Source organism: Malus domestica, chromosome 14 (assembly GCF_042453785.1).
Source record: "Malus domestica chromosome 14, GDT2T_hap1".
Lineage (NCBI taxonomy): Eukaryota > Viridiplantae > Streptophyta > Magnoliopsida > Rosales > Rosaceae > Malus > Malus domestica.
This window is the reverse complement of record NC_091674.1, coordinates 23,403,526-23,474,472: the sequence shown is the minus strand read 5'-3', so window position 1 is coordinate 23,474,472 and position 70,947 is coordinate 23,403,526. Positions and strand designations below refer to the sequence as shown.

At 37.6% G+C, this 70,947-nt stretch overlaps 6 protein-coding genes across 10 annotated transcripts; 2 read left to right on the top strand and 4 right to left on the bottom strand.

Moving 5' to 3' along the window:
• Positions 1–1,541: 1,541 nt before the first annotated feature.
• On the bottom strand, positions 1,542–6,764 carry LOC103454892 (auxin response factor 2B-like). 3 transcript variants are annotated; one of them, XM_070812463.1, is made up of 15 exons: positions 6,071–6,764; positions 5,855–5,967; positions 5,515–5,610; positions 5,332–5,388; positions 5,089–5,244; positions 4,910–4,994; positions 4,654–4,744; positions 4,399–4,563; positions 4,113–4,232; positions 3,956–4,031; positions 3,705–3,876; positions 2,686–3,587; positions 2,390–2,580; positions 2,049–2,254; positions 1,542–1,953 (listed from the first exon to the last, which is right to left on the bottom strand). In XM_070812463.1, exons 1-14 carry the CDS (start codon positions 6,213–6,215, stop codon positions 2,092–2,094), a joined length of 2,532 nt encoding a protein of 843 aa, XP_070668564.1. In that variant the 5' UTR covers positions 6,216–6,764; the 3' UTR covers positions 1,542–1,953; positions 2,049–2,091. The 3 variants fall into 3 exon arrangements, with proteins under 3 accessions (XP_070668564.1, XP_070668565.1, XP_028948851.2); XM_070812464.1 differs by having other exon boundaries at positions 2,061–2,254; XM_029093018.2 differs by having other exon boundaries at positions 1,542–2,254.
• A 28,377-nt stretch (positions 6,765–35,141) lies between these two features.
• Positions 35,142–37,580, bottom strand: LOC103415124 (uncharacterized). Its single transcript, XM_008353477.4, has 3 exons — positions 37,326–37,580; positions 36,652–36,840; positions 35,142–35,624 (listed from the first exon to the last, which is right to left on the bottom strand). Exons 1-3 carry the CDS (start codon positions 37,578–37,580, stop codon positions 35,541–35,543), a joined length of 528 nt encoding a protein of 175 aa, XP_008351699.1. The 3' UTR covers positions 35,142–35,540.
• Positions 37,581–38,045: 465 nt separating this feature from the next.
• LOC103454889 (pentatricopeptide repeat-containing protein At5g61990, mitochondrial-like) lies at positions 38,046–46,875 on the top strand. The gene is made up of 3 exons (XM_070811955.1): positions 38,046–40,380; positions 45,273–46,316; positions 46,433–46,875. Exon 1 carries the CDS (start codon positions 38,128–38,130, stop codon positions 40,378–40,380), a length of 2,253 nt encoding a protein of 750 aa, XP_070668056.1. The 5' UTR covers positions 38,046–38,127; the 3' UTR covers positions 45,273–46,316; positions 46,433–46,875.
• Positions 45,448–46,092, top strand: LOC139191234 (pentatricopeptide repeat-containing protein At5g61990, mitochondrial-like). Its single transcript, XM_070811810.1, has one exon. It carries the CDS (start codon positions 45,448–45,450, stop codon positions 46,090–46,092), a length of 645 nt encoding a protein of 214 aa, XP_070667911.1.
• Positions 46,876–47,526: 651 nt separating the features above from the next.
• LOC103454890 (ADP-ribosylation factor GTPase-activating protein AGD3-like) lies at positions 47,527–53,091 on the bottom strand. Of its 2 annotated transcripts, none has more exons than XM_029092160.2 (20): positions 52,785–53,091; positions 52,242–52,318; positions 51,775–51,875; positions 51,628–51,698; positions 51,420–51,482; positions 51,196–51,240; positions 50,973–51,038; positions 50,806–50,853; positions 50,620–50,715; positions 50,500–50,541; positions 50,173–50,388; positions 49,953–50,084; positions 49,642–49,866; positions 49,451–49,537; positions 49,033–49,368; positions 48,810–48,955; positions 48,635–48,728; positions 48,371–48,536; positions 48,044–48,293; positions 47,527–47,925 (listed from the first exon to the last, which is right to left on the bottom strand). In XM_029092160.2, the coding sequence occupies exons 1-20, from the start codon at positions 52,827–52,829 to the stop codon at positions 47,811–47,813; spliced, it is 2,421 nt and encodes an 806-aa protein (XP_028947993.2). In that variant the 5' UTR covers positions 52,830–53,091; the 3' UTR covers positions 47,527–47,810. The 2 variants fall into 2 exon arrangements, with proteins under 2 accessions (XP_028947993.2, XP_070668055.1); XM_070811954.1 differs by having other exon boundaries at positions 51,196–51,256; positions 52,785–53,043.
• A 1,878-nt stretch (positions 53,092–54,969) lies between these two features.
• On the bottom strand, positions 54,970–65,770 carry LOC103415123 (uncharacterized). Of its 2 annotated transcripts, none has more exons than XM_070811961.1 (14): positions 65,506–65,770; positions 65,313–65,413; positions 65,150–65,216; positions 64,918–65,028; positions 64,544–64,739; positions 64,242–64,327; positions 63,731–63,926; positions 63,509–63,620; positions 62,620–62,747; positions 62,295–62,501; positions 56,969–57,078; positions 56,346–56,475; positions 55,908–56,060; positions 54,970–55,391 (listed from the first exon to the last, which is right to left on the bottom strand). In XM_070811961.1, exons 1-14 carry the CDS (start codon positions 65,760–65,762, stop codon positions 55,170–55,172), a joined length of 2,076 nt encoding a protein of 691 aa, XP_070668062.1. In that variant the 5' UTR covers positions 65,763–65,770; the 3' UTR covers positions 54,970–55,169. The 2 variants fall into 2 exon arrangements, with proteins under 2 accessions (XP_070668062.1, XP_028947970.2); XM_029092137.2 differs by having other exon boundaries at positions 55,908–56,057.
• Positions 65,771–70,947: the final 5,177 nt, after the last annotated feature.

The window sequence follows — 70,947 nt, the reverse complement described above, 5'->3', positions numbered from 1 at the left end:
TACGAGATCATGAAAACAGAATGAGACCCATAAAATGGTCCCAACCCAACAAATAATAGGGAAGAGGTTTGTGAGGTGGGAGATGTTTGCTTTTTCCTTGGTCATGTATCGTTCTGAATATTCCAAGTACAGTATGTAGGATTAGTATTTCCGGTCGTATCCGTGTCCGTACCCGTATGTCTCTGCCTCTTATCCTTTTCTTACCTTATTTTAATACAGGTTTCGTACACGAGACTAGTTCATTTTTGCTTACAACCAACTAGAATTGCAATTTGGAATGGTATTTCCGACTCAAAATTCTTGTATCCGAACCTATAAATTATGAATCTGATGATTTTTCAAAAAAATTTAAACGGGAATCTGAATGCATTTAGAGATTAAGAGAATTCTGAATTTCCGATTCAAATTTTCCGTAGTGTTACAAACCTATTCCGATAAAGAAAACTAAATTTCCAATATGCCTAAAATTCAGAATTTGATGATTGTGATCCGATCCAATTCAATTTCGAACTTTGGAATGGAAATTGGAAACATTTTATCCGATACTATCCTTCCGAAATGGGGGTAAGTCTCAGGTTAGAGACTTGGGAGCAGCCTCTCTATAAATGGGGGTAAGGCTAGCCGACATTCACCTCTCCCAGACCCTGCGTAAAGCAGGAGCCTTGTGCACTGGGTACGACCTTTACTATCCTTCCGAAAGCACCTCTGATGCCGAGACAGTTTGTTTTTTAGCATCACAGTCAAACTTTAACAAAATGGGAGAAGTGGGGAAATTAGGGCAATGTTGTGGGTGACAAGTGACAATAATGTGTTGTGTGATCAAATTTGAGGTGTAAAAATTGGCCACAAGATAAAAGTTGGGTGGCTAGAAAGAAAGAAACTCTCTCTCTCTCTCTCTCTCTCTCTCTCTCTCTCTCTCTCTCTCTCTTAAGCAGCACTATCAAAAGGGTCAAATAAACACACCCATTAATTACAAAAAATTGACACATTCAATGAAAGCTTGCTTGGTTTTGATTCTCGAATGGCATTGTCATTTGTCATAAAGAGGTTGCTTTGCAGCACGAAATTCCTTCACATTACATGTCTTTACAGATAAGCGTCTCAAAACTCCGTACCATAGTAGAAATCGTCGTTATCGCTGACATTATCTAGGACTAAACAAGTCAAGTACGCTACATGTGGAGTCAAAGCTGTGAACTAGGGGCGAAAATACCCTCTCATAGCGCTCGGAGATTCAACAGGGTAGCGGTTTTCACTCCCATTTTCTCCTTCGACACTCCTCTACTCGCTCTATCCCTCGATTCTCCTTTGAATTATTCAAGCAAAGGCTAGGAAGAACAAAAGTCCGGGGGAAGAAAGTGCATAACTCAATTCAGCCACTGATCCACTGGGTATTTGAAAACTACGAATTTGTGCTGCTTGCAAAAAATAGCCAAATCTTGACAAAGACAACGAATTCCACAGGATTTCTACTTTTGACAATGCCGTACAGACATGTTCGATTTACGACCCAAAAAACAACAGAAAGACCGAGAGCAATGGGTTTCCTTAACCATAAACATCATAAACATTAGATAATCTGTGCACTAACTTACATCACAAGGTCGGGAAAATGAGGTTGAACTAGCCTATGTACAAAGTGGAATTGTTTGACAAGAAGCTAGGCCCACGTCACCTTGCTCGGACCGAAAGGGTATACATATTTATATATCTCTATATTATAACCAGATCACTTCCAAATTAACTAACTCCAGAACATGTCCAACAAAACTAGATCAATCAGAATCGCCACCTATCCGGGGGGGGGGGGGGGGGGGGGGGGGGGGGGGTGGACTTGTCAGCTGAATTTCAAAGTCCAATAGAGAAACGGTCCAACTCCGCTACTTGATATATTTGAATGGCTTAGTAGGACCCTCACAAAAGCACCATCACTATCATCTCGCCCCCAAAACTCTACACATTTCAGTAATGACAGGTGATGGAAATGGCCGAAAAGGGGCATAAAATGTACAACACAAAGAAAATATAATTCAAGGATAATTATATACCTAGCCATATACCTACAAATCTCGAGAACCAGGCTTGACACTTCTATGCATATGGAAGTGGTTGAGACTTCCCCACTCTTGCATCCACACCCTCCGCACCCAATGACAGATTATCCTCCCCATGTGCATTCAAAGTCCCGGGGTTCATCTTTTGGACTTCCTCTCTGGTGTAGATGAAAATCTTCCGAACTATGCTACAAAATTCCCTGAACCAATCATATAACATCGCTACTTAGTAAAACCTCCGAGTCACAAAAGATTCATATAAAATAACTAACCATACTCATCTTAAAAGGCAACAAATGAGTAATCTTGCAGATTGATGAAAGATAAAAACTTACTGCCAGGGATCATCTCCAACAAGCATCATATCACCTTCATCATCAGTATACACGATCATCCAATTCTTTTTCGGGGACCTCAGCTCACCACCAAACTCAAACAACATGTCCAATTCAGCTATCAGCTCCTCGTAGTGGTTGAACTTGGTAAGATCAACAGACCTACCTAGTGCAATACCCTGCTTGTGAACCTGGAACCAACAGCAATTTATTAAGTTCAGTTTTCAATAGGCCTTCGTATTGTCAACAGAGTTCCAAATAAAGCCTAAGAAAATAGTTGGGAAAAAGATAGATACCTTGGTACAACTCCTAGTTGAACCACCCTGTGATTTACCCTGAGCATCTCTGGTATGTTGCTGAGAAGTTTGCAAAGCTGGCTCGCTAACAGCCACCGGATTATCTGTTGATTTTGAGCCCCTTGATTTTTCAGACTTCAGGTCAGACTCAAAAGTATGAGCTTGGTTATTACGAGGCGACTCATTCATCGCATTTCTGTGTGACAATGCAGGATCTGGTGTTATCAGGGGAATACCAAAGAGCTTGTAGTTTCCATCTTTAGGCTTCACAGCTTCATGTTTGTCTAGTAACATCTGTGGTCTCGGCATGATTTCCCTTGCATTCGCCAGATTCGCAAAAGGTGATGGAGGTGGAGGCATCATCCAATTTCCATGTGGGTGCTCAACTCTCTGCCCATTCATAACAGAAGATTCACCAAACCCACCATATCTAGAATTCCCTTGTGCTTGGTATGACATATTTCCAAGACGTCCTTTCTGATTAGAGTCCAAGCTAAGTGACAGAGATGATGGTAACATGGACCACGAATGCAAGTTATACTTCCCTTCCTTATCCAGTGAATGCTTCCTCATTGAATTAGAAGATACCACACCTTGATCGACAAAAGGTGGACAGATACCATTTGAGGAATCAACATTATTCCCGAAGCCTGACAGCAAATCTGTGTAAGTTGGTTCATGCCTCCCTGAGGACATCCAGTTCTCTGAACCATATTTTCTTGAAGCACATACCCCATCAATCTTCTCTTCATCCATCGACGGTGGCCATGCAACAGATTTCTCAGCAGTATCAGACTCGCTCTCCGCAAAACTGGCTCTCAAGGTCGGCAATTCTTGACCTTGCAAGACTCTTGAAAACCCACCAGGCATCGCAGGGTCTACATTTACTTTTGACAAACCAACTAAAGTAACAACAGAGGAAAATATTATTTCTTTTTCGAAGGGCAAGAAAAGTAAAAATGTTCTGCATAAAAGAATTTATGGTATCTAAAAATATTACAATGTCAATATGGGTATACCTTCCCTAGTAAGGACTGAGGAATCTGGGGATGATGGCACCATATTTGTACGAGGTCTTTTCGTCCTGGGCATTGGAAGTGGATTCAGTGCAGGAGGAGCAAGAGCGGGCTCTATTTTCCAAGGCGAAACTCTCTCAGGACGGGGAATAGTAGAAGTCTCATCCCATCTCACCTTTAAGAAACATAAGAATGTTCGTTTTAGCTTACCCAAATAAAACTACAGAAGTGCAGCCCTAAGGAATTTTGCCTACCTTAAGGCATCTCCATTTGGAATCTCGCCACCTTTTGGTGTCAGCATCTTCCATTCCAATTATGGTGCCAGTAAACCTATGACAAGATAAACTCATTACACATTTTCAGGTAATTAATATAAACAGAGAGGAAGAATTCAGCATCAACCAAACATACCTCTGCTCTGGAGCTTCTTCACCTTCAAATCTCATCTTAAACCTCATGCCTATAGAATAGTTGTTTTTAACAGACTCCATGTATTGCTCAAATGGAACAATGAACTCAGCGGGGCTTGTCCTGTAAACAAACATTTTGAAACTACTTCAAAAACAAAATCGAACAAATCATAAAGATCAAATACTATAAACAAAATAAAACACATTTATTACAGTACACTTGAAATAGTAATTTGAAACCTCTAAACTAATTGCTGAGAAATACATATAGACAAAATAAACAACACCTTGGCTTGTAGTATACAGTGAACATGGTTCCTGTCATGATGGCATGCCATGCGGTTGCGAGGACACCAAGATGCATACTGTGACTGGATATCACAGAAGATGGAACACTACCTTGCTGTCTCATAGCACGTCTAACACCAACACGGAGCTCCCCATTCTCACCCCTAGGAAGTTTCATGGTGGTCCCATATCAGAACAAAAATAAATAACAACAGCAAGTTCATGGAATCACAATTTGTGAGAAATCCACTAACCTTAAAAATATAAATGCATCGCCTGCAACAAGCCTCTTGGAGCTAACGAAAACACTCCAACCACTTTGCAGCAAATGCCTCCGTGGTTGACCTGTGATTCCCAACAGTATGTTTATTATGTAACAATGTTACTGCCAAAAGTGACTTGTAAATTTTTCTTTCACATCAGAAACAATGGTCCTAATAGTGTGGTTGGGTAACACCAAAAATACACAGGAATGCAAGGAAGATAAGCATCAAACAAATAGGAAGTTACCTCGGAAGATATGGCGAAAGCGCCATTCATTTCCATGCAAGTCTTTGGCAACCAACTCCTGTGTTGGAGGTTGGCGAGACATGTCCTGCAAAAGCACAAGCCAGAAACAGCCACAATGAATCAAATTCAGAAATGAAGAAAGAAAGAATACAACAAACTAAAAGCCGAAAAAAACCAACCAGTGGTGGAAGGCATTCATCTGCATGCCGCCTTAACACTGAAAATCCACCATGGGTGCTTGTATCGGAAGCAGTTAAGGTCTTGCAAAATGAATGTACTTGAAACCGTGGTGGTGGAGGAGGGGGAGGCTCCTTCTCTACTGCATTCTCATCTTGCTAAAATTTAAAAGAACATCAGAATCTCAACCCATAATCAGTTTTACCAGCCCACAATAACTCAGAATCCTCAAACCGACAACTTACATTTGATTCGGGAAGTAAAGTGACTTGTGCAAATACTTCATCAGTGTCTGGTTCAGCCTATAATTCAGTAGAAAGAAACATATAATTCACTCGCAAAGCTAAATAACTTGAGTACAAAAGACGCAGCTGAACAATTAAATCCAGAGTTCTTAGTTTTCTTCATAAGATCAACCACCACACTACCTTCAATGATACATTGATAACCCGGCAGAGAATCTTCGATGGAAGATTATACACTGGCATCTGCTGATCAGCCACCTGATTAGTCGACGCCTCCACCTATTTTTTCAAACCCAGAAAACCCAATTGACAATTAGTGACAACAGACGAAAACCCAGAAATACAAAACCGCATATGCATCAGCTAAAAAAAACCAACAAGTAAACAAATAAAACACTCAAAAATCCATGAAAAAATGTACATCTTTTGATCCCATAACGAAAAATGGTAGAAAATGAAAGCATTTGAAACTATTGACTTATGCCGAAACATGGTTGGTGAAATAGAGAAATTGAAAGCCGACCTGCTCGATGTGTCCTTGAGGGAAGTAAAAGACACGTTCCCGTTCACGCGGCACAGTCACGAGCGGCCCTGCGCAGGAGTGCCAAAGCTCCGTGTAAAGCGCCGTCTCAGCATCTACACATAACCCATAAAAAAAACAATCAGAAACCGCTGCACATGGAATACTGAATAGACCACAATCTGTCGGCGGAAATGAAACCATATTCGCCAGAATTACCTCTACCGGCGCCGGAAACAGTAGAATGTCCGTTATGCCCCTCACCGGCGTTCCTCGCGTCGTTGTGGTCGCTAAAGCCGGACGAGAAGCTCTCCCCCCTCTGATTGCCGCAATTGTCCCTTATCGAAACCTCCGATGACGTCATTTCTTCAAAGAGCTCAGCACAGATCTCTCATCTGAAACTCTCCGCCGCTGCAATTTCTCAACTTTCACACCCACCCTAAGATCTAAACGCCCAAACCCCAAAGTCCTCAATCCACCACAAACATCCACGTCTCTGCCTCTCTCTCTCTCTCTCTCCCCCTATAACTCTCAGACCTCAATCGAAACCCTAACCCAAAAGATCAAACCAGATACAAAGGGCTCAAATTTTCACCACTCCAACCCTGTCTCTCTCGTCGTCCGTCCACAGCTCGACGAAAACCCCTTCGTTTCAGCCGTCGACGCAGAGCTCCGTCAATTCTCAACCAATACTCTCGATTCGACCGTCAATGTCCGTCTCTCTCTCCACTCTCTCTCTCTCTCTCTCTCTCTGCAACTCACTCCCGCTCTCTGTCTCTCTTTGTGCATGCAGGAAGCAGCTCCAAGCTTTCTCTCTCCTCTTCTCTCTCTCTACTTTCTCTCTCCTCTGTGAGTCGCTGAGTGTCTGAAAAATGGAAAGGCCCAACCCTGAGTGGTCAAGACAGCGTGCAATGATTTTCAACCGCAGTCAAATTCTAACCAAGTACGGGTGATGACCCGTAGTCTCCGGTGACCTTGCCCTTACCAACCGGCTACACCCGGTCGACGCAAGCCCCATGGCCCATGCCAGCGACCGCTCGCTTACGTGTTTCAATTAATAAAAGGCGGCCGGGGGACAGTACGAAACGATGCTCGCGTTTCTCCGTTCCCAGGTGTCGTTTCCTGATTCGTTCGCTCGAGTGCGCGGGGAAGTAACGGCGTCTGGTATGGCTTCCAGGTGTCGGGGAATTATTGGGGATTGGAGCTAGGAGCAGGTAACGGCGTTAGGGAGTGGGAAAAGTTGTTGTGTTTTTATTGGGAAGTGGCGTTGTCGTGCTACTAACGGGCAGGCTTGGATGGATGTGGGAGGTAGGAGGAGGGGTCCTGTCATAAACCATGGTTACTTTTTCTTTTTCCTTTTATTTTTCCTTTTTTATATTCCTAAATTATTTTTTTACTAGTTTACGAAAAACATTTTTTTTTTTTTACTACGGTAAAAATGTAGAAATTGACATGCAAAGCAAAATGTGGAATATTTGTTTTTTTTAAATAAAAAATAAAAAAAAAGAGTTGACGTGTATTTGGAAATTCACAATATACTATGAATGATTTACCTTATAATATATATTTTAGTATGCAACTCAAGGAATTAATGAGAAATTACTAGGTTTTCTCTTTTCATTGCATAAATATATGGTTTTTCTTGCTATCAAATAGAGAATCAACTCAAGGAATTAATGAGAAATTTCTAGGTTTTCTCTATTCCACTTCTGCAATGAATGTGAAAAGAAATCAGACGTGGAGGATTGTGCGTTTGATATTTATACCACTTACCCTCAAATCTATTAAAATCTTAATAAATCTTTGGTATTCTCACTACACCTATATTTGGGTGAACTTATTTAAAAACGTAATTGACTACTTATGAATTTAGATGTATTATTTAAAATCCTCTTAAATCGTAATTTGACTATACCATGATTTCAAACTTTTTGAAAATCCTCTCTCAAAATCCTAATTGATTACACATTGAATTTTTTTTTTTTTGAACAAACGTTATTATCAATACTAAGTGGAGGGAGGGTGAACTTAGCCTCACAATGGGCTACCAATAATGTGGTTCACATTCGCCTTTAGTGAGAATCAAACCCTGATCCTAAATTCCATTAAAATCTCATCAAATCCTAATTTGACTATACCCCTTAATCACCCAAATAAAATGATTATACAAGCGACATCAAATTGATAAATAAATGTTCTTTTTCCTGTTACATTTGAGGGTTTCCAACTCTTGATCTAGTCTACTCCTACTCATCAACCTACCCACGCTGACAACTATACAAAGAGCATCTCCAAATGAAGTCCTTATTTAGGGACTCCCACCATCACGTTTGAGCATTCATTTAAGGACTTACAGGGAATCTCTGTGTCCCCAAAGAAATATTGTCTCAAATGGGAGAGTCCTTATAGTAGAATCATAAATTTGAAGTTTTTATGATTTTACGTGATAATTTGATTAGGTGTTTATTTTTTTTGTTTATGTTAACCCTTTTTTAATTAATTAAAAGTTTTTTTTTTTTGGAAAAGAAGTACAATATTCCATTAAAGAGCAAAAAAAGCATACAGCCACTAATATAGGGTGCAAATAAAAGGCCTCGATAAAAACCTTGTCGGGGCTTTCAACCCGGTTCAAAGGAAAAAGAGTGTCCCACACCACTAAATTAACTAGGAATACCATCTTCAACAAGCAAATCAGAAATTACATCAGGAGGATCCTCAAACCATGAAATTTGAGAACCCAAAGTCAATCCCAATCTCGCTAGCCGATGTGCAATCTTGTTTGTCTCACATCTACCAAACATAACCTTCCAATTCTGAAATGACTGCAACATTTGCTTGGCATCAAACAAGACATTACCAAATATGCCATTGCATAGTGCTTCCTTGTCATTCTTCAATGCATTCATAACCATCATTGCATCTCCCTGCACTTCTAATTGCGGCACTTCTAGGTTCTGTGCAAATAGAATTACTGCCCGAGCAGCCATAATCTCATCGAGAATTGCCAAGCTAACACCTCTGAATTACAACGCAATGGCTGCAACAAAGTTCCATTTCTCATCTCGCACCATAACGCCAACACCCCCTCTTTGATCCAATTCATCCCAAGCCCCGTCAAAATTACATTTAAACCATCCCACAGCAGGTCCTCTCATATATGAGTGGTTGGTTGACTGCTGCCCTTCTTCGAAGCGTGCCATTTTCTAAATTCCTGCAGCCATGCTTTTGATTTACAAACCATCTCCATCTGATTCAAAGCTCTTCCATTCCATAAAAATGAATTGTGTTCCTTCCAGATACTCCATAATATAATCAGCGCTAGATCAAAACTTTGACGTGCAAGTAACCCAACCATCTCCACCAACCACATACGAAAGCCACCATGGATCTGTCAGTCTGTTCGCAAAGAAAGAGGGCTAGCCAACCAAAGAGACACTGATCTAAGGTAGTTCTGAGTCTCCCTGACAGAACGAGCATGCAGCATCTGCGATTACTTTACGTCTCAACAAATTTGTCCGTGTTGGTAAAGCATTTAAACAGCCCCTCCAAACACAAATCTTCACCTTTTCAGGTACACAAGCTCTCCACACAGCCTTTCACATGTGTTTCAACTCCTCATGCATTGCAGAACTCATAGTCTCATCCCCTCCAACATTTCCTTATGTCCTAGCTACCAAATATGCGCTCTTTATCCAGAATAGACCATCTTTCTCTGCAACCCAAATCAAACGATCTGGTGGCTTGAAATAACTCAAAGGAATACTCTGAATCAGTTGAGCCTCCTCCTCATAAAAAATACTTGTAATTAAATCCCATTCCAACGGGCACACCCATCATCCATAAGCAAACTATCCACTGTAATATCATGAGCCACACCTAGAAGAATATATCTTAATACTTTAAAGAAATTCTCTCTAAGCATCCAGCTATCCCCCCAAATTTTTATTTTTGTACCATCCCCAACTCTCCATCGAGCACCTCTCCGAATGACCACACCACGTGCCTCTGCCAAACTTCTCCAACAATATGACACGTTTGTTCTCACCGGAGCTTGTAGAAAATCTGTCTTCGGGAAATACTTGGCCTTAAAGATACGGGCAATAAGAGAATCTGGGTGTTGGATTAAACGCCATCCTTGTTTAGCAAGTAAATCCAGATTGAAAGCGTATAGATCTTTAAACCTAAACCCCCCTCACTTTTAGGCTTACACATTTTACTCCACTTCATCCAATGGATTCGATGCTTACCCAATTCACGCCCCCACCAAAACTAAGCAACTATTTGACTGAGCTCTTCACAAAGTGTCATAGGAAGCAAAAACTTTTGCATAGTATACAATGGCATAGCTTGGGCCACCGTTTTTATCAAAAAAAATTTCCCCGCACTACTCAACAAACTACCTCTCCAGCCATTAAATTTCTTCCACAATCGATCTTTTAGATAAGAAAACGTTGCCTTCTTTGCTTTGCCCACAAAGACTGGTAAACCAAGATAGCGGTCATGATATTGAACCCTTTTCACACCCAAACAATCCGCTAATAATTGACCATCATACTCAGTAAGGTTTCCACTAAAAGCCACAACATTGCGGGCCTATTTCCACTTGAGGTGCACATTTTTTTGTCTGTCAACTTTATTTTAATTAATTAAAAGCATTATATTTAAAAACATTAAAAGCTTCAATCAAGATCGTAGGCCCTGTTTTTCACTTAAGGTTGTCCTTATACAGTCCCTGTATGTGAGGACATACACTATGTATCTGGTAAGTCCCTATATTTTAGGAACTCACCTTCTAATCTGTTATAGATTCATTTTATCCTTATATTTGTTTTATACTAATTTTATACCGTGATTATCCTTATTTAGGAACTCAACTGGAGATGCTTTAACTCCAATAGCTTAAAAATAATGTTGAAAATACTTGAGTTATAAACCTCGTACGAGAAGATAGACATTTGGGTGTATAGGATAAGATTAAATTATAGAAAACTTCACTTTAATCCATAACTAAGATTACTTTTTCAATAATACCATATGTAAGATTAAAAACTAAAAATAGTCCTCCATGTCAGATTAAAGTATTCCATGTCACATTTAATCATTTTTTAATAAATTTATTGCGTTTTTAGTTTCCCTATTTACCCTTATTACTCTCTTAAAACCAATTAGAGAAACAAATATATAATTAATTTTTCAAGAATGCTTAATTAACTAGATCCATAATTAAGATGTTTGTTATAACATAAATCTCCATGTGTTATTCCAATCAAAGAACCTAGAAAACTCAGAAACCATGATCAAACAAAAAAAGCCATAAAACTTACAAACCAAAAATCTCGTTGTATTCGGAAGAAAGAAGAAAAATGGGCTTTTAGATGCCAAATTGACGGTGAATCCAGAGATAAATGAAAAAAAAATACAAATTGAGAAAATAGAATGTGAAATCACAACTTAATTGACCGTACCAAATTAATCAGACATACACTATATAGTACCTAACCGACCATACCGAATGGATAAGACCTAATTGATAGTACCTAAATGATTAAGGTGCATTCATATAGGTACTATGATTTAGGTGCATTCATATAGGTACCATGATTTAGGTGCATTCATATAGGTACCATGGTTTAGGTGCATTCATATATGGGTGCGTTTGGTATGCAGACGGAACGGGACGGAACGAAGGTGTAATTTTTGAAAAAGACATGGGGTATATTTGTCTTAAAATGGTAAAACATTGTGTTCCACAGACGTGGAACAAACCCGTTCCAGGGGGAGTTGGGACCCAAAAACACTCAAAATCTGTCCCGTGGAACAGCCCGCTCCACCCATTTTTGGCGCACCAAACGCGGGACGGAACGCCTCGTCCCGTTCCGTCCCGTCCCGTCCCACGTACCAAACGCACCCGGTACCATGGTTTAGGTGCATTCATATAGGTACCGTTTGGTACGCAGATGGGACGGAACGGGACGGAACAGATGATGTAAATATTGAAAAAAGATAAGGAGAAATTTTGTCATAAAATGTTATAAATTTGTGTTCCACGGATGTGGAAAGGGTCGTTCCAGGGGGAAGAGGTGGAACGAAAAATCAGCCAAATTTCGTCCCATGGGACAACCCGTTCCACAGTTTTTAGGCGCACCAAACGTGGGACGGAATGGCTCGTCCCGTTCCGTCCCGTCCCGTCCCACGTACCAAACGGTACCATAAGTACCATGGTTTAGGTGCATTTGACTTGGTACTATGATTTATGTGCATTCGACTATGTTATATGATTTAAGCACATTAGGACATGGTTTAAGTGCATTCGATTATGTAAAATATATGATTTGGCTATTTATATTTCCTCTATGCTTTGAATGGTGATAATGAATAATTTGAATTAGGTATTTGTTAATTCTTGTAACGTATCACTAATATTTTTTTGAATTATGTTTATCATTTTAGAAAGTCAGACAATAATCAATGCCAAAAAATATGGAGCAAATTAAAATCAAATATTTAATAGGGGCATTATAGGACCAAAAAAACGCATTAAATATTTAAAAACAAGAAAATATAAATTTTAATATTTATGTTGACATGAAAATTTAGTCAAAGGACTATAATGAATATATAATCTAACATAAGGTTTTAATTGAATTTCAATCTTTATCAAGGATTAAAATGGAGAAACCCCATTAAATTAAGAGAAAATAAATGGGTTCAAAATCCTAATGGACTTGGCCTTCCCGCCTTGCGTTTCATGTAATCATTTCCTTAGTTAAGAAGGCTAAACGCCAACCTTAGATTAGGATGACACTAAATTTGGGTTACGACACACGCTTATTATGGAATCCCTACTCTATGGAGTCAAAGTACCCAAATCTTGTACTTGTATTGCCATTTTTCTTCTTGGATTGGATTGGATGAGAGTAACTTTTGATAATGTTAGGTATTGATTGTGACATTTTACAACTTAATTTTGTATTATTTATATTTCAGTCATTTATAATTAGGAATTGTTATTGACACTCCAAAATTCTTTTTTTATACTCTAAACTTTCTATATTTAGAAAGAAAAATATACTTGTGAGGAATGTAAAATGAAATTTTTGGAGTGTCAATAACGCTTCTCTTATAATTTTGGGTTTTATTTATTATGTATTGATAGTTGAAGCACAAGAACAAGAGAAACTTAGAATATTGGTTCATGAATTTTGGCTCAACTGGAGTTTTAATCCCTAGACTAAAATTATACGAGTATTGGTCCTTAAAGTTGTTAAAATTTGGGGCGATCATTCTTTTGAATAACAAGGTTAGAACTGTTGGAAATGTGCCCTAAAGCCAATCATATGATGATACTTTACGGACATTTCACATGTTAAACTAATCTAGTTTTACATATAAAGGGCAAAGATTATTGTTTGAGCCGTCTCATATAAATGTTATATGCTTAAACGATAAAGTCCAAGGAATATGTGATTGGGAGAATGTAATCTAATGAAGTTAGATTCTTGAGACCATTCTTTCGTAGACACATCCTAAATGTTCCTGATCATAGGATTGCCAATTGGGCGTTGACAGTCCGTTAAGATCAGTACGTACTATGTCTTCTCTCAGGGAGAGTGATTAGTCTCGAATCATTGGTGTGTGTGACATCAAGACAAGTGCGGTAGGTGCTCAATAGAGAATGAGTTCACTGAACGCGATCAACGAAGAGTTCTCATATTCCATGTCACATAAGAACTCATGGTTGGGATAATGCAAAGTAGTCCTTTGACCTGAGGCATCATAGTTGTCTTGTGGTTAAGACCTTGATCTTTGATTATGTCAAAGTCATCCCACCAGGAGGGTGTCCACGGCATCGTTGGGGTCAAGCCGCTTAGCTATGGAGACAAGTGAATGCGCAACAAGGGATCTCTAACCTTCAAACCGTTTGAAGGAGAATACTCTCTGATATGATTTGAATCTCTGGCCAGAGTATGAATGAGATTAGGGAATGCGTTCCGAATCACATTCAAGGTAATCATATAAGCACAAGACACACATTGGATAGTAGACATGAGAAAATAAACTATCAAACCAAACAATGTGGTCAAGAGTATTAGATTAGAGAAGGACCGTATTGCATTTGTAATCTCGAACTGAATAGGTTCTCTAACCTCTTCTGATTAGCTTGGGTAACCATGATATGCTGCTAGGTGTCACTCATGGTTTGTGGAAGCCCTAAACGTGTATAATCACTAAAGGGAGAATTGAAAATAGTTTCAATTCACAATCGATGTAAAATGGTTTTAATCGCCCACTACCTCGCTAAAAGGAACCTAATGGATCGCACACCGTGAAAGGTGGAGATTGGAGATTAAACGGAAATGAGTAAGAATGATTAAATGGTTTAATCATTTATTTATGGCAAGGATTAATTAATATGTTAATTAATCAAACGAATAAGTTCGTTAAAGACTTCGGGATAGTTTTGGACCTTAAGGCCCAATGGGCTTCGAACGTCAAGCCCATTAACTTAAGTTGTATGACAATTTAATGAATGAAGATTCATTAAAGCCCAAAAGCCCAAAATCCCCTAAATGGCCAGCCATGATGAAATGAATTAGGGTTTTGGTTGTTTAGGTCACTTAAAGAAGTGACTATATAAATGATTTTATAGCCAAATATTCATTAAGTGAAAAATGGGTTTATTTTTGGGGAAAATAGGTGAGAATTGTCTCTCCATTTTCTCTCTAAAGAGGCCAACACCTTGGAGGGTACATCTAGCAATCCTACTACTCCAAGGTCACTCATTTCTTCTACAATCGAACCTTGGTGTCGAGAATTAGAGGTTCTCAATTTTGGGAACTTGGAGAACCTATTCTTCCATCCAAATCCATGGATCTAAGAAGCAAGGAATGAAGGCCCTTATCTCTTTGGGTGATTAGCCTTTGCTTATGCAAAGAGGAATCTACAAAGGTATTTTTCAACTCACTTTGTTTTTGAGTTGATTATTGGTTCACCAATCTACTAGGCTTTGAATTTCATGGGTAAATGTTTTGTTTTTGAGTGCATGTAAGCATGATTCCGCCTTTAATTGTTAATTGCATGCTATATGATGTTGCTCAAATGAACATGTTTTACAAAATAAATCCTTCAAGTGGTATCAGAGCCTAGGTCTAGTAGTTGGTGAATCCTTTTGTGTTTTGTAGTTCATAAGTTTGTGATTTAAAAGTTGTAATTGTTACAAGCTTTATTCTTGCTTCTTTGAAAGTAAATTTTGTTGGAAAATTTGCTATCTCAAATGTTGTAGATGTTGTTCATATGAGCATGAATATTGGAGCTAAAATTTGGTGCCATGCTTTTGAGAAAATTCGGCCAAATCCAAAGGGTGGATTTTTGGGTTCTTGTTTGACTTGTTAAAAGTGTTTTAATGTGTTCTTTGGAACCCCTAAGTACCCTAGTTTGGTTAGATGTTATTTCCCTTAAGTAAGAATGGTTTTGGAATGTTTTTGGGTGGAAAAAGTTCATGGAAAAATTTGGGTTTTTCATGGATGTTCTTCATTGTTCTTGATGTTCTTGCCAAGAACAAAAAGGTTTGGTGTATTGATTCAAAGTTTTGAATTATTTCATAAAGTATATGTGATATGTTTTTAAATGATTTATTATGTATTTAAAGTGTTAGATATTTGTATAAATGATGATTGAAATAATTGTGATTGAATTATTTCAAAACTTATCTTACATACACTTGCATGTTTTTGACAAAACTCACTAATCAACACACACACCAACCTTATCCCTCCCCAAAACCAGCCACTCCCTCAAAGGGAGTACTTTTGGGGCTTTTATGCAATTACATAAAGTTTTGATACTTTTGTGTATTTGCACTTTGGCCCAAAAGTTTACGTTTTTACGTTAAGGTCCAAAAACGCTAAAGGACAAATTGTTTTGTTCCTTTAATGAAGTTTTTGCATTATTAAAAGTTTGGGTTCTAGTTGTATTTACATGAAGTTGTGACTTTTGTGTATTGTACAAGGTGACCCCAAAAGTTTTTGTTATTGCAATATGGCCCAAAAGTTGTGGTTATTGCATGATGGCCCAAATAGGATGAGAACAAAATTGTTTTGTCTCTTTAAATGAGAATTGGATTTTCATTTTGTTTAGCTCCATTTAAATCAATTTTATGGATACAAAAACCAAATGAAAATGTTGCATTCATTAATTAGTTAAAGTGTTAATTAATTAAAGGGTGATTATGAACCTAAGCCTAATATAATTGAGCTATGTGAAAGGCGTTTCAAATTTGTTTGAACCATGGGAATGTGTAGATTAAATTTTGGTTGTAATTTGATTTGATCAAATGTTGTAAAAGGGCTTAAGCTCTTCTTTACTTTAAAGTAATTTGTTAAATGCAAATGTTGTAATGAGCATAAGCTCACCTTTACTTTGAAGTACTTCTTTCTTGCTTTATACGATATGCATGAAAATGAAGTAGTTGGGTCCAACGCCCATAAGACAACACGCCTTAATGTGATTAAACGCGTAACTAAAATCAATCTTCATTCCTAGACCGAGGTTCAACACAAGGCTCGTGTTGAATCTAAACAAAGGTTCATAATCATCCTTAGGCCCTAAGGCAACTATGTAGTCCATCAAATGAATGCAAAGTTTATGTTAGTAGTATCATATACTCTTGCTTTAAAAATCGTTTTAAAAGCATAGTGGGAGTATTATGTACAACTAAAACAAAGAGATGGACCAATAGTTGTAATAGGACCAAAATAGTTTTAATAGAGATTAAAATGTATGTTTATATGTGATGAGACCTAAAACCCTCAATCAAACCAATATTAAGTTGATAAGCGAGAGATGTTTAGAATATCTCTTCGTGGCCTTCCACCGTGGTGGGATCCAATCGTTTATGACTTGTACACCGGCTTCACCCTATCATGGGGGAGTACACAGTGCATGCTTATACTCAGGAGGAATCCATATACATATGATGAGGTGAGTGTAGGCAACGAGGATAGCTATATATCGTATCATCGTGAGGCTATTCTTGAACCCCTTCACACACTAAGCATGGTGGGAAGAACTTAACTAAGTGCAATGGAACCAATATCATATCATTGTGAGGTTACATTCTCTAGAGGCCAAATAAGATGGGTACTTGCATGAGTTGCAAATGAGTAAGCGTACTCTCTCATTATTATTGTTGCTAGCCATATATCGTATCATCGTGAGGTGGGCTTGGTAATAGTGAGCCTCCCATAACCTACTAGGAGTTTCATCCAAAACTCTCGAATTCCTATGAGGGATATGGAATTTGCCAAAAATAGTGGGTGATGCTATTTGATTTAAAGACCCAAATCAAATGGCTTAAAATCAATCAATCTATATTCGTTATGTATTTGTTTACCAATATATTTGCAAACGCTATCCAACAGTTGACAAATAAAAGCCGAACGTTTAGTTTACGGACTTGGTACTACAAAACCATAGATTGTTTTTAATGGCTTGTAAAAGTACCAAAGTAGTCTCATCCTCACAATCTTACTATTGATAATGTATCATTAGAAGAATATGTTAGAAAAGGTCTATCATAAAGAGGACAACACTTTTAATGTCATAATTCTTCAATTACAATTTGTTGTATAAAGAAATAGGAGTTGCTTTGAACAACTCTTAGTCAATACAAACACTTAGTGCTTGTTTCTTTGTTACATGAACAAGGAACTTGAGAAGAAAGCACAAAGGCATGAACACTTTATGTGCCATGTTTCTTCACTTACAAATTGTTGTATGAAGAAATGAGAGTTGCCTTGTACAACTCTTGAAGGTTTGTAATTATGTTTAGAACATAATGGTTGGTTGACAAAAAAAATAGTCCATTAACATGGACTTATGATGATTTTGAATCATTGAATGTTGAAGTGATAAACCACTTAACGAGACGGAAACTAGGCAAGGACTTCACCTTTGTGTCCCTATCCTAATCGTTCACTAAGTTTATTGTAAACTATGTAGTGAACAATAAACCACATACTCTCCAAAATTGTTTGATGTGTATAACACAATTGAAAAAGGTTTCAAGAGAGATAGTGGGAGTTTAGGGACCATGACTAATGTAGTCAAAGGTGAAAGTCAAATAAAGAAGATAAATAACTCCAAGGGAACAAACTTTCTTTATGAAAGGATGGATATTGGAAGGGGTATTTGCAAGAAATGTCTTGCAAGTGTCAAGGACACACCTTTCGAAGGTGTTGTAAATTGTTCTTGAATAGTTCAAAACAGTTGGTTCTTCTACTTGAATGCATGATTCCGTATTAGTGACTATGTTTTACAATCGTTGTAAAAGTGTGACTAATAAGAAGTAAAAGATATATGAGAGAAGAGAAGGTGCTTCACATTCGGAAACGTGAATCAAATGTAGATCTCTGCGAAAGCAGATGGTACTTACTTCCTCATATGAACTACCAAAGAAATTGGAAAAACATAGATTGTCTTTATATTCCAATTTTAAGGAACTAAATTCCGTCACTATGTGAAATGGATAAATGTTTTGTTTGACAAAACAATGTTCTTTATTAATCAATGATTGGATTATGGTAATCTAATTAATTATCTCTATAGTAGAGATAATATGGTAGTGTTAACTGTTTAGAAAATAATGATGTTTAAAACCCAAAAGGTTGCAAGGTAGTGACTAATCTCAACTAAAGTTGTGATACCTCTAAAACATAAATTATGAGTTGGTCATAAATGGACGCTTTGGATCGTTAGATCCGGATCCAATACCTTCTTGTTAAAATTGTATGGAGGCGAAATGTTCGAATCTTTATTCTTTTGGAAAGAAGAAAGAATCACAAAGTTGTTGAGGTTAATTCACTTAAATGTTAGTGGCACTTGTCCACAAACATAATATTACTCATGTTGAATAACATTCACCGAAGATCACTCTCGGTTGGACTATAGTTTATTTTGAATAAACACAAGTCCGAATACTTTGCAAAATGTTTCAAAGAATTCAAGTAATGTAAGTTGATGAGTAAGACATCTAAAGTATTTACCTCCTTAGATTTGATCCAAGGAAAGGTAACACTTTAGATGAGTTTCCTTGAAAGATATCAAGGAAAATAGCATCATAAGATAATGTATTTCTCCATTAGGAGAAGAACGAACTTGAATAAGATTTAGTTCGTTAGATGTTATCTATTACCCATATATAGGATATATACTTCTAAAAACAATATGATTGTCAATGAGAAGATCTTCCAATATTTTCATGACTCCATAAGATGTAGTTGGAAAGAAAAACAAATCTTAAGCATGTTAAAGATTTGGGGTTGTGTGCTAACAAGCAATATTTGTTTGATAACAATCTTGTGGGATATCCTTAAATTAACTTTTGGATATCGCTTCTATAAACCAACTAACAAATGTTGTTTTGTTGGGTAGTTCATTGTAATTCTACAATGTGATTTGCCTAAGAGCAAATGAACGAGAGATAGAACTCGAAGAATGAGTTCTTTGAGAGACAAGAAAGTAATCAACAAATATAACAACCTAGTTCCTATACCTCAAGCTCCAAGGTAGTCGATAAGGATTTTTTAAACCGTCTCAAGGAAATGGTTTTGAACTTTATGACTATGTTATAGAGTTGCACCTCTTAATTCGAAAGAAATAAGAATGAAAATCCTTATGACTACACTGAGTGCATATACGATATATACTCAAGGAAATGGTAAAGTACCATTTGACTCGAAATAATGAAACCTTCATAGCTAATTGGTAGCTTAAGGTGACTACAATCAAAGAGAATGGTTGACTTTAAAGGAACCATTTTTGACGTAGTCTTAGTTTCAATTAATTCGAAGATTGTTAGCTACAACTAAATGGTGATTCAATGTTTGGACATAATATGGGTTTCTGAAACCATTATTAAGATAGTCTTGATAATATATGTCTAAAACTATAAATCACAAGACATGTAAGTTGTAGAGATCCATCCATCATGGATCTTAGCAAGTTAGGGGGAGCTATTTGCATTTTATGAGAAAAGGATCAAATCGTTTGATTTCTCATAAAGATGTAAATGAATCTTTTGTTTACTAGTTTTACAAAAGATTAGTGGGAGTTAATCATGTTCCTAAAATTTAAATATATATGATATATTAATTTTGGAAATGAAAAGAATACTTCTTCGTTAAAGTTATGACTTTAATACATTATATGAAGATAGAATGTATATGGGAGATATAGTCTATATACATGGGATGGAAATCTATAATGATATATTTCATGATATAATTGGATTATATCAATCCCTAATAATAGACAATGGATGCTAGGAAGTTTCTCATATGATGATAAACTTCAATAAGAAGGACGATTCTAGTGAGACTAGCAAGTTGCCCTTCTCAAAGGGAACGTGCCCCTTTGACTCCCAAAGAAATAATGCGTAAATAGAATCCTTTATGCGTAAGCAGAAAGGTGATTTATGTATTTCATATTGTATGAAAAACATTGATATGAGTTGTACCTAGAACGGTACAAGACGATATCAATGCAAGCCCAGGATCAGAACCATGGCAACTGTCAAGTGAGTCCTTAAGTATTTAAGAAATACTAAAGGATATATTCCTCAAAGAATGTTGAAGAATTAGAGTAACGTAATGGAAGCGTAAATGTATTAGATTATGAATCTAATCCATCATTGGATGTTTCTTCATTATGAATGAAGAGATAAACAGATATCTCTTTATTATGACTAAAGAGATATTTGGATGGAAACATTAAAGTAATGACTTTAGTGTGTTCCATTATGAATGCAAAATATATTGCCATATAGAAGTTTACAACAATGTTGTTTGGATGGGAAAGTTCATTTATGAACTCTCTATTCGGTTCCAACCAGAAAGTGTATGACACTAATGGGGCGATAGCTCAAGCCTGGGAATCAAGGTTTCATCAAGGTCCATACACAAATGAGAGACTGAACCACATGATTGAGAATCATGTATAATGGTGACGTCGTTATTCTCAAGGTTGCTTCTATGGATAACATATAGATATCCATTGACTGGGCCTACTACTCAGCCATTTATGAAATGACTACAGAAGAGGTATCATACTGATGACCAAGCTGATTGGCTCTAGTGCAAGTGGGAGATTGTTGGAAATGTGCCCTAAAGCCAATCATATGATGATACTTTACGGACATTTCACATGTTAAACTAATCTAGTTTTACATATAAAGGGCAAAGATTATTGTTTGAGCCGTCTCATATAAATGTTATATGCTTAAACGATAAAGTCCAAGGAATATGTGATTGGGAGAATGTAATCTAATGAAGTTAGATTCTTGAGACCATTCTTTCGTAGACACATCCTAAATGTTCCTGATCATAGGATTGCCAATTGGGCGTTGACAGTCCGTTAAGATCAGTACGTACTATGTCTTCTCTCAGGGAGAGTGATTAGTCTCGAATCATTGGTGTGTGTGACATCAAGACAAGTGCGGTAGGTGCTCAATAGAGAATGAGTTCACTGAACGCGATCAACGAAGAGTTCTCATATTCCATGTCACATAAGAACTCATGGTTGGGATAATGCAAAGTAGTCCTTTGACCTGAGGCATCATAGTTGTCTTGTGGTTAAGACCTTGATCTTTGATTATGTCAAAGTCATCCCACCAGGAGGGTGTCCACGGCATCGTTGGGGTCAAGCCGCTTAGCTATGGAGACAAGTGAATGCGCAACAAGGGATCTCTAACCTTCAAACCGTTTGAAGGAGAATACTCTCTGATATGATTTGAATCTCTGGCCAGAGTATGAATGAGATTAGGGAATGCGTTCCGAATCACATTCAAGGTAATCATATAAGCACAAGACACACATTGGATAGTAGACATGAGAAAATAAACTATCAAACCAAACAATGTGGTCAAGAGTATTAGATTAGAGAAGGACCGTATTGCATTTGTAATCTCGAACTGAATAGGTTCTCTAACCTCTTCTGATTAGCTTGGGTAACCATGATATGCTGCTAGGTGTCACTCATGGTTTGTGGAAGCCCTAAACGTGTATAATCACTAAAGGGAGAATTGAAAATAGTTTCAATTCACAATCGATGTAAAATGGTTTTAATCGCCCACTACCTCGCTAAAAGGAACCTAATGGATCGCACACCGTGAAAGGTGGAGATTGGAGATTAAACGGAAATGAGTAAGAATGATTAAATGGTTTAATCATTTATTTATGGCAAGGATTAATTAATATGTTAATTAATCAAACGAATAAGTTCGTTAAAGACTTCGGGATAGTTTTGGACCTTAAGGCCCAATGGGCTTCGAACGTCAAGCCCATTAACTTAAGTTGTATGACAATTTAATGAATGAAGATTCATTAAAGCCCAAAAGCCCAAAATCCCCTAAATGGCCAGCCATGATGAAATGAATTAGGGTTTTGGTTGTTTAGGTCACTTAAAGAAGTGACTATATAAATGATTTTATAGCCAAATATTCATTAAGTGAAAAATGGGTTTATTTTTGGGGAAAATAGGTGAGAATTGTCTCTCCATTTTCTCTCTAAAGAGGCCAACACCTTGGAGGGTACATCTAGCAATCCTACTACTCCAAGGTCACTCATTTCTTCTACAATCGAACCTTGGTGTCGAGAATTAGAGGTTCTCAATTTTGGGAACTTGGAGAACCTATTCTTCCATCCAAATCCATGGATCTAAGAAGCAAGGAATGAAGGCCCTTATCTCTTTGGGTGATTAGCCTTTGCTTATGCAAAGAGGAATCTACAAAGGTATTTTTCAACTCACTTTGTTTTTGAGTTGATTATTGGTTCACCAATCTACTAGGCTTTGAATTTCATGGGTAAATGTTTTGTTTTTGAGTGCATGTAAGCATGATTCCGCCTTTAATTGTTAATTGCATGCTATATGATGTTGCTCAAATGAACATGTTTTACAAAATAAATCCTTCAAGAACGTCCATCCAAAATCAAATTTAAAAGGGCAAATAAGGGACGAAAGTTCTAATGAAATTATCCAAAATGAACACCGTTCACATATAATAAGATCATGAACCAATACTCATTCATTTTTAGTTTTGGAACCAAAGCCCTAAATCAAAGAAAATTCATAAACCAACCCCCCATTTTCTAAAAACACAAATGTGATGCATCTTAAGATTTTCAATTTTATAAAAAAAAATCCAAAAACAGAGATGACTACAATTAGATTTGGGTTGAATAATACAATTTGGCTTGATTTAGAGGTAAAACCTAATTGTTGTCACACCATGTGCTAACATAGGCCAACTAGAACATGAGCCTTTCTACATATTCATTCATTTTGCTTGGTGCAATAAATTCCTGCGACCTATGTTGTTTTCAACAGAAGGTTTAGGGTAACACTTTTCCATTAATTTAATTATTTTTTTTTAGTGATACAATTTTGTACATGTGTCAAAGCCATAGAGAACTAGGTTTATTTATAAATTTGTTTTCTAAACAAACGCATAAACAAAATTAAGAAATGCTCTACTTTTCCACTACTATTGTTCAAAGTGAATGGAATATCCTTATGTATTGGATATAAATGAATAAGTTGGTTGCTTAAGTGGAATGATGGTAATATTTACCTTACTTGTAATTGGAAGGATGTAGATTCGTTTCATCGTCCATTGGTTAAAAAAAAAAAAAGTAGTATTATATTTCCAACCAAAGTTTAGGTTTTGCTTAAAAAAAAAAAGCTGGTGTGAATCCTTATACATTTTAAACATAAAATTTAAATGTGACAGCCTATGTGACAGTTTGACATCTTTTAAAGTTTTGCTCTCCACCCGATATGTCAAATTTTAAACATAAAATAAAAATTCATATTTATTTTCTTTGTATTGGTAATGAAAGGAAATGAGCTAACATGTATAAAAAAATTTAAACATTACATTGGTAATGAAAGAAAACGAAAAGGCAATGTTTTTAACTAATAACAAATTAATAAAAAGCATTTCAAAATTAATTAAAAAATATTTGAAGTTTCTTTGCTGCTAATCCACGTCATGCCACATAGGTTTGGTATTTCGGCTGCCAATCCATGTCATGCCACGTACAAATTTGTATTTTGGTTTAAAAACACTAGTTTTGTCTTGATGTGGACTTTTGACACCTCTTTTGAAGATGCTCTTATAAACGAGGCGTAAAATGGATTTCCGAAAACAAAATGAGGAGTTAAATTAAAAAGTAATTGGACCAATATGAAAATCTATTTTTAAACGTTTTATATATGTATTACATGGTTCATTGCATTAAGTAACATTAATCTAAATAAAAATCATATATGATCCACATCAATAATCAAATCTAATTATTCATAAAAGAAACAATTTTTCAACCAATTCACTAAAACAATTAGAAATTTAATTTGAATAAGTTATGAAGAACTTACTTTGAAATTTGAAAGATTAAATTAGACCATTGTCAGAATGATCACTGGAGTGGGGTGGTAGGAGTTTGGATGTTAGAGTTTGAGTTTGGTGGGATTGAGATTTGAGAATTGGAATTGGAATTGAGTTTGGGTGTGTTGCAGCTTGTGGGTCTGCCTTTTTGTTTTAATAAAGTGACTAGGACCAAAAGACGTCTTTTTGGTCAAGTAATATTAAAAAAAATTAACAATAATAAGAATGACAACTCCTCTTTAAGACGTTTTATCAAGAATTTGAAGTGTATGTGTGAAGGGCAACTCCAACCTTCAAAGAAGCTGCATTTAAGTTATCCATAGATGTTCATTGAAGTTCGTAGAGTCGGCTGATCTCATTGACTCTTAATGGTTCCCTTCTAAATTTACAATATATACACCATTGTGCACCATCATGACCCTAATTACAAGGTTAAATATAACTATGATAAATATAGGTTGATGGAAACATAGAATCTAGCCAACATCAAACATAGAGAGAGAGACACACACACACGGATTGCATCACAATGACTCTTAAATACAAAACAAAGTATAGATTTACATAAATTTATGTTAGTCAAGCATTGAGTAGAGACCTTCCTAACAACTTGTAAACAAAAGTCTTATTCATGTGAATAACGAGCGGATTCTAATGAATTGTTGAGCTCTTTTAATGGTTGAGAAGGATGGCAAGTCACGTGCTGGGGGACAGGTTGAAGTGGGGGAGGGCGTAGGAGTAGAAATTGGAGAAGAAAGTGATCGGAGGCCCACGTGCACAAGTGTGTATGGTCTAAAGCAACAAACGAAGGAATCTCAATCTCTGTCCCGGGCAAAAGTGATATCTTGATCCCGTTTAAGAGTAATACCCAAACACCCCTTTTCCATTAATTAAAAAGAACAAAAAATGCATTCATTCGGTTTTAGAATTATTTCAATAAAAATAATAATACTTAAATAAGTAATTTAGAAAAAAAAGGAAATAATGAAAAAGCCAATTCTCACGGACTCACAAACGTAGATGTGTGGCAAGAGATTGGAAAATGATCATCGCTGGATCCTTCTTTTAGAGATTCTAAAGATCTTGTGATCTTAATCGTTCATCGTATATCGTACGGTTAGTTTTCGTTAGGTACTATTCATATTTAACTTTAAATTTTAAATTTTGAAATGATTTCTAACCGCACAATGTACGATGAATGGTCATGATTATGGGATCCTTAGGATCCCCAAGAAAATGATCCGGCGAGGATCCTTTTCCCCATAGATTAATCTATATTATTGAACCAGACACGCATGTGATTCAATATTCTAGAAAATATGGTGTTAGGTTTCTATCTATACATCCCAAGTTCGAAACTTTCCCTTCCTTGATAGTTTCAAACCCTCACCCTCCCATTAATAATGGTAAATTTAAGGAAAAATAATATATATATATATATATATATATATATATATATATATATTATTAAGGCGAAATGCCTTATAGTTAGTAACACCCCCGGACTCAGAATGTCCACATAGACAATAAATCGAGCTAAGTTGGCCGATACCTAGAAGGTGGTGCAGGCATAAAGTGACGGTGATGTGGAAATTGCAACTAATTTTAAACTTAAATAACTTATTTTAGAGTGCGCAGATGAGCGGGGTAGAATTATTACTACACAAATGATGTCAGAGCATAAGTACGAATACGAAGCAAGATATTATCTACCAAGGGAGTGGGGGAGTGCGCTAAGCTTTACAATGGGCTAGTAATAATGTGGTTTAAATTCACCTTGGGCGAGAATCAAGCTTAAGACATCTTATTTATAATTGAAGAGGAATACCACTAGACCGTAGTACTAGACCCTATTACAAAGCAGTATTAAAGCAGTATTAATGACTATACCATCATGAGCAAACTCTTACAAGTCAGCTTTATCCAGAAGTCCTCGTCGTCACTAGAGCTCTGCCCCTAAATCCTGGAGGGGAGAAAAACAAAAGTGAGTGAGCCTAGAAAATAAAATTTTGAAAACCTTTTAAAAAAACGTATAACTCCTCGTTATAAAACAAGTATATAGTTTTCAAAGTAGTATAATGCTAATATGTAGTAAGATACTCTGCAGCACAAGTACGTCAAATGATATAGGGTACAACTACAATAAGTTTCTCATCATTAAATCTTAATCATCATCACATAAGAAATCAACACTCATTAACAAATGATGGCACACAAGTCATGTAGTCTTGTCCTCAACGTCACTTTATGGCTTTATCATCTTTTAGATGTCGTCCAACACAACTCGATTCGAATGTCTGGTAGACATTTGAGTTTGAACCAATCAGTTAAACATTCAAATAAACTTTAAAATGCTTAATAAATTGAAACAAAATCATGCAATAACAATAGTGAGGACAATACTGCAAAAATAATGACACAAAGCACTTAACTTTTTACAAAATTTAAAACGTTTTCTTCCTTTGGGTTGGTACCTTCTGCAGCCTATAACAAAATTATGTAGTCTGCCTTCGGATTAGTCTCTGATTATACAACTTTAGGTAACTTCTGCATCATTTCATCTAAATTATTTATTATATATTTCATAAAATTAATAGAGAAAAGATGAGTGGAGCAAAAGCAATTGATGTATTTTCTTGGAATGAAAGGAATAATCTAATATTCAGGAACATAAACCCCATCCCGCAGAAGTTTCAATGCAAGCGGCGTTGGTGGGGAAAGAGTTTGTCCAAGCTAATAAAAATTGAAAAGATCAGACTTGAATAAAAGAAGCACAATCATTAATTAAGTGGATTCCGCCTAAACCAAATTTTTTGAAAATCAATTTAGATGAGTCTGTAATTGAATGGATATTAGTTGTGCTTAGTGCGTGATTTAAAAAGACCTCTCGCATACGCGTTACAACATGCGAATATTAATAAACCAAAACCTGTTACTCTTTATTTTACTCATGAACAGTTTTCATTCTCAACTTTTTAAGACAAAACCACAAAGCAAAGGTTCCTTCTTGACATTTTCCTTTCTTTTCCACCCCTTTTTTTTCTGGATCGAAAATTTTGAGCTAACTTTAGGCATCTCTCGTACATGCTAGTTGTTAGGTGTGGACTTGTAGTTATGGTTTTGAAAGGCAGACCTGCTCTACTAAAGTTTTCATTTTGAGAATTTGAGAACATCAGCTACAAAATTATATTAGTTTAGATCAAAATTTTAAAATATTCAACAATTTAATAAAGTACGGCCAATTTAAAATTCATGAACCATTAGAAAACTCATTTTCTTGTTTTACTTTATTAAGTCGTCAAATTTTTAAGCCTTTTGGATAGAAACTAATAATCATGTGGTTAATATGTATTTGATCCTCCTCAAAATAAGAACCTTAGGAGAGCAGGACCTTTTTAAAGAATAATTAATTAGGCATTATAAGCTTGACTGCGTAATGGTAAATAATGGATTTATACTTTCCATTATAGTTTGTTTGGGAAATGGATTATTTTCGGATCCCTTCCTCCTAATCCACAAAATCAGGAAATCTGTACCATTGAAATTTGATCAAATGACTGAAATTATTATAACTTTTAAAGTAGGCCCCTGTTTGTAACCGTTGAATCAAATTTCAATGGCATGGATTCTCTGATTTGGTGGACTAGGAGAAAGGGATCCGGAGAGAATCTCTTTCTGTTTGTTTGTACCATATTTGACAAATCCCTAAACTACCAAGCATTGGTCAACTTCATACATTCAAAGGCCCACTGAGGGGTTCATGTAGAGGCACCCCTGCCAAAGCACAAGGTTTTCCTCCACCTAAGAGGTCAATCACAACACGACACGTGTTAACGTCAGAATAAAACTCCTAGAGTCCCTCCCACATCGATCCCAGACTAAAGCCAGAGACTCTCCTCAACTATAAAAGAAGACCTTATCCTGCAATTAAGGATGAATGTCATTACTGTACTTAAACTCGTCATTGGAACCCACTAATGATGATTATGCTTGAACCTATGTATTTGTATAAACTCTTCACTAATAATAGAACTCCCCAACTCGACACTTCAACACAGATTAATAAACACAATAATATTATAAGTGAGATTGTCCTTATAACAAAAAAGAAAATTTTATTGACTGAAAAAAGTAAGGTAATAATTTGAGATTAAATAAGTTTAAATTTAATTTCCGCCGATGTCGTGCTAATGTACACTAATCTATTGGAAATCAAGTACAATTTATTTTTTTTTGGAAATAATATTGTTGTTTAAAATTGCCGTACAAATAGCATGTGATGTACAAGAGATAAATGGAACCCAAACGTGCATTTGTTGGAGCCAAATTTGCATAAGTTGTGAGGTGACTAGTGTGACGAGTCACCTTCCAAATTATAAAGCAATGACAAAAGTGAATAAAACGTGCGTATTTTGAGTCACGCTATAAAACCAACTCTGCCTCCCTCGCCTAACTTGGAGTGAGGTTATTTACGGGCCAACATACTAAAAGTGAAGTGGTGCTCTACTTCCCAATTTATGGTACCATTTCCCATGTAGTGTCACCTCCATTAGGAGAAGTTCAACTTGTATTCAATCGTCTACAAAATTATGGACATGTTAGCTGTTCGACTCAAAGTTTCGGAAGTAAATTTTCTTCCCTCTAAATCTACTCCCCTTCTCGTTTTTCCTCTTGCTTTCCTTTTGTCTTTATCTCTTTATAAAAAAATCAATACAAGATGTTGACTTAACTTAATCTTAAGATTTTAAATATGAGAGAATTAGAGGGAAAGGAAGATGAGAGACGAGAGATTCCGGATCTAAGTTTCGGAGTTGGTCATGTCGACATGTTTACGACAGTTACATATATGTTTTTGTACATCTCTGTATTATGGTTGTGTACTAAAGTCATTGTAATGTAAGGCTTGTAAGCTAGCCTCTATGGTTAGTCCAAATAATAAGAGTGGGTAAGGAGATGAGTAAGGATTAAATTAAATAAGTTGAGGGTCGCTTATGTTAAACTATATTATACTATCCAACAAATAAATCTAATTTGAATTATATAATTTTACTAGAGACACCATCCATATATGGTGGTAATTGATCAAATAACAGCAATATTTAGTTGCTCATGTGCATATGACGATATTAGGCAAAGTGTCGATATAGACAAAATGAAACACAAACAGCAGTTATCGACACTTTTAAAAAAATTACACAATACAAAATGAGCCAATTTGTTTGTTTCTTCTAATTTGAAAAACAACGTTATAATTATTTATCTTGAAATCCTAATTCGTCAAATACTAAAAGAACAATATTTGGTTACTCAAAACAAGAACAAGAGTTTATACTCAAAATTATTTGTTACCGATTCATATAACTTCGTGGTAATGATCGGAACCATTCATATTACAAATCACTCTATAAAGATAAGATCTGAAAAAATCATTTAAAACTAAGGTATTTAGTCATCGAATTGTATAAAAAAATAAACATAATTAGTAAAAGAGTTACAAACTTACTTTTAATTCATTTTTTGCAGATGTGACTTTTACCAAGTGATTATAATATGAACAGTTCTCATCATAAATATGAAACTCTATGATTCTTGAGATTTTTCAGTATGACCGGTATACGGAGTGATACACCAAATGTCACTATACAAATAGCGAGATATATGTGTTAAAAAGTTAATAATTTGAAAAATAAATTTTTTCACAATTTTTATAAAAATACATAGTGTATCACTCGTATTCCGATCATAATAAAAATTAATCCAATAATTCAACGCGAAGAATTTTGAAGAAAAGTTTTCATTCATCTTTAAACAGCCAAACATTACTAAAAATTCAAACCGAACCGAAAAAGGGGTTACACGGTACTACGGTAGTCCAAACGCGAGAGAGGCGGTGAAGGGAAATGGAAAAATATTTGACTGACGGGTGAAGCTGTAGGAAATCCGGCTTCCCTTTTTCTCACAGTAAAGTAAATGACGGTGGGTCCCGTCCCCACAACCACAAGGTGTCTCCTTATTAGCTTACAACTAATCCAAGCTGTGGGCCCGTCCTTTCTCTGCCTCCTATCCCTTAGCAGTTTGGGCACTCCCCTAATCCTCCTCCCTCCTGACCCCTAACCCACAGACCAGACCTCGTCATGTCTTTCTCTCACATCCCAAATTTACCCCTAACCTTTTTTTTTTCTTTTTTTCGCTAAAGTTACCGGGAAATCTCAACCACCTTTATCACAGCCCCAATGGCGGTTACGGACCTCAGACGGAATTAAATTACGGTTTGCGGAATTCAAATGAGTATTCAATCCAGTTAAGGATCTTTATGGAGGGGGGGAACTGACTGCTTTTAATGGACGTATCAGGTGTTGCCACGTGGATGTGAAGTCAGTTAGGAGACACGTGGGTCTCTCAGGTAAATGCCAGCATGCGCAAGCGTTTTTTACGGTTTCTGAAAATTTGGTTACGTCCTAATCCCCGCACGGGGTTTGCGTGACTCTAGATAGGTGGGGATGGAACGCTACGAGAATAATATGTTATTTAATATTATAGTTTATTGATGTTACTTTTCATTTGTAAATGAAATATTTTAGATTCGATTCTAGTTAAAGACGAATTTTGAAAATTAATATAAGTAAGTTGAGAGTAATGATATATAATGTGAATAATGGAGATTAGTCCAAATAAAAACCATTCAATCCTTCCTGGTGTGACGAGAACAAACAAATGGAAAGAAAGAAAGACGACCACTGTGACTTGTGATAGTGATGGCCTCGATGTGTTTGGAAAAGAATGGTACCTAATCTTTAGTTAATTAATCAAAATTTTAAGGTGTGATTAGAAGGAGATAAACATTAACAACAAATAATTAAAAATTAAATGAAACCTCGTTCATATCCTCTCTCTTCTTGGTGGGTGGCCTAGTGGGGAAAGGACCGTGTCACGTGGATTTGAGAAAATTCTAAGCCATGGACCCTACATGCATTCCCTTCCTTGTTCTGTGGTATTTAATTATTTTTGGCCATGTGTTGCAAGTGTATTTAGCAAATGTCAAAAGTGCTTTCTAATATCCAACCAAACTTAGTAATTTTTACTTTTAATTAGGGTTTTTTCTAAATTTAGTAAATGTCATAAGTGCTTTCAAATACGTAGAAAATACTTAGGGTGCGTTTGTTGCACCAGATTGTTTCGGATTGGACTAGCTGGATTTGATTGGCTTAGACTAAGCATGATAAAAATAGTGAAGTGTTTGATGCAGTGCTGGACTAAATCTCGAACTAAAATATTTTTGTTCCAATATTTTATAGACTTTGTAATTTGCTAGTATCCTACAAAACTTTGCCGTATTACCCTTACCCTCTCCCTCTCTACAAAAAAAATCACCCACAACCTCTGCACATACCAAATTGATTCAAATTTCACCTCCAGTTTTTTTGAAGTAATTTGTAGTTTGTAAAACCCATGCCATTTTCGATGAGATCCAACCAATTAATATTGATTCCGAGAATTTGATCGAGCCAAGCCATGTCGACTTGGCCAACCCATCTTCAAATCACGGCTCAAGAGGCTTTTTGACCAGCAGTTCCCGAGCATGCTTAGAATATCTTTTGCGCAGGAGAAGCCGACTGCTATTGAGTCGCCGCCGCAACAGTATAACTACAGTACCAGCAGGATGGAGCAACTGTCGCCGTCGCGGCCAAGTTCGAACCGAGCTCGAATCTTGGCAAAGCAAAAAGAGAAGAAAGCGAGGAGAAAGGAGGAGGGGAAGGGGGAATTGACGAGGGGGAATGATGGTGGCTCTCGGCGTTTGTGAAAACATAGGAGCAAAGGAAGACGCGAGGGAGTTAGTCCCCGCTAATCCCATGGTTCTCGATGGGTTTGCTAGCGAGGGAGTTAGTCCTTGCGAGTCCCTTCTAATCTCATTAAACTTAGTCCTGGACTGTTAAAAAACACGAGACTAGACTACTACATAGTCTAGTCCAAGCCAACGAAAGCTAGCGAGCTCAAACAAACACACCCTTAAAGTTTAAAGAAATACTTAAGTGCTTCTAATAAAAGGATTTTATATGCACCACCATTTAAATACAACGATGGACTCATAATTTTGTTTTTTTGAGACTTGACATTAGTAGTAAGTCCTATTAAACCGTGTGTAAGCTTCACTAATGATCAAATAGATACGAAGCCATTAGCTCTTTTTATTTTTCAATTTGTGTGATGCACTCATGAGTGACTGTCAGCTGTCAATATAAATAATGAGTTCACAATGTATAATACACTCGCACTCACTACTGCTAGTGCGCACAACTCAATCATGTACAACACTAATACTGTTCATATTCAACCTTTGATATTATGTTACAGAAGTAATCGTGGCGTTTTTGTCTTGGTCGCCCCAAGACACCATTCTCTAACTTGGAGGGTCTAAGTCAATGGCCGAAATATTGCAAATGTGATCATGTCATTCAAGAACTGCCCCTCTGCTTGTCTGAAGACTCTGAACATAAAGCGGGAAATTTAACATGTGGGGAATTTTGAAGATTTATAAACGTTTTTTTGGTTAAAATGGTTTTTGGAATTGTCATAATTCTTTATTTTGATTATTAATATTGAAAATTGATAGAAGTTGTTTATGAGTTTCTTCACTGTTAATCATTTTGGTTATTCAATAAAAAAATCTCTGTGAAATTGATGGCATTTTGTCCGATGAATCCCTCCCCTTGCTCTTCCATTTAATGAAGATTTTTCACGAGATGATTTACGGTGTATAAATTCAGAACCACTTCTATCGATTTACAACATCATGAAAATAATTATACCATTCTCATGAACTATTTCAGCTAAAAAGCCGATTTATAAATAAAAGAAACAAAAAGGAAAACCTTTGACAAAAGCCAATATATAAAAATCACCGGCCGTTAAAGCAGGCAGCTAGGGAGGCATCCTATACATTCTACCTCCTCCAACGAAGGAAGAAACTAGGGTTTGATGGGTTTGTAGGCATATTTTTTGTTATCATTTACCTTTAAATCCCATTATTTTATGAATGGTCTGTGATTAATTATATATAATCACCAGTCACTCAAAGACTCCAACTAATTAAATACGCATTAACAATAAGAACCATAAATTAGAGCTCGACAGCTACAAGATGTGCTGGTAAGATACCATCATTGTTGAGTACTAAATTTGAAGCAAATAATTATTTAAAATATCCATCAGATGCGTAATTTGGTTTTTTTTTTTTTAATCATACAAGTTCCAATCCTTCACAAATTTCAATGTTTAAGGAGGGCGGTTTGTTCATAAATTGCTGTCTTTCGTGCATGAAAAATTTGTTTATTAATTTTTGCTCATAAAATAATATGCAGATAGAGATTTGAACTGTCAACGTGAGATTATTAGATTAATTATAATTTAATTAATATAAAAAACAAGGTGCAGGAGGCCCAATAATCCTCGAAGTGGCACGTTTTTGGCGTAATTAGTTGTTAATTAAGCATCAATATTCTCATATTTCTTGCTTGCATGTAGCGGAAGTTTTTCGATAAAATTTCCTATAATCTATTAGACTTTTTTATCTGTTTTTATAGCTTCTTTTCAGATCATTCTAATTCTATATAGTTGTTTCCTTGTATAATGCAAATAAATAAATAAATAAATGTGAAGGCAAGTTTGAAGAAATCAAATTATCATGGATTATTTTTTGAGAATCGTTATTGGCATTTTAAAAATCTCATTATATACTCCAAACTTTCTATATTTGGAAGAAAAAAAATACACTTATGAAAAGTGTAGAATAAAATTTTTGAAGTGCCTATAACACTTCTCTGTTCCTTCTTCGTAGTTAATGAAATGGAGTGAGGGCCAGGACAGGGCAGGGCCTGGTCAAAGAAAGCATAAAATTTGCAGTCTTTTTGTTTGTTCATATTTGAAGTGATAAACGTGCATGCCTGACCCTTTCTACTTTCTACTTTCTGCAGGGGGAGCATACAGCCATATATCCTTAATTTACCCTAAATACAAAAACCCTAATCAAGTTAATTTGCAGGCTTTCGTGCGCCTACCATATCACCTCGGCTTGTTGCTAAGGCAGTTTATCCGCCTTTACACTAGAATTCAGTAAAGTAGAGGATTTTAAATGCAGTTTATCATCGATATTTATTGATTTTCTTACATTTCGTTAATATACGGTGAAATTTGCATTTCACCTCTTATTTCTATATCGATCCTTGATTTCTTAGATACTTCAACGAAAATATCGACAATTTCATTAATATTTTAAACGCTGTTCGAAGAAAGACCGAATGAAGGGCTTTTGAGGAGAAAGTGCTTACGATAAAAAGTGCACGTAAATCTGAAAAATTGAATAAAATCTCTTTTCCCTGAACGAGTTGGAATTGCAGTTTGGTTTGTACAGATCTTTTGAGTTTTTGAAAGGGCAAAAATTGAATTCAATTTGAAAGGCTAGTGGCAAACACACAACTCAGTGAAAAAGATGTTGCACACTGACATTCTTGTCTCCGATTCTTGATCACTCAATTGGCATAATTGCGAATCACTGAGCAAGTGGTAAATTGTCACGGTGAATAAACTTATTGGTGTTGGTGGAGGCGGAGGAGGGGGCAGGGGGGAATATATTAGATTTGTGTGCAGAGATCACTGCTCTTCTCTATTTGATCTCGAAACCCTCGCGATCAAAGAACTTGCGTACAATGAGAGTGTCGTTGTGTTTGCTGGCATCTCAAATCAATGACGCACTGCCATATTAGAAAGTTAAAATCCATGACACCACCTGATTGACTTGAAATACTACCACTGTAAGGCGGGAGGTTTTAGTTTTTACCATGAATATGGAGATTGGAGAATAAGATAATACTTTATCAGTTGCAGCCCAAGATATCAAAGTTTGCCTTTGGAAAGCAAACATAATTCAGCAAATAGGTCCAACAAATTGAACAAAATCGTACACATTTGGCTCTGCAAGCTCTGCCTACCATCACATGGGAGTGTGCAAGCTGAGCGCATGCTTTACCATATGCCTTTGCCACCATTGCTTTGTGATGGCTTTTGGAAGTATATTTTCTACATTAAAGCAGCACAAAATTATACCAGAAACCAAATCCACAAGATTGCACGATGTTCTTTCAGAAGCTCCTCAGAGATGCTAATCTTTGTGTATGATTGATATCGTATAGAGAATCAAAATGTTGAAAAAACCTGATATTCACATGTGACATGCTCAAAAGACGGGAAAAGTCACTTGGAAGTGTGTCTAACACTTTCTTCAACCCGAGCAAATGCATCTGTGAGCACATCAATCGTCCAATCCTTTAAATCCTCCTGCGAAAAACATGTGAACAAACATTCTTTAACTGCTCAAGAGCAAAACATAAGAGAAGCACAAGCATATGCACAAAACACGGAAGCTTTTTTCATTCGAGAAAGTGGAATACAAATTTCTGACTAATGTTCTTTAAGAGAATTCCATTAGAATGAAAACGTTTACGATCTATGATTTTCTACAGTCTACCGCAGTGTAAGACCCTTCCCCTGTGGGCAATGAACCAAATTATGAAACAAAAAGCACCGAAGTAAAATATCACAGAGATTGCGCGTGCAGAATACTTTCTAAAGCAGTTAAGCATAGCACGGTCGCAACAGAAAATTTTATGCTGGTTGGAAGCTATTAAGGGTGAGAAACATGATACAACTTAAACTCCTTAGATCAAGAGGCAAAGATATAGTTCAGAACTCGCGAAAAGGTCAGCATGCTATTTTTTATCAGCAGTAACCTAAACATTCAGCAAATTAGTCACCAGTGCAAACCTATGCATGTAATTATCCGAGTGCTAAATGGCCAATAGAAAGGCAAAAAATAAAAATCAAAGACATGGTTGCTTAAGCATTCACGTATGTTAGAAAAACGAGCGGTAACCTAACATTCATGTACATTAGAAAAACGAGCAGTAACCTAACATTCATGTAAATTAGAAAAACCATGGGTAACGTAACATTAATGTGCATTAGAAAAACCAGCATTAACATTCACGTGCATTAGAAAAACCAACAGCAACCTAACATTAATGTGCATTAGAAAAACCAGCAGTAACCTAACATTCGTGTACATAAGTAGACCTGCTAAAACTATGACTCAAATTCTGTAAATGGCAGGTTGGGGGAAAATTTTGTGTTCAGCCGGTGCCATTAGTTTTACAACTTGAGATGCTATACCATTTTTAGTTGCATATTACCAAAATAAAACTGCAATTTAGTGTAGGAAAGCAAGACTGATCCTACCCTATTATGCAATGATCAGAATGACTGATATGTAGCACCGTTTAAGAGTAAAAAGTAATTTGTGCCTCACCATGCGTAATGGTTCTCCAGTTCTTAAGTGTGCATTTGGACGAGCAAGCTTGGATTCAAACGGAGTCCTTGGTCTTACTTCGCGAATTTCTTCCCATTCCTCTCGGGAGAGCATCCTAACAGTGCCTTGCCCAGCAGGAGCATTCTTTATTTTGCGTTCAATCAATTCTTGTGACCTTGAGTCGTCGTACTACCAGCATGAAAGACCAGTTACATTAATCACTAAATATAATTAACCAACGAAATTCAAAATGTTCTCTAATCAAACGAGGTAAGCTATTCCGTTTATTGCCAGGAAGACAAAAAATAAAACCTTTACATAAAAGCTCTATACTTCCAACAATGTCTAATCCATTTACTTATTTCATCTTCCTCTCGAAAATTAAACACAAAAAACTTACTTCAAGAAGACAACAATGTTGAACTTCCAAAAACCCCAACAAATTATAAAGCGCAAGGAAATTTTTCTAGCAATACACAAGCAGGATCAATAGGCAGAAGAGTGTGCAAAACAGTGAAACACAGCTCTGATAATCATGAATTTCCAAAATTTTCAACAAGATGCAAATTCTAGTCGGAGATTACGATACAGCAACAACATTTAGGAAACAGAAAGCAAATAAACAAATGGGGTTGTGGAAACAATGACAGAAAAATATATTCAATTTTACTTACCATCATGAGGAGCTTGGCGAAGAGGGCAATGCCAACGGCGGTGAGAATCTGGGGCATGGTGGCTGTGTCGAGGTAGGTCATCGACTCTGGAACCTCGACGAAAACCGATTGCTTATCTTTCTTTGAGCTTCTTCTCCTCCTCATTTTCCCCAACTCAGCAAATTTCGTCTTCAAGCTTTCGCTCGGCGCATCGAAAGTATGCAGCTGCCTCTGCCTCCCAATTGAAACCAGAACTCTCTGCCTCACCCAATTCATACCTGCTGGCTCGTATCACTTTCCTGTGCAGCAACAGTTCAAAGAACAAAGCTTCAAAGCAAATTTCACATTTCTCACCATTGAAAAATAAATAAAAGAAAATTGCCCATTAAGTATACGATTCGAAATTGCATAACCCATCAAACAATTTGGAAAAAAGAGATTATACCTGATGCTGATTAGATAGGAAAATTACAGAGCATCCATGGCTTTTTCTACAGAATTCAAGGAGGGTTCGTTGTTTGCAGGGCAGTAATGGAGGTTACGAGTTCAAGAAGCTTTGGGGGAGAAGGAAGAAGAAGGAAACCCAGCAGCAGCCAACGCAGATGAGAATTTGGACCTGAAAAGTACTTGGCCATTTGGGTTCATTGGGTTTTTATGAATTGGGCTTCAAAGTTTAAAACTTTACAAAATAGTCCAGGCCAATCTCTCTCTCTCTCTCTCCCTCTCGTCTTTTTCCCTCTTGGTCAGATGTCTATGTGTTGCTCTCATCTCTTGCCTCCATTGCCATAGCTGAGTAGCTCACAATTTGGGCATCAGGAAAAAAATGGGGTTATTTTGTCATGGACATCTCTTTGCATTTCATCTGAGCAATCGAATTGGTATTGCAAAAGCAAGACTTTTGATTCACATCGAATACTGCACCACCACCTCGCAGCAATCAGAGACGTTCAAACAGGACGATGACGAAACAGTGAGAGAAATCTCCACCGTCCTCAGAAACCACAGCGACTGGCACTTCGTTCTCAACTCAACGGACCTCCCCAGGAAGCTGAACCCACATGTGGTCCGAGCCGTTCTACAGCAGAACCACCAGGTTGGTGACCCAAAACGCCTCCTTAGTTTCTTCCTATGGACCGATACCCACCTGGGTTTTCCCCAAAATTTGCATTCCTTTTCGATTCTTGCTGTTGTTCTGTGCAATTCCAAGATGTTTGAGCAGGCTAATGCTGTGTTAGATAGAATGGTTAAGACCCGAAAACCAGTTTTCGAAGTTTTGGATTGTGTTGTTAGTTGTTTTAGAGATGGTGAGTGTGGTGGGTCTGATAAGATTGTTTTTGAGTATCTGATTAGAGCTTTTAAGGCGGCGGAGCGGTTGAATGAGGCTGCTGATGTTTTTCTGGGACTTAGGAAAGTTGGGATTTTACCAAGATTGGACTGCTGCAATTCTCTGTTGAATGATTTGTTGAAGTATAATAGAATGGAGTTGTTTTGGAAGGTGTATGATGGGATGTTAGAGGCGAAAATGAAACCTGATTTTTACACTTATTACAATGTGATCCATGCGCATTGTAGGGCAGGGAATGCCGGGCAGGGAAAGAGGTTTCTGTTAGAGATGGAGGAGAAGGGTGGTAATCCAGATTTAAGTACCTATAATGTGGTGATTGGTGGTTTGTGTAGGGCTGGGGATGTCGATGAGGCCTTAGCGGTAAAGAAGTCTATGGTGGAGAAGGGATTGGTCCCGGATAGGTATACTTATTCGGCACTTGTTGACGGGTTGTGCAGACAGAAGAGACCAGAAGAAACAAAATTGATTTTGAAATACATGTATGATAAAGGTTTGAGTCCTGACAGCACCTGCTACACTGCTTTGATTGATGGGTTGATGAAAGAAGGTTACTTGGAAGAGGCTCTGAGGATCAAAGATGAGACAATTGCTCGAGGCTTTAAGTTGTGCGATGCCACATGTAATGCAATTTTTGCTGGGATGTGTAAAGTTGGTAGGATGGAGAAGGCAGAAGTTCTCCTGAACGAGATGAATGTTATGGGCACTAGACCTAATGCCCAGACATACAAGTTTTTAATTGACGGGTATTGTCGAGAGAAAAATATGGTCAAGGCTTGTGAGTTACTTAATGAGATGAAGAAGAGGAACTTTGCACCCGGTGTGTTCACTTATGGAGCGATAATCAATGGGCTAAGCCGGCGTGGAGATATGGAAGGGGCTAATAAACTTCTGAAGGAAATGATTACCAGAGGTTTGAAACCAGGTGCCGTTATCTACACAACTGTAATTAGAGGTTACGTCCAGGAAGGAAAATTTGAAGAGGCAATAAAAGTATTAAAAGGAATGACCAAAAAGGGAGTCATGCCTGATGCATTTTGCTACAATTCTCTTATAATTGGCCTCTGTAAAGCCAGGAAAATGGATGAAGCCAGGATTTACTTCGTGGAAATGGTTGACAGAGGATTAAAGCCTAATGCGTATACTTATGGGGCTTTTATTCATGGATACTGTAAGGAGGGGCAAATGCAACTTGCAAATACGTATTTCCAGGAGATGTTGGGTTGCGGTATAGCTCCTAATGATGTTATCTATACAGCCCTGATTGAAGGGCACTGCAAAGACAGTAACTTAACAGAAGCATATTCTACGTTTAGATGTATGCTTGGACGAGGGGTGCTCCCAGATATCAAAACTTATAGTGTCATTATTCATGGTCTCTCAAAGAATGGAAAAATTCAAGAAGCAATGGGGATTTTCTCCGAGCTCCTTGGCAAGGATCTGGTTCCAGATGTTTTTACTTACAGCTCCCTCATATCGGGCTTTTGTAAGCAGGGAAATGTGGATAAGGCTTTCCAACTTCTTGAACAGATGTGCCGGAGAGGCGTTGATCCAAACATTGTTACTTATAATGCCTTGATTAATGGATTGTGTAAGTCAGGTGATACTGATAGAGCCAGAGAACTGTTTGATGGAATCTCCAGAAAGGGTTTGTCTCCTAATGCTGTGACTTATGCTACAATGATGGACGGATATAGCAACAACAACAACAACAACAAAGCCTTTTCCCACTAAGTGGGGTCGGCTATATGAATCCTAGAACGCCATTGCGCTCGGTTTTGTGTCATGTCCTCCGTTAGATCCAAGTACTCTAAGTCTTTTCTTAGAGTCTCTTCCAAAGTTTTCCTAGGTCTTCCTCTACCCCTTCGGCCCTGAACCTCTGTCCCGTAGTCACATCTTCGAACCGGAGCGTCAGTCGGCCTTCTTTGCACATGTCCAAATCACCGGAGCCGATTTTCTCTCATCTTTCCTACAATTTCGGCTACTCCTACTTTACCTCGGATATCCTCATTCCCAATCTTATCCTTTCTCGTGTGCCCACACATCCCACGAAGCATCCTCATCTCCGCTACACCCATTTTGTGTACGTGTTGATGCTTCACCGCCCAACATTCTGTGCCATACAACATCGCTGGCCTTATTGCCGTCCTATAAAATTTTCCCTTGAGCTTCAGTGGCCTACGACGGTCACACAACACGCCGGATGCATTCTTACACTTCATCCATCCAGCTCGTATTCTATGGTTGAGATCTCCATCTAATTCTCCGTTCTCTTGCAAGATAGATCCTAGGTAGCGAAAACGGTCGCTTTTTGTGATCTTCGCTAGATTGCTCCGGTCATTAGTGTGGATAAGTATATAAATGGATAGAGATAGGAAAGCAAACACAAGATGTACGTGGTTCACCCAGATTGGCTACGTCCACGGAATAGAAGAGTTCTCATTAATTGTGAAGGGTTTACACAAGTACATAGGTTCAAGCTCTCCTTTAGTGAGTACAAGTGAATGATTTAGTACAAATGACATTAGGAAATATTGTGGGAGAATGATCTCGTAATCACGAAACTTCTAAGTATCGGAGTGTGGTGTCGTCTTGACTTGCCTTATCTGTCTCATAGGTAGATGTGGCATCTTCTCTGGAAGTACTCTTCCTCCATCCAGGGGTGGTATCTTTAACTGGTGGAGATGCACAAGGTAATGTATCAATTTCACTTGAAGCTTACTTGTAGTTTCAGGCTTGGTCAAGCGCGATACAAACCATGTAGTAGGAGTCCCCCAAGTCGCCGAGCTAGGGGGTCTGCTGAAAGAGGTGACAGACAAGGTAAGCAATCAGAGCTCCGACTGATTGTTCACCTTCTCCCCATCTTGCAGCAGCATGAAGGATAAAGAGAAGAAAAATGAGAAGAGATGATATGAGATACTTTTGCTTTTGAAGAAGTAACTTTCCACAGGCTTATTCTTGAACTGAGCTGGAGGGTTTTCTGGTTTCCTCCAGAGTATAAGGCCGACTGAAGAATTTGAGGGTCAAAACAAGTCCATCAAATCTAGAGTACGTTCCACCCTGCTGATATGGGATACTTTTGCTTTTGACAGAGTAATGGATGTATCGGCACGTGTGCTGTTACGCTTGTCTCCACATGCTTCCTTGTATCCTTCGCACTTGCCCTATCTGTTCCTCAAGCAGATGCGGAATCTTCCCTGGAAACATAAGATGTTGAAGATGAGTACTCGAGAGCAATGCCAAGTAAGTAATCAGGTAAGGGGTTCCAGGCAGTCAGTTCCTGGCTGGAAGCTTGATTCCAACTGCTGACTGATTGCTCTCTTTCTCCTTGTCTTGCAGGTAAAAACAAGGCCAAAGGAAAAGACAGGGAAAAAGCATGATATGGGATACTCTTGCTTTTAACCCTGATGATATGAGATATTCTTGCTCTAGTATAGCTTGTTTGCAGAGGTATTATCGGGGGGAAAGAAAGCTGAATATTTCGAAAGGCTTCGTTGGGAGTGCCCTCTCAGATATGATGAAGGGTTGAGCATTTTTGCAGGTCTGCCTGTCCGTTGGGGATGGAGGTCGACATATATAGGAGTCTCCCTAACAACAAGTAGTAATGCTATTCCTTTACCCTGCTTGGTCATAGCACGGTAGTGGGAGCTGCCAGTTTCACATGTTTTAACTCTGTCAGAGCACTTTGAAAAAATGGTCTGTGGTATCTGGCTCTCGAGATTCGGAAAACGATGCCTCTTCGATTTTTGAGAAAGCAATCATGTTGGGGGTCTGACTCTCGAGATTCGGAGAGCAGTGTCTCTTCGATTTTTGAGGAAGTAATCATGTTGGGAGTCTGGCTCTCGAGATTCGAAGGGCGGTGCCTCTTCGATTTTGGAGCAAGCAATCTTGTTGGGAGTGTTGTCTCGAATGTGAGTAAAGGTTGGACATGTTTGCTAGTCTACCTTGCCACGAAGCACAAAGGTTGACACACAGGGACTTTCCAATTATCCAGCAATGGTACTGTTCCTTTACCCTCTCTTCAATTTTGAGAAAGTAGTCATGTTGGGAGTCTGGCTCTCGAGATTCGGAGGACGGTGCCTCTTCGATTTTGGAGCAAGCAATCTTGTTGGGAGTGTTTTCTCGAATGTGAGTAAAGGTTGGGCATGTTTGCTAGTCTACCTTGCCACGAAGCACAGAGGTTGACACACAGGGACTTTCCAATTATCCAGCAGTGGTACTGTTCCTTTACCCTTGTGGGTAATAATATGGTAGCTAGACCTTCAAAATTTATGTGTCTAAACTTTGTTAGTGCTGTTTCTTTGCTATTCTTTTACCTTTCTTGGTCAGAGCGATGTAGTGGGAGCTGCAAGCTTCACGTGCTCAACTTTGGCAAAGTTATATGTGGTACCCATGAGCTATTGTTGCGTGTGGGAAGTGGGTGATTGAACAGTAAGATTCATGTGCTTTCTACTTCACCAGAAGTCTTCGACAGAATGCCCATAATTTCTGCAAAGCTGAGTGTGCGTGTGACAGGTGCTGACAAGGCTAGAAAAGTAGGTGCCTCTTCGATTTCTGAGATTGGCCCTCGTGGTCTCTGAGCAGCCCAGCTTTTGAGAAAGCGAGCGCCTCTTCGATTGATTCGGAGAACGATGCCTCATCGATTTTTGAGAAAGCAATCATGCTGGGGGTCTGGCTCTCGAAGATTCGGGGAGCAGCGTCTCTTCGATTTTTGAGAAAGTAATCATGTTGGGAGTCTGGCTCTCGAGATTCGGAGGGCGGTGCCTCTTCGATTTTGGAGCAAGCAATCTTGTTGGGAGTGTTTTCTCGAATGTGAGTAAAGGTTGGGCATGTTTGCTAGTCTACCTTGCCACGAAGCTTCTCTTCGATTTTTAAGAAAGTAGTCATGTTGGGAGTCTGGCTCTCGAGATTCGGAGGACGATGCCTCTTCGATTTTGGAGCAAGCAATCTTATTGGGAGTGTTTTCTCGAATGTGAGTAAAGGTTGGGCATGTTTGCTAGTCTACCTTGCCACGAAGCACAGAGGTTGACACACAGGGACTTTCCAATTATCCAGCAGTGGTACTGTTCCTTTACCCTTGTGGGTAATAATATGGTAGCTAGACCTTCAAAATTTATGGGTTTAAACTTTGTTAGTGCTGTTTATTTGCTATTCTTTTACCCTTCTTGGTCAGAGTGATGTAGTGGGAGCTGTAAGCTTCACGTGCTCAACTTTGGCAGAGAACTTTGGCAAAGTTTTCTGTGGTACCCATGAGCTATTGTTGCGTGTGGCAAGTGGGTGATTGAACAGTAAGATTCATGTGTTTTCTACTTCCCCAGAAGTCTTCGATAGAATGCCCATAATTTCCGCAAAGCTGAGTGTGCGTGTGACAGGTGCTGACAAGGCTGGAAAAGTAGGTGCCTCTTCGATTTCTGAGATCGGCCCTCGTGGTCTCTGGGGAGCCCAGCTTTTGAGAAAGTGAGCGCCTCTTCGATTTCTGAGATCGGCCTTTGTGGTCTTTGAGCAGCCCAACTTTTGAGAAAGCAAACGCCTCTTCGATTTCTGAGATCAACCCTCGTGATCTCTAAGCAGCCCAGCTTTTGAGAAAGCAAACGCCTCTTCGATTTCTGAGCAGGCGCCTCTTCGATTTCTGAAGCTCCGTCGAGTGCAGATTTTTATAGGGGCTGGCATTAAGTTCCAAAGCACACTTGAATCTCCACCAGTAGAAGCTTCATTCTTGCACTTCTAAGATCTTGATTTGTCCGACCTCTTCTCTCTTCAACACCTTTGAAAATGTCTGGCCCCTCCGACCGTCGTTTTGACTTGAACCTTGTTGAAGAGGCAGCCCCGCCTTCTCCAGACAACATATGGCGTCCATCCTTCGTCTCCCCCACTGGTCCTCTTACCGTTGGGGATTCCGTGATGAAGAATGATATGACCGCTGCGGTGGTGGCCAGGAACCTTCTCACTCCCAAAGATAACAGACTACTTTCCAAACGGTCTGATGAGTTAGCTGTTAAGGATTCGCTGGCTCTCAGTGTTCAGTGTGCAGGTTCTGTGTCTAATATGGCCCAACGCCTATTTGCTCGAACCCGCCAAGTTGAATCATTGGCGGCTGAAGTGATGAGTCTCAAACAGGAGATTAGAGGGCTCAAGCATGAGAATAAACAGTTGCACCGGCTCGCACATGACTATGCTACAAACATGAAGAGGAAGCTTGACCAGATGAAGGAAACTGATGGTCAGGTTTTACTTGATCATCAGAGATTTGTGGGTTTGTTCCAAAGGCATTTATTGCCTTCGTCTTCTGGGGCTGTACCGCGTAATGAAGCTCCAAATGATCAACCTCTGATGCCTCCTCCTTCTAGGGTTCTGTCCAGTACTGAGGCTCCAAATGATCCCCCTCCGGTGCCTTCTCTTTCTGAGGCTCTACCGACTGCTGAGACTTCTCCTAAGCAACCTTTGTGAAGGCTCCCTCTTGTGTGTTTATTTTGACTCATGTATATGTACATATTTGTAGCTTATCGGGGATATCAATAAATAAGCTTTCCTTCATTTCAACGTATTGTGTTAAATACACCAAAGCCTTATTCGCTAAGTTCTTTGAATTTTCTTTTGTTGAAGCTTGTATGTTGAAGCTTTCTGAGTGGAGCATGTAGGTTGGGGTAGTGTTCCCTTAATTTTCCGAGTGAGGAAAACTTCTCGGTTGGAGACTTGGAAAATCCAAGGGCCGTGTCCTTATTTCGGGATATAGTGGGGAAGGGCATTGCGGCCACTTCTCCTTTCAATGCATTGATTGATGGCTTCTGCAAATTGGGGAGGATGGTGGAAGCTAACCAGTTGTTGGAAGATATGGTGGATAAGCATGTGACCCCAAATCATGTCACCTACACGATTCTGATTGTTTCCCTCTGCAAAGAGGGGTTGATGAGGGAATCAGAACAGCTCTTTCTGGAAATGCAGAAAAGGAATCTGACGCCAAATATTTTAACATATACTTCACTTTTACACGGATACAATAGCACGGGAAGCAGATATAAGATGTTTGCTCTTTTTGATGAGATGGTGGCGAGGGGACTCAAGCCTGATGAAGTTACATATCGTATGATGGTTGATGCTTATTGCAAAGAAGGTGATTTGGTAAAATGTTTAAAGCTGGTGGATGAAACTTTGGTCAATGGTGCAATCTCCAACAGTGCAGTGGTTGATGCACTGACAAGTACTCTATTCCGAAGGGAAGAATTTTCTGAGATAATGAAGTCACTTGATGAAATGGTAGAACATGGATTTGTGCTCAGTCTTGCGACATGCAGCACATTAGTTCGTGGATTTTACAAATTAGGGAATGCGGAAAAAGCAGCAAGGATTTTTGAGAGCATGCTTAGGTTTGGATGGGTTTCACATTCCACCAGTTTAGATGACTTAATTCATGAGGACCAAAGTGAGGTTAGCTCCGGAATATGTTGAAAGAAAGGAAAGATGGCAATCAGGGACAAGTCTAGTTGATCGAGACAGAATTTCTGGTTCTCTTCCTATTCACTGCTCCCTCAACCAAATTCAAATGCTGGCCTGAGGGTGGAGTTTGCAAGTTGTGGTATGGAAAAGCTCTTTTGCCAATGCAGAGCTTCCTCATTCTTAACCAGTGATTGTGTTCTCCTTAAAGCAAAAGGGTGGATTCAATGCCTAGAAAGGTAACCTTTTACCTGTGCACCTTAATAGTTAACTGCAGAATTGCTTGGAAAAGTTTGTTGGTTTAATTTTAACCTCCTGAGAACTTTATGGAACTTTCTTTTTTGGTTTGAAACAGACATATGTAAAGAGGACGGGAAAGGGACAAAAGTGGCAGGCTATGAAGTAGTCAGTACACTCGAAGGTTGGTGTGGTGGGTTAATCCAGATGATATGAAGACAGGTGATAAAAGCAAGACCAGGAAACAATGCCGTGAGGTGGTCGTACAGGTAACAGACCTAAACTAATGTGGTAACTAGCAATTTTGCTTGTGAAAGAAGCAACTTGGTTTGCTGCTATTTTCATGCTGGAAGATTTCTGCTTCTTCGTGCTCATGTGTTTAGAACTTAGTTCTCTTAATGATGGCTGATATTATGTAGCAAGCGCCCTTGTATCGTTCAGATGCAGGCAGATTAGATACAAAATAAAATATTTTCGAGTCAATGTAAAGAGGATCTATTTTGAACATTCTACTTTCTTGTATCTCAAGTCAGATTAGATAAACGACTAACTTACGTCTTACTCATGATGCATCTCAACTGTTTACGTATTAAATTTTAACTACCGTTATGCAAATTCTCAAATGATACAGCAGTCTGAAGTGTTTTTGGACAGATTGAGTTCAACAAAGTGCTTCTAAATTGCTTTTATGCTTTTTATTACTAAAACTCTTCTCGGTAATGAGAGTTTATGTGATGTTTTATGTTTACCATAGGTTACATTTTCTGCTCAGATTATTTGATTTATAAACCATCACCAGTATTGTATAAGATTTTTCTTCCCAACATTTGATATGGACAATTTAGTTTAAACGGTTAACTTTGAACCTTGGGGACTCCAAGAGCTCAACGGGAAGGTTTGGCACCTCGATGTTGGCTCTTCGCCACCCAGGGCTGTAGTATGTTCCAAGGGTCTGGGTTGTTTGCCCATTAAATTGGTACATGAGCTGTATTCAGAATGTCGTGAGATAGTTCGGTTCATATCTAGTGTGGGCGTTAGAGCATTGCGAGGACCTTTCCCAAGTACGAGAGGATTGGGAAGGACGCATCTCTGGTGTACCAGTTATCGTGCCCACGGTACAAGCTGGGTAGCCAAGTGCGGAGCACTAAAGTAGTGAAAGTGGGCAGTAATGAGTTGGATTTAAGATACATAAAACGGTTTTACAACGAGAAAGATAGCTAAAACGCTCAGTTCCAATCGACATTTCTTTAAATAACTTATCATCTACATACAACAACAAAATAACTTTTGCTAAAACCTCCTAACATTCTATTTTTATACACAACCAAATTATAGAGAACAAAATAGTACATAAACAGATACAAACCAAATCAAACTGCCTCTATATACCTCAACCCACAAAACTAAACTGATCCTACATGTCGAAGATGTAAAACGGTCTCACATTTTCGATTGGTTCTTGTGTTAAGTACGTGAAAAAATTTGGTTTTAGAACATCATCTGCCGGAGTTTGTTAAAAGAGCCAGCATCCCATTGTCTTTCGAGGCGGATTCTGATACAAGCTCACTTGGTGTTTTACCTTCTCTGTCAGTGGCTCGAGGATCAGCTCCCCTGCAATTGAATTAAACGAGCCGAGCATTTAATAAAAGACTTGTAGAAGAAGCAGTTTTCCCCAGAAGTGCTTCATACAGAAGCAACCCCAATGAGCCCCAAATGCACAAAGGCTTACCTCGTAAGAAGCAACTTTGCAATAGCAATGTTCCCTCTGATAACGCAATAATGCAGCGGTGTTTGACCTTTTGAATCAGTAGCGTTTACGTGCGCACCATACTGTAAAAGTAGCTCTACCATGCCAATATCGGCACTTTGGCAAGCTAGGTGAAGCAGGGTACAGTCCTCAGCGCTGTCTTCTGCGGGCTGAATTTCGCTTCTAGAAACGTAATTTAAGTTACTCGACGAAGGCTTGTCTTCGGAATGATCTGCAAAGCGACCATTCGGTATCAGGTAATTTCTGTTCAACCAATTGCGTTTCATTTTTCAGATTATAAGAGCATACCATCTAATGCTTGCACTGATCTAGCATTAACATCTGCTTCATAACCAATAATATAGCGGTAAACTGCTTTCTTGTCATTCGCTCGGACGCTTTTGCACAACTGTTGCCCCGTTACGTGGAGCTTCTGATTGTTTTTCGTATGACGAACAAAAAGTTTTTCTGCATACTGCAAGTAGAGAGAAATCTCAGAGGTTCCGAACAACAAATCCTATCGAAATTATACAGCTGAAACAAAGGGTGTGAGCAGACTGTTTAGAAGAATACCTTTGCATGAATATACCTCTCCTTGGTCGAAATAAGATCGTCATAACATGGCTTTATCATAAGAAACGGCTCGTTTCTATCAGCACTGGAGAAACTACATTGCACGAACTAACGAGTTATTAGCACAACAAGAATATCAGTTCCAATCATATTGATTTACGGAGTACTTAATTACCCTATAGGCATGTTATCAGCCTGCAAAGAACTTCTTGAATACAACATCTCCTCCCAAATCGAGTTTACGAAAGTATTTCCCAGTGATTGAAACAAGGTTAAGACAGAAGGTTCCCATACTTTCACATCAAGTGTCAGTGACCGAACCTGCATCAATGCGTTAATTGACAAACGGAGACATCCATAACCATTTCACAGAATAAATCTTAAACTAGACAACTTGCCTTTGATACATGTACACCGAGATTGCGATGGACACCAGAACATTCGATGCAAATAAGAATCCCAAGGTTCAAAGATGCCCAATCTGGTTCAGGTGCACCACAATCAGCACATTTTTCATTACCACACACTCTTCTCAGTAAGTCAATCAGTTTTTCACTTTTCGGTTTGAACTTGTGCGGCTGCAAACTTTTGGACATTCGGAGATAATTACAAGCTGTGATCTTAGGTGAGAGTTCCAGAATAGCTGTCTGCTCAGCATGAGGAGCGCTTTCTAATGAACTACCCTCGTTTCCAGATAATTGATCGTCGCTTCCTGTAGGGCTAGTTGAGAGACGCTGCCAAACAATCGATAACCTTTTCAACAACTATAGATTCAAAGGTTTCATGTTTTAAAGAATGCAGATTCTGAACAATTACCCTCTCAGATGTCTGGAAACTCAATAGTGATGCAATTACTCCAGTGATTTTCTCAATCCAATCCATTTGATCAAGTGCATTCTCTGCCTGCATCGCCGAAAAAATTTAGAATCGACTGCCATATGTTTAAGGCGTCATATTTGGTAAGAATCCAGCATTACCCTCTCCCGAGAACTTTTTGAAACGAATACCTGCAAAGTGTAGATTTTTATTGGTGATATAATTCTGAAGCAGAACCTTAAGTCTGTCTGGTCTGCATCAACCTTTATCGTTGATGTCAGCAAGTTCACGGTGTGGCGTGCAACGGATTTTTCATCATGTACACCGCCATGGTAGTGAGATGAAAGCCATCGACTCAAAATCCCGGAGCCATTTTCAGAGTAATTATTCTTCTGTGGAGAAGATTGACTCCCATACTGAAACAGTATGATTAACATCAAGTAAGCAGTGGGAGACACACAAAACAAGGTTTATACAACGTATCCTCCGGCAAATGACTTACAGATGGCCGAGTCAATGGTTTGCGATAGTAGTACAGCATCCCTCGACTATCAAGGATGAAATACCTTCGCTTCCAGTCACCTCTCAAATTGGAGGAACGTTTTGATAGATATCCTTGTCGAATGGTTTGTACCTGAAAGCATATTCATACCTACAGGGATGCAACTTCAAACTGTGCCGAAACTAAAAGAAATCTGAAATATATCTGCAACTGCAAGTACCTTCCCCTTTGCAGCAGATTGCATCACTTCCTCGATCACTTTATGTGATTTCCGAGAGAGAGGCTGTGGACCATCTCCACTGGGGGAACCATGGATACCGCTCAAGGACTGCATACTTTCCCGATCAATCTGCCTCCTGTACTCTAGTATCCTTTCATTAAGAGATATCTGTTCCTGTTTGCAACTTTCTCTTGTCTGTTGTGCATAAGCCAAAACCTATACCGGAAAACAGCAAAAACTCTTACAGTTAACAATAACAGATATTAACTAGACAGTGAAACCATAAAGTTTCCGAAGAGAACTTTGATGCTGTTTATTATCACAAACCTGATGGATATACGGTTCCATTGCATGCAGTAACTCATAGCTCTGCAAATGGAAGGGACAATATCATAAGCAGTGTAGACATTGCGATGCACAAATTATCAATAGGGTGGTGTAATATACGTGTTTGAAGTAACGGAGATGAGCATCCATCATGCCACTAACAGCTTCAGAAAACTCAAACCTTTTTTTGGCCTCGATATCAGATAGAACGGTAACCTGCATACATAAGTAGACTATGTTGAAAGCCTAACTTCTTCTGCATTGCATTTTATCTGAACCAAATTGTCGTTGTGAAACTTATCTTACCAGGTTGAAGCGGGCTTGCTCAAACGAGGATCTTGCATTCTGCAGTTCCTGGAATGTCTCTCTACCAAGTTAGATTTGAATGGTCACCCATGGAAAACTATCTTAATTCAACCTATACAACAGACTGAATAGTACTTGAATTTGGAGGTGAACCATTTTGGATATACCTCCTCTATACTAGCAGCTATATCCATCCTCGTACTCTTCCTCAACGACAGAAACTTCTCACGTGCCTGTGCAGTGTGCACAGAATACACATTACCCATTTAAGTCTAACAAAAACACATGCTTGTTGCACAAGAAACCATATTTTGATTGAAGAAAAATATTGTATTCTGCAAACTTCGACGCCTAATGCGAATGTATGAAATTGTCAGAACAGAAAACCACCTGATCATATACAAGTGAAGTCTTGTCAAAACGCTTTCGGGCTTCCTGCACCAATAAGATACTTTAGCGAAAAAAGGAATTTGTTAGACAATGAGAGGGATGAAAGGGAATACAACAGAACACAGTTCATAATATCGAAACCAATGCCATGTAAACCGGAGCAACTACTGTAAGTATAGTGTATACGTAAACAAGCCTACTTAACCTTTCGCCGGACATTGTACCTTGACATCATGGAGGTCAACATGGACAATGTGCATCAGCTTATCATTTAGCATGTGCTCTAACTGAGACCAAACATGAGATTTCAACACAGAAATCATGTATAAGCATCATGAGATGAAGAAACGGTTAAGGTTGAAAAAATATGATCGTATCGACAAATATTGTTCAGATTATGATTTTGTTGAGGACACCGGAACAGATTAGTACCTGTGAACGAAAAACTTCCTTGTACGTCGCGATTTCTCTCAATGCAGTTGTGAATCTGGTCATAACATGGCCTGAGAAAATTAATGCGGAATTTATAAGTACTGACAGAAACTAGGCAGAGATGAACACAATCATACAAAGACATACCTCCTAAATCTGAAAAAATAGGATCATTATGCCCTCCCCCAAAAGTTTCGAGGGCAGTTATAAAAGCGATTTCACCATCATACGCTTCTCCAAGCCCTTCTCTGAAAAATTAAATTGGATAAAAATTATAAGACACATATAACAGCTGTTGATGATTATAAAACCACAAAAACTACTCCACAATTCCGTCTATTTTTCTTAAGAAGTAATAAACTCCATGGTTTGAACGGGGGAGATTGAGTGGGGAAGTTTTGGTTTAGTTCTTCATATGAAGAGGATTTAGTTTTCCTCTGTGAATTCATGTGTTTGTCGAGTAATTTGTTTATTCTCGGATGCTAAAAAGCTTAAAGATTTAATGTTTCGACGCCACAACAACAACACAACTGCCAAAGAAAGCTGTTCAATGAGAAGGTGTTGTCATTATTCAGACAGAAAGCATAAGGAGATAGAGAGACTTCTCATCGTACGTATGCTTTCGACATCCTTTGTAAAACTTATAACATCTTCCCCTCAGCGACTCTGCACTTTCTTCCAACCCTTGTATCTGTTTCCAAAATAGCATACATCAATAAGCAAACATCAAAACTTCAAGTGTCCAGATTGTGCAGAGTAACGAATATCGAATAAACAACAAATGCAGAGAAAAGTAGTAACTTTCTTCACCCAAGTAGTTTTAACGACATGGGTTCGAATACGCATCAAGGCTGCTGCATTAGCTATCTTTAACGATCTATATTACGCCGAAAATGTTTCACTATACGCGATGCGTTTATTTAAAAAGAAAATCAACCAAACTGGCAAACGATAAGAGAAGCAAGAATGTCACACCATTGGTAACCATAATCCAAAAATTCAGAAGAAAGAAAAAAAATGTGAAATTTGTAAACTAGGACGATAAAATCAGCCTACCAAAACAAACAAGTTGATCTGAGCTTTCAATGGCATAATGTTAGCATACAAAGATAATGACAATATATATAAGCATATAAAAATTTAGAAAATGAAGAAACCTGTTGGCGGAACATAGGCGAATCATCGAGCTTTGCGAAATGCATGTTTGGAAGGATACAGAGATCGCCTTGAATTTCTGCACACAGAGGAGAGAGAGAGAGAGAGAGTTATGGTGGCAATGTGGTCGCCAAAAGCTTCTCTTGTTTTTTTGGTCGACGAAAAAAGCTTCTTGTTTTCCTTTTTTTTCTTGGAAAGGAGAGGGGTGGGGGATCGAAAATGCACCAAGTTTGTGGAGGACGAAGGTGTCTGCGATGTTTCATGGCTCTCACCCCGCCTTTTTTTCCTTTTTTACTCTCTCTCTCTCTCTCTCTCTCTCTCTCTCTCTCTCTCTCTCTCTCTCTCTCTCTCTTAATTTCATTGTGTGATATTTTGGACCAGTTCCCACCACAACGCAACGCCGTAGGTTCCACAGAATCTTATTTTTTGTTCACCAAACAATTGACACTAATACAACCGTACTCCTCACTACAAAAGTTTTTATGATTGTCGGTAAGGCCTCGCTTGGTAAGCCGTATGTGATAAGTTGGGATCAGTTAACATTGATTTGAGTTTAGTGTTGATAATATTGTTTGTTTAAAAAGAAAAAGAAAAAAAAGGATTCAAGTTCAATTCATTGTTTGTTATGTCAAAATGTGAGATGACGGACATGATGAGTTACAAATTCACAATAAAATGGATTATCTAACTTATCATTATACATGAATTGCACTTGTCTTACAAATCCCTACCAATCCAATCCTATCCTTAAGGCCCCATTCAATCCAGCCCACCAAACATGACCAAATGTCAGAATTTGCATTTATACAAACGATATTGGAGGAATAAAAATCCAACACAAAACGTCAGGTGCATGATGAGTGAACGCTCCAACAGCACAACTACTGAAGTTATAAGCCTCTTGCAGAGTTCATAATTACCAACTCACTCTAGCTTTCCAATATTTAAGAGGTCATAAGTTACAACCCCCCTCCCGAAAATTATTAAAAAATAATAAATTTGATAGCTGATAGGGTTTATGAAATTCTCCAAGTTTTATAGATAGTTTCGAGATTTAAGCAGCCGATCAATGAGCCCCTACAACTTTTTTTCCACCAATTGATGACATTGATAGGAACCTCACTGTCTGTGACACGAGCGTTTGTTGCCAGTTATAACCAAGCTTCTCTAGAGATGGATATTTCCCCGACAAACCTGACCCGTCCCGAACACAGTGGGTTCGGGCAGACCCACAGAGAAGGCCACAGTCGCATGCATAGGGATGGGCAAATACCCATTGGTTATGGGTAATCGCATTTATCCGTCCATTTAAATTAAACGGTTACGGTTATGAGTAACCGTTTAGATAAATAAACGGTTATGAATATAAGCGTTTACCCGCGAAATTTAAATTGGCGGTTATGGGTATTAACCACGGTTATAAACGGGTAACCGTTTATCCATTTATTTTATATATGTAAAACTAACACAAACCATGTTCTCGATCTCGATCAAATAATACTTAGCATCCAATAAATTAACAAGGAATTCATCGGTCATTCTCTCAATAACACTACTACAGGAATGATAATTCTCATCATCAAGGAATTGGCCAAATTAATTTAAATTCCTTGCGGGTAACCGTGAAATTGACAGAAATGCTTTGACAGAAATGTCTTCTAAACAATTTTTATAACCCAATAATACTTAACAAATATTATATTTACCTTTATTGGTAACAGTTAAAAATATCATCCGTAAACTATTATTTCAATTATTGAAATGGTATAAGGACTTAAAAAATTAAAATATGGAAATGTATGATGAATGTACCTATAAATGTGTTTAATTGTCAAAAAAAAAAAAATTATGACAATTTTTTTTTAATTTTCAAGTTGTTAAAAAACATGTAGACGGATGAAAAAAGGGTAATGGTAAAAAAAAAAAGATAAACGGGTTAAAAATGATAAATGGGTAAACGGGTATTAAACGGTTACGGTTAAATGGATATTCGATTATGGGTATAGTTAACCGTTTATAAACGATTATGGGTATGGATATAACCGTTTAGGCAATTACCTAACGAGTAAACGATTATGCGGGTATGAGCATAAACGGTTATGGTAAATTAATCGCAGTTACTCGCCTGCATAACCATTGCCCATCTCATGCATCTTCAGTGACCGAAATAATCTAAAACCCAAAAACTCATCAGAACAACAACCAGCACTTTCCTCTGTAAAATTTCGAGATTTGACAGCAAAAAAGAAAGTTGCATCTCCATATTCCTGTTTGCTAATTTCAAAAACTGTTTCTCAAAGGCCGCCGAGGACAAAGTACAAGTAACAGAAATCCTCAACTTCTTCGGAGTGTGTAATGAACCTATCGTATAGAAAAACTCTGAGAACTCATCCCCAAAACCTTTTAAGGAAGCCGCCGCTTTTGTCTTTCTTCATCCTATGTTGAAGTGACGGGAAGTCAATATGATTGTAGGCAAGGTCGAGCACAATAGGGTTTCGAGGAATTGATTGAAAGGGAGGAGGGAAAGCTTCAATCCGTGGAGCACTTTTCACGTTTGCATCGCCAACTGCAGATTCATAGACATCAAGTTTCTCGAGGAGGAACTCCACCTGGAAAATACCCAAATCAGCACATCACAAAAGTGTCAGAATATTAGACCTAGGCACATTCTATTACATGCCCGAACATGAGCATAATCACAGAGAGGCTTATAGACAAATTTGTCAAAAAAAAACTCATCCAAAAGATAGTTACTATAGCAAAGTATCACGGGTTAGACGTCCCGGTTTCTCACAACCTAGAAAACACACAACAGCTTGAGCATCCATAAAGCCTAAGTAGTGCACAAGGAAAAGGCCAGTTCTTAATCTGGAAAGTCCAATGTCTGGGCAGGCCTAGACGGGCCAGAGACAGCCATAATTGGTCCAGAATCAAGTAGACCTCTTCACTTTTGGACCCAAATGAGAGGATCCTGATCGAGTATGCAAAACACCCTCACTATCTTGCCCGACACATTTATACACAAACCAGATAAACACTGATATGATTAACAGAATTTTTTGTGTGTAAAATCATCGAGATTCTGCCTAAAAATGGTTAAAGAAGAGGGAATGACTCAGTGGTACCTTCTTGTCAACACCAGTTAAGTTGATATTAGATATCTTTTTTGAAAGGTTTTCAGGAGCCTGAAGCTCTTCCATGATCCCCGTGGCATGTTCTATGCAACTGTTGGATCTGCACTCATCACACAATGTCTTCAACTCTTTGATCATCGCCTGCTATACAGATAGAACTGGTCAAACTTATATTCATCTTAGTGCTCATTCATGAAAACTGGTATATGGTATGATAATAAGTCAACTAATAGAAAGTTTCAACTCCAAAAGATCTGTCTCCCCAGTTGCATGGGGAACCAACGGCCAGACTAAACAGATACCTAACGTTGTTTAGCCATACCCAAGATACATCTGACAAAAGGGTCTTAAAGTACAGAGGTCAATATTGTTAACTCAATGTTTATGCTAACACATTGCCAAAAATAAAAGGCCTACAGTAAGACGAACCTCGTCACCGTCATTCACAGATTGAAATTTCTGTAGGGCATTCTCTGCAAGGGAGCGAGCATGGCAGTACAACACATAAGCTTCTAGCCTCTTACCGGCCAAGCTATATGATTTACCTAGAAAGAAACACCTGCGAAAAATCGGAATGCCTATAAATGATTGAATAGACAATATCCCTTGACATCCAGAACCTTGGTTGTTTGTTTAAGCAGAAGAAATTTAACAAGCATGAAACCATAAACAAGATATAGTGAATCCTTGACAACATTGCCAAAAAAATTTCCAAAGGGGTGAAGAAGACAAAAGACACGTAATTTGGCAACTGCAGAAAATTTAAAGGTCAATCTAAGCACAAGAAAACCACTTTGTGATATTAGTGTTTACGTAAGAGTTCCTGCAATGGCAAGAGAAGTAATCATGATACATGAAAAATTAGTGTTTTAGGCCTTATGGTTTTGTAGAAGATAGGGATCCTGATTCCAATATTTAATGAGATATAGGTGTCATCTGAAAAAACAAACACAGAAGCAATCCCCAGAACATGGCATTCATGAAGACAATTATGCCAAAGTTTATTATTATGTATATAAATAAAATAGAAAGAGAAGTATGCCAAAAAAGACCTCTCTGCCCGGAAAGCCAAACTTTTTAGTTCACATTCGTCAGCAAAAGTCACTTCTTCTGGTTTTCTGTCTCTTCCAGAGCTGACTAGATCTGATAGATCAGATGTATTCTGCCAAATACAACAACATTACACAAAGTATTCTATTTATAACCTGAGATATCAGCATCTAGTAGAATTAACGAAAAGGGCTTGGGCTAACTTTTATTTAATGAAAAACCATCCTAAACTATTATTTAATAAAAAGGGCTTAAGCTTTAATGATAAGGACATAACCCAAGCCCTTAAAAAACAAAAAATGCGGGCTCAACTAAGAGCCCAACCCGCATAACATTTATTATCCCAAAAATGACCCTGACAGAAATAACCCAAGCCCGTTACAAACATAACGGTTACTACATTCAATCCACCACCATTAATTGCACCAACCACCCCTACAATTCAGATTTCTTTCCGCAAAACCCAATTCCAACTTCAAACCAAAATCTACAAGGACCTGCCGAGAACAACAATGGCAGAAGAACAACAAATTACGGCTGAACAACAAGTTCCCAACGATCAACAAGTTCCCGACTATCAACAACTTCGGAATGAACAAGCAGCTCCCAAGGAGCAACAAGTTACTCCAGACAAAAGGTACTAAACTGAAATCCTTGTTTGCATGTTCTTGATTCCATATAATCTATCAATTTTAAATTAGAAACTACATTTTGATAACTAATCAATTATTTCCGAAACTGAAATTCTATGTGTTCACTACTATTTTTCAATTTCATGTTTAAGTTTAGGATAGTTCAAGCAATATTGTGTGTTATTTTTGCCTCAAATCCACAGTTAGTTTGGGTTATATTGTTTTAGATCAATAAACCATGTATATTTTGTTAGATCTCAAAAAAATCAAGGGTTATTTTTCATCAATTTCACAAAATAGTTAAGTTATTATGCTTAAATTCCAGAAATAATTTTTGGTTTTGATCCCTTTCCACATAAACAGTGTGGGTAATCCATAAACAAACTTAATTGTTATTTCTTATAAATATTGGTGGCTATTTTGGACTAATATTCAGTTTGCTTAATTTCATAAATAATGTCGATTGATTTGATCCCTTTCATAAACAATGTAGGTTGATTTTGTTTTGCTCCCTTTCCTTATAAATAGTGTGATATAATTCATAAACAGTGTGGGTTATATTGTTCTATATCCACAAATAGTGTGAGATATTTCATAAATAGTTTGACATATTTCATAAATACTGACTTCTATCATTTTTTTGGTTACTTTCTGCCATTTGTGTGTAGTTTTTTTCCAATGGAGTTTATTTTGGTACATTACATAAAATAGGGTGAGTCTATTTAGCATAGTTTCATAAATAACATGCATCTTTTTTTTGTTATAGTTCAATAAATAGTATCCAAATAATTTTCATTGTTGAAGATGAAAACATAGCCGACCCCACTTAGTGGGAAAAGGCTTTGTTGTTGTTGTTGTTGAAGATGAAAACAACGAAAAAACCTGCAAACAAGGGTAAAAAGAAGCTAAACAAAAGAATGAATAGCTTTAGTACAGATGCAACATGATCGGGTTTGCAGAAGCAATGAAAGTCTACAACCCTCTGTTACAATGGAGTCAAGACATCTGTAATGAACTAACAAAGATGCCATTTTGGAGTCTGAAGACGTACATGGATGAGACTTTGATTACGTCAGAAAGGAAGAGAAAGTCCAACATGAACTTGATCAAAATCATTAATTGCTAGAGCCCAAAAATTCAAATTTGGGCGTCATATAGCACATGGGATTACCAGCAATGATGTTGTCCAAATCTTCGGATTGAACAACGAAGGAATCGATCTGCCGAATACAAACAAATCAACCAAATTTGGTGATGATGACCGCCTCATCAAAAAGTACTTTGCAGATGTTAAGGTAGTCAAGAAGAAGCATCTTGCAAAGGCATATGAGAAAGCACTTCAACCTATCTCAGAAATCAACACAACCTCCCCTAAAAACTTACCCCTCATATTCTATATAATTATCTCATTCACATGACATAATTATGGATACCATGAGAACCAAACTTCCCTAAATGATCATTTTCACTAACAATAATCTTCGAATTTGCTGCACAACAAGATGAAGATATGTTTTCCGTAGGTAATTAGAACCATCACATTTATCAATAACCAATATTTCTATGATGGATTTTCTAACAACGTCAAGAACCTTCAACATATTCCTAACATCGGTAGCACAATCTAGAAGACACGTAGGATCTTCATTCAAAGCATATCGCAACTCAAACTAACCAAGTCTCAAACCCTTAAACCTAGAACAAATATCAATACAAATCTGATCGAATGCAGAAGTTGATGAAATAGAACTAACAACGGATAAGCCACCATCTGTAAACCGAGCTAGTTCACAATTCTTCATAACTAATGAACAAAAAAAACATACAATTATAAATCAGTACACCAAATATTATATGCAAATAACAAAAAAAAGACGACAAAATATAAAACAAAACAAAAACTATTTAATAATCTGTTGCAAAACTAAACTCAATACTTGTAAAACAAAAGAATAACTGTTTCAAAAAAATCATATTAATCTAAAATGAACAAAAAACTAACAATATTTCTAAAACAAAAACATCACAAACAAATTTAGGAGTGGATGTAATTCTATAATAGTTTATGAAAGATTGTTTGTGATGTTTTGTTTTAGAAATATTGTTAATTTTTTGTTCATTTTAGATGAATATGATTTTCTGAAACAGTTATTCTTTTGTTTTACAAGTATTGGGTTTAGTTTTGCAACATTATTAAATAGTTTTTGTAGTGTTTTATATTTTGTCGTCGTTTTTTTGTTATCTGCATATAATATTTTGTGTACTGTTTTGTAATTGTATGTTTTTTTGTTCATTAGTTATGGAGTGAACTGGCTCAATTTACATATAATGGTTTATTCGTTGTTAGTTCTATTTCATCAACCTCTACATTTAATCAGATTTGTATTGATATTTGTTCTAGATTTAAGGGTTTGAGACTTGGTTAATTTGATTTGCGATATGCTTTGAATGAAAATCCTACATGTCTTCTTGATTGTGATGCCCATGTTAGGAATATGTTGAAGGTTCTTGATATTGTTAGAAAATTCATCATAGAAATATTGGTTATTGATAAATGTGATGGTTCTATAGTTCAGTTACCTACGGAAAGCATATCTTCATCTTGCCACACATCAAGCTCTCTAAGATTTTTGTTAGTGAAAATGATCATTTAGGGAAGTATGATTCTTATGGTATCCATAATTATATGTCGTGTGAATGTGATAGTTATATAGAATCTGAGAGGCAAGTTTTTAAGGGAGGTTGTGTTGATTTCCGAGATAGGTTGAAATGGTTTCTCATATGACTGCAAGATTCTTCTTCTTGATTACCTTGACATCTGCAAGGTACTTTTTAATGAGGCGGTCATCATCATAAAATTTGGTTGATTTGTCTGTATTCGGCAGATTGATTCCTTCATTGTTCAATTCGAAGATTTGAACAACATTGCTGGAAATCCCATGTGCTTTATGACGCCCAAATTTGAACTTTTGGGTTGTTGGGTTGTAGCAGTTAATGATTTTGATCAAGTCCATGTCGGACTTTCTCTTCCTTTCTGATGTAATCAAAGTCTCATCCATGTACATCTTCAGTAGACTCCAAAATGGCGTCTATGCTAGTTCATTACAGACGTCTTGACGCCATTGTAACAGAGGGTTGTAGACTTTCATTGCTTCTGCAAACCCGATCATGTTGCATGTGTACTGAAGGTATTCCTTCTTCTGTTTAGCTTCCTTTTTGTTCTTTTTACCCTTCTTTCTAGGTTTTTTCGTGTTTTCATCTTCAACAATGAAAATTGTTAGGATACTATTTATTGAATTATAACAAAAAAAAAGCATGTTATTTATGAAATTACGCTAAATAGACTCACTCGATTTTATGTAATGTACCAAAATAAACCTCATTGGAAAAAACCACACACAAATAGCAGAAAGTAACCAAAAAAATGATAGAACTCACAGTATTTATGAAATATGTCAAACTATTTATGAAATATCACACACTATTTATGGATATAAAACAATATAATCCATATTGTTTATGAATTATGCCACATTATTTATAAGGAAAGGGAGCAAAACAAAACAAAATCAACCTACATTGTTTATAAAAGGGATCAAAACAAAACCAAATCAATTGACATTATTTATGAAATTGAGCAAACTGAATATTAGTCCAAAATAACCACCAATAGTTGTGAGAAATAACAATTAAGAACTGTTTATGGATAACCCACATTGTTTATGTGGAAAGGGATCAAAACCGAAAATTATTTCTAGAATTTAAGCATAATAACCTAACTATTTTGTGCAATTGATGAAAAATAACCCCCGATTTTTATGAGATCTAACAAAATATACACTGTTTATTGATCTAAAACAATATAACCCAAACTAACTGTGGATTTGAGGCAAAAATAACACACAATATTGCTTGAACTATCCTAAACTTAAACATGAAATTGAAAAATAGTAGTGAACACATAGAATTTCAGTTTCGGAAATAATTGATTAGTTATCAAAATGTAGTTTCTAATTTAAAATTGATAGATTATATGGAATCAAGAACATGCAAACAAGGATTTCAGTTTAGTACCTTTTGTCTGGAGGTAACTTGTTGCTCCTTGGGAGCTGCTTGTTCATTCCGAAGTTGTTGATAGTCGGGAACTTGTTGATCGTTGGGAACTTGTTGTTCTTCTGCCATTGTTGTTCGTCAGAATTTGTTGTTCTCGGCAGGTCCTTGTAGATTTTGATATGAAATTTGGAGTTTGAAGTTGGAATTGGGTTTTGCGGAAAGGAATCTGAATTGTAGGGGTGGTTGGTGCAATTAATGGCGGTGGAGTGATGGATTGAATGTAGTAACTGTTATGTTTGTAACGGGCTTGGGTTATTTCCGTCAGGGTCATTTTTGGGATAATAAATGTTATGCGGGTTGGGCTTTTAGTTGAGCCTGTGTTTTTTGTTTTTTAAGGGCTTGGGTTATGTCTTTACGAATAAAACTTAAGCCCTTTTTATTCAATAATAGTTTAGGATGGTTTTTCATTAAATAAAATTTAGCCCAAGTCCTTTTCGTTAACGCTCCGTTAAATAAACTTACAACATGGTTTGTGGTTAAAACTCAAAGTTTTGAAGCCCTTTTGGTTAGTTTTCCTTAAAATTAAAGCATTTACACATGATGAAAGGCAAGTAGGAAACAATGCAAAACAGAGGCAACTAACCTGTAAAAGTAGATCATACAACCGAACAAGCTCTTCAGGCTTAGTAGCTTTCTCGTTTTTGTCATCACGTCTTTTGGTAAGTTTACTCTTCGCAATGGCAACCAACAGTTGGTTTCGTTCAATGGTTCGCTGTCCCAATACAGCACTAACAGCTTTATCGAGGCCATTCAAGTCATCCTTCACATTTTCAGAATTACCTGCACTAGCCTATAAACAGTGTCAGGAACATCCGCATGAGAAAAAAAAATGTAGAAGAATGTAGCAAGATAAATCCTTGGGGCATCAGAAAAGGAAAATAAATTCTTATGTTAAGAAACTTCCATACCAAGTCATTGCGAATGCAACCCCTTGCCTCATGGTATGCGGTAAAAATTTTGTCAAAAATGCCTATTTTTTTCTCTGGTAGGAGTGAATTAGTCGATGAACCAAGCAAATCTTTCTCCAATTCTTGAGCTGAACAATTTTGTCACATCAAACCAAAGCACAGCATTTAGTGGAATTATAAGTATGCAGAAAGAAAGAAAAAATCAAACAAACACAGCACTTTATTGAAATTCTAAATGTGCAAAAAGAAAGAAAGAAAGAAACATGACATGATGAATCACACACCAAATTTGCACAAAAATGTCAGGGAATCTGTAATTTGTGTTATCTAAGCAAAGATAAAGGCTACAAATTCTCAAGTGCAATGACGTATGACAAGTATCCAGTTCTAGCTAGGAAATTGCCCTACCTACAACTTTTTAAAGTCAAATTAAAAGGAAGTCTTCCACATTGCAGTTCCCTTGAAATATGCATCAAAACCTTGTCTAGGATTTTCTTTCCAATTCTGACAATTACAAAGACCCCACCCACCCAACCGTCCTAATGAATGGTGCACTTCTTCAAAGAAGATAGTTCAGTTATGTGATTCTCAGATCCTTTTAGACATACCATCATTTTTTCAGTAAGTAATAAATTTACCATCTTCAGCTAAAGATTTTCATCATACAAACAATCATTCTCAACGAGACCTTACAGGCACAGACATTTACACTCACACACACACAGAGCATGAATAACAAGAGACATGATCTGCTCTGCAATGTCCTCTACCAATTAACAAAAACATAAAATCAGTACGAAAAAAATTGTTGATGAGAACAAGAAAAAACAAAATTCTTTATACTGCTGTCGAGATTTAAAATAGCAAAGAAAGTAAACAAATTACTGACCTTTTAAAATGGAAACTCGAGTTTTTGGATTTGAAATTGGAAATCTATGACCAAGCCAATGAAACTCTGTCATGGAGGCAGCCTGTTGAGATCTTGCCTCGGCCATAACAGCCTATATTTCCAAGTTTCTTCAAGTCATCAGTAAAATAAAAAGAGGCCTCTGAAGGATAAAGGAAGAAGAAGCATCACAGGTATGGTTTACTTTAAATGAACCAACCGTACCTCCAATTTAGCCTTGAAGAGGTCCAGCGCAGGTCCTTCCATCTCCCCAATCTGTAGAAGTTCGGAGGCTTGTAGATTTGACTCTCCAACCTTGTGTAGGCAGTATCGGATACTAGGTTCTAGTTCCTCAACACGTTCACGGCACAAAACTTGATTCTCCAGGTCTCCATATTTTGCAAGTTCCTCATAAACAGCCCTAAACATATTGACTAAGTTTATCATACACGATTCATTGAACCAAAAATACTTGACTCCTACACGCATATCTATCTATTCAAATGCTGTATCTGTTCTATTAGAATTGTATTAATCAAAATTTTAACTTGAAGCAAAAAAAAATTAGAGAAATTATATTTCCTTTTGTAGCATGTATTTTAATTGGTTAGTGCTTTTTAACATTAGTAAATGTAGACTTTTTGGGCAAACACAAACTAAAGGCATCAAATGACCCATGCATTTCTAACATAAAAGCAGCATTAATCAATGTAAATAATTTCAGACAAGGTTGAACCTGGCACTTTTGAAATTCATCAATGCAGTGTCCCAATTCTGATCTTGCTCAAACAACAAGCTCCCTTTCATAAAGGAGGCATAAGCCTACATATTAAAATTAAAAGTTAGCAAGGTGAGAAGAAAACAAACTATGCGACTTGAAACAAAAGTTATCCTTAATCAATGAAAATCACATGTTAATAGTACCATAAGACTATCATCAGTACCAATGGCAATTAACCATCTAGAACACATCATACTATGACCCCAAAATATTATAAATTTAGGACAGGACATACACTTGCAACTGAAAATACGCACCTCAGCTTCTAATGAAGTTCTGGAATCTCCCTTGACTGCGCACAACTGTGCGAAAAGAGTAGCCCATTTTACTGCCTTCCTCAGCCTACCAATTAGATAGATCCGCTGACGAGCATTTGGACCATCCAGAACCTGTCTCTTTTCCATGGCATGGCTCCATGCTCTCTCTGCTGTATAAAGAACCATATGAAGATACCTATTGCAAACACGGAAAACCAAACTGTTAAGCAAGAGAAAAATAAATCATGGACTATAAACTAGTGTTCCTGCATACTTCAAACTTCATAACATTTTCACTAGTTCAGCAATAAAAATAGAAGACCAACATATAATTCATTTCCACAAACAAAAATGCATGAGAAAATAATACCCACCTCACTTCGGTGACAGTAGATTCAGTAATGGCCCGGCGGTTGTATTTACCGCGGCCGTGAGTGAACTTCAACGACTTGTACAACCTCCTCAACCTTGCAGTGCAATACCTCCTGCAAAAAAAATTCAATTCCAGCAACAGAACAATATCAATTTCTATTTCACAATGCACACAAACACACAGCATGAACAACAATGAAACAAAAATTAAGCTAAATGGCAATGAATATGTACCGATAACGAGTGTAATCTCCATGGCGCAAACCGTGCTGCATCTGAGCAGATTTCAAGAGCTGCAACACTGAAAATCAAAATGAAATCAAATTTCAATCAACGAAAAAAAAAACACCGACGACGGAGATAATGATTTCAGAAACGAAGGGATCAGAGAGCGAACCGTTAATGGAGAATTTAGGGGAGATCTGATCGGAGCTGTTGTTCTTTGGATCGTCGATTTCCATGGCTGACGCCTGGTTCTCTTTCCCCATTTCAAAAACCCTTTCATTGAGAAAACCACAGATAAATCAATTGATAAGCAGAACGAATTTCACAGCGAAACGACGGCGTTTGGTTGCCGGCCGAATGCCTACCTGGGATAAGGTGATGTCTCGGGTATTGTAACTGGAGTGATAGGTCCGGCGCCGGCGGCGGCCTCGCAGTCGTAGTGCTCTCGGTATCTCTGTCTCTCTCTCTCTCTGGTTCGTACTAATTTGTGGATGGTCTCTTTGCCTTTGGCGCTGTTACAGCATGTGCCTTCACCTGAATGGACAAAAAATTGTATTTCCACTACAAAAATTGGCAACTGTTTGGTATATATATTTCCGGCAAGGTTTTGATCGATGCTCATTATGCACACTATTCTCCGTTTGTACGAATTCTCATTTGTTAAAAAAAAAAAAAAAACTATATACTCCCGTAATAATAAATGTATTAAGTAAATGTAAAATAGCGTAGTAAATATTTTTGTCAATGAGCTTGATATGTGTGCGCATGTTTTTTATTTTGTATTTTGAATGAGCAATTTATGTTTATGTGTTAAATTGTGTGATTAGTCATGTATATGATTTACCACTACATGAAATCTTGATTCAATAATACAATGTGTTTGATAAGAACGCTACGATGATAGCAAACATATTTCATATAAGTCATTCTTTAAATAGTAAAGTTTCAGGTGGATTGTCCCGGTAAAAATGACATTTCTCTTCAGTTTACTACGTCCTAGATTTAAATCTTTCATCTTCCCCAAGCCTAACTAAAGTAGCAATAGGGCTTGTAATGAAAAAACAAAAATTAAATTTCATACTTCCTCTCCTAGCCATGAATAAAATGAAAAAAAAAAGATTGAAGCAATTTAGACAAGATAACCGAACGTTATTGTTGAACGACTAAGGGAGGACTGAAGAGTATGCATACGTTGATTTAGGGCGCGTCAAACTCTTACCATCAGCCACCAAATATGCGGAGACGGGCTTCGCCGCCATTGAAACCGCGATTAGAGGTGAGTCTTCTAGGCGAGTCTAATGTACAAGTACTTGTACTCATGTTATTTTAGTGTTAGATTATACTAAATTATAAGAGGTTTTGCACCGAAAAACAAAAACGCACAAATAAATAAATAAGTTGAGAAAGAGAGGATCAATATGGTGTTCCCCACCCACCTAAGTGAGAATCACTAGTACAGTAGTACCCCATCGATTGTACAATAGAGAAAACGGTAACGTCATACCAATTCTTCCCTATTTCAACTTTTTTACCGAATTATCATCTTTCTTTCTTATAAATAATTGTAGTCCTTATTTATATGTTTGTATTGTTATATAATAAATTTAATTAAAATTAAAAAAAAACCCGCCTAGGTCCCTTAGCCTTCTAGGCACTAGACGTTTGCTTGCCGCTCGATTATCACCTAGAGTTTTTTAGAACTTGGCTTTAGGTTTTACACCATTATTTTTAGAGAGTTTAAATCTGAATTATAAGAGGTTTTGCACCGAAAAGTACATTTTGTAGAATATAAAGATGATAATTCGGTGTTTGGAAAGAAAAAAAAAACAAAAAGAATAAATTGTTGTGGCCTATATTTAACTGAAATGGGACGGGGGGCTGGCGGCACAGAGAGAGAATAGAGAGAGATGTGTTTGTAAGGTTGTGTAGAGGATGTGTGTTATTCTCCCTACGTAGTGCCTTTATTTATAGTAATAATAGAGAGAAGAAAATCATTATCCTCCAAGGAATACAAGTCCTAACAGAGAAGAATAACTAAAATCAAATCTAATGTAGGATTTACACAATCACACTTAAACAAGAAGTTTATAACACTCCCCCTTGAGTGCGTAAATACTCAAGTAGATTCAGCATCATGTAGAGGTTGAGGAAGTCGACTCGTTGACACTGATTCTAGGAACACGCTATTCTCAAATAAGGTAGGAACTTGCATAAGAAAGTAAGTCTAAAAAAAAACCTACGGCTATGGTAAAAATCCGAGTAGGGATAAAACCCATAATCTAAGGAAAAATGCGAGGGTAATGCAAAGTTAAATGAAACGTTTACGGAACGTCATTAGGGATATGATCAACCCAAAGTGGGTGCCTCGTCAAAACCTCGTTAGGTAGCAAAAACCCAGTGGGAAAAATGCTCCTAATCGTAGGGAAAAAAATACTTTAAGATTAAGCAAGTATACTTCAGGATACTCCCCCTGAGTTTGACAGAATTCCAAAGAGAACTAGCAATGTTACAACTCAGAAAGTTTACGCATACCAATTCCTTGAACAAGCTTCTGAAACGTTGCATTCGGTAGTGATTTGGGGAAGAGGTCGGCCATATGGTCTTGTGAACGGATTTGCGTGACTTCAATCTTTTGATGCTCTTGTTGTTGATATGAGAAGAAGAATTGGTGCAATGTGCTTGGTGTTGTCTCCTTTGATGTAACCCTTCTTGAGTTGTTCGATGCTTGCTGCATTGTCTTCATAGATCATCGTCGGGACATCAACAAAGGGGTCAAGATCGCAAGAGTTTCGAATATGGCCTACAACTGTTTTCAACCAAAAGCATTCGCAAGTTGCTTCATGCAAGGTGAGAATTTCAGCATGGTTAGACGAAGTGGCAACTAAGGTCTGTTTAGTTAACCTTCAAGAAATTGTGGTGCCTCCAACGGTAAAGACATGACCCGTTTGAGAACACGCATTGTACGAATCAGATAAATATCATGCGTCGGCATAACCAATAAGGCGAGAATCGACTCGAGATAAGGAGGTGCGGCATCACTCGAGGATCAATAGGGATAGACCAAGCCTAGATCCGTAATACCCTTAAGGTAACGGAAAATATCTTTAACACAAGTCCAGTGTTTGCATGTTGGTGATTTACTATATTTTACCAAAAGATCAACGATGTATGGTCTAATGCATTGAGCTAAGTACAATAAAGCGCCTATCGTACTTAGGTAAGGAACTTCAGCCTCCAAAATCTTTTCATCATCCTTATTCGGACATAAGGGATCTCGTTTTTCATTTAGAGATTGAACAACCATAGGAGTACTCGAAGGCTTCGCTTTATCCTTATTAAAGTGGCGCAACACCTTCTGGGTGTAGTTCGATTGATGTATTAAGATTTCATCTGAACGATGCTCTATCTCAAGACTGAGATAGTATTGAGTCTTTCCTAGATCTTTCATCTCAAATTCCGACTTCAGGTGCGCGGCAGTTCTCACGAGCTATTCAGGAGTTCTGATGAGATTTATGTTATTGACATATACTGCAACAATTGCAAAACTAGAATGTGACTTCTTAATGAACACACAAAGGCATAGTTCGTTATTCACATATCCTTGACTAGTCAAATACTCACTCATACGGTTATACCACATTTTTCTGGATTGTTACAAACCGTATAGTGAACGCCTCAACTGAATTGAGATAGTGTTCCGGGGTTTGGAAATATTTGATCAATGTAAGTCATTCGGGAACTTTCATATAAATTTCCGTATCAAGATCCTCATAGAGATACGCAGTTACTAAGTCCATCAGATGCATACTTAGTTTTTCAGAAACTACAAAACTGATAAGGTAGTGAAAAATAATCGCATCCATAACGGGTGAATAAGTTTTGTCATAGTCCATCCCATGGCGTCGTGAGAAACATTGTGCAATAAGACGAGCTTTGTAACACATAATTTCGTTATTCTCATTACACTTCCGAACGAAAACTCACTTGTAGCCAACGGGTTTTACATGTGAAGGAGTATGAGTTACAGGTCCAAACACCTTATGTTTAGCAAGCAAATCAAGTTCGACTTGGATTGCTTGTTTCCAGTTTGACTAATCAGTTCTACGTCGACATTCATCAACGGAACGAGGTTCAATGTCATCGCTCAACATGATCTCAGTAGCTAATGCATCGTCAACGATCGTCTCATTTTTACACTAAACATCATCAAGCTAGCATAATGGACCGAAATCTCAAGATTTTTGAGAGGTAGATTCGTCTATTCAAGGACGCTTTTGTAAACTAGAATTTCTTCATAAGTTTGATATAATTAATAGGCGACAGTCGGATTCACGGTAGGCTCTTCAGGTGCCTGTGTCATGGTTTTCCTCTTCCGGATGTGTGAATCCTTTGAACCAAATGGTCTGCCATACTTATGTGTAAGGGCAGATGATTGGCTAGCCGCTAATGTACGTGGATCGGCCAAAGTGGCGTCCTGGGCCTCCAAGAGAGAAGTCTGTCATACATTTGGTACATCCATCTTTGTAGGCACATTCGCAACTGGAATATATGATCTTGTCACTCGCGCTAAATTGGTGAAAACATCTGGCATGCTCTGAGATATGCTATGAAGATCTAATATGCACTGCACTTCAGTCTCAGATTGAGCGGTTGAGGATCTAAATGAGACAAAGTGGGAGTCATCCATGATAATTCGCGTCGTTCTTCAGGAACGTTGACGTTCTTATCTCCCCTCTAATGACGAGAAGACTGTCTCATAGAAGTGACAATTCGTGAAACGAGTGGTAAAGATCGTCTATCAAAGGTTCTAAGTAACGAATAATCAAAGGAGAATCATATCTGACATAGATTCTCATTATTCCCTGAGGCCTCATTTTTGTACATAAGTGTGGTGAAATTGGCAAATAGACCGCACAACCAAAAGCGCGCATATGTGATATGTTAGGTTCGTATCTGGTAACCAACTAAAGGGCGTTATATGGTTGCGTCACAACAGGTCTCAGGTGGACCAACATGGCTACGTGCAATATTGTATAGCCCCAAGCAGTGATCGAGAACTTGGTACGTGATGTGAGAATAAGTTAACACACAAATTAAACCCTCTTTTTGACAATTGTAGTATAGATGTAAGTAGGGTATCGTTCTAGGCCGGGGATTAGAAGGGATTGCTAATCTATTCTAAATTAATTTAAAAATATTAAACAAGACTCAAGGACACAAAACTAGGCTAAAAACTCTTAATAACTCGAAACACACTTAGAATGACTCAAAATAATGAAAACAATCAAATTAGACACTGGGAACTAAAATGGACGGAAATTGAATTAAAAGACTAACAACAATGAAAACTAACTAAATAATATAATTTAATAATGGGGGGTGTTTGGTTTTGATGAAAAGTAAATTAAACTTAAATAAATTACAGAATTAACAAAAGCATGAAATTAAGGTGAAAGAATAGGTGACAGACTAGCTAGAGGGTTCTTCTCCACACATGACACATATGCAACCTAAATTGATTTTCAGTTGTTCTTTCAATAAATTGTAAATCTCAACGCCCCAAATTAACCGTGAATTGCACTAATTAACCCTCAGTTTTTCCACAAGTTATTGGGTTGGATGATTGCATACGACAACCCAAAACATTCCCTACAAGTTCCCTACATGAATTGCATAATAGAGATACAAGCAAGAATCATTAACTTCTATGAAAAACATAAGCATTGACGAGGCACTCGTTACTATGATTTGCATGAAACTTATGCCAAGAATTTACTTAACGTGATTGTGACTAGCAACCTTCACTA

Excerpts from the sequence above, each read along its gene's own strand:
- LOC103454892 (XM_029093018.2), bottom strand. The coding sequence starts at position 6,215 with ATGACGTCATCGGAGGTTTCGATAAGGGACAATTGCGGCAATCAGAGG. Across the intron at positions 5,968-6,070 it reads TGTTTCCGGCGCCGGTAGAG|ATGCTGAGACGGCGCTTTAC; the intron begins GTAATTCTGGCG and ends GGTTATGTGTAG. Across the intron at positions 4,233-4,398 it reads ACTGTATACTACAAGCCAAG|GACAAGCCCCGCTGAGTTCA; the intron begins GTGTTGTTTATT and ends GTTTGTTTACAG.
- LOC103415123 (XM_070811961.1), bottom strand. The coding sequence starts at position 65,762 with ATGAGCATCGATCAAAACCTTGCCGGAAATATATATACCAAACAGTTG. Across the intron at positions 65,217-65,312 it reads CCCTAAATTCTCCATTAACG|TGTTGCAGCTCTTGAAATCT; the intron begins GTTCGCTCTCTG and ends TTTGATTTTCAG. Across the intron at positions 55,392-55,907 it reads TAACTGGTGTTGACAAGAAG|GTGGAGTTCCTCCTCGAGAA; the intron begins GTACCACTGAGT and ends GGTATTTTCCAG.
- LOC103454890 (XM_029092160.2), bottom strand. The coding sequence starts at position 52,829 with ATGCATTTCGCAAAGCTCGATGATTCGCCTATGTTCCGCCAACAG. Across the intron at positions 52,319-52,784 it reads CGCCTATGTTCCGCCAACAG|ATACAAGGGTTGGAAGAAAG; the intron begins GTTTCTTCATTT and ends TTTTGGAAACAG. Across the intron at positions 48,294-48,370 it reads ATCAGTGCAAGCATTAGATG|ATCATTCCGAAGACAAGCCT; the intron begins GTATGCTCTTAT and ends GTCGCTTTGCAG.
- LOC103415124 (XM_008353477.4), bottom strand. The coding sequence starts at position 37,580 with ATGAATTGGGTGAGGCAGAGAGTTCTGGTTTCAATTGGGAGGCAGAGG. Across the intron at positions 36,841-37,325 it reads TCGCCAAGCTCCTCATGATG|TACGACGACTCAAGGTCACA; the intron begins GTAAGTAAAATT and ends TCATGCTGGTAG. Across the intron at positions 35,625-36,651 it reads CTGGAGAACCATTACGCATG|GAGGATTTAAAGGATTGGAC; the intron begins GTGAGGCACAAA and ends TGTTTTTCGCAG.
- LOC139191234 (XM_070811810.1), top strand. The coding sequence starts at position 45,448 with ATGGTGGAAGCTAACCAGTTGTTGGAAGATATGGTGGATAAGCATGTG.
- LOC103454889 (XM_070811955.1), top strand. The coding sequence starts at position 38,128 with ATGGGGTTATTTTGTCATGGACATCTCTTTGCATTTCATCTGAGCAAT.